At 45.1% G+C, this 70,879-nt stretch overlaps 2 protein-coding genes and 1 pseudogene across 8 annotated transcripts; 2 read left to right on the top strand and 1 right to left on the bottom strand.

The window, feature by feature from the left end:
• Nucleotides 1–16,300: 16,300 nt before the first annotated feature.
• LOC132490939 (mortality factor 4-like protein 1) lies at nucleotides 16,301–17,255 on the bottom strand (annotated as a pseudogene).
• A 2,260-nt stretch (nucleotides 17,256–19,515) lies between these two features.
• On the top strand, nucleotides 19,516–46,219 carry IFNAR2 (interferon alpha and beta receptor subunit 2). Of its 2 annotated transcripts, none has more exons than XM_060098541.1 (9): nucleotides 19,516–19,711; nucleotides 25,918–26,009; nucleotides 27,070–27,111; nucleotides 28,572–28,695; nucleotides 30,046–30,218; nucleotides 32,243–32,403; nucleotides 34,035–34,203; nucleotides 39,719–39,849; nucleotides 44,249–46,219. In XM_060098541.1, the coding sequence occupies exons 2-9, from the start codon at nucleotides 25,955–25,957 to the stop codon at nucleotides 44,957–44,959; spliced, it is 1,566 nt and encodes a 521-aa protein (XP_059954524.1). In that variant the 5' UTR covers nucleotides 19,516–19,711; nucleotides 25,918–25,954; the 3' UTR covers nucleotides 44,960–46,219. The 2 variants fall into 2 exon arrangements, with proteins under 2 accessions (XP_059954524.1, XP_059954523.1); XM_060098540.1 differs by lacking the exon at nucleotides 19,516–19,711 and adding an exon at nucleotides 26,478–26,704 and having other exon boundaries at nucleotides 25,921–26,009.
• Nucleotides 46,220–47,187: 968 nt separating this feature from the next.
• IL10RB (interleukin 10 receptor subunit beta) lies at nucleotides 47,188–70,464 on the top strand. Of its 6 annotated transcripts, none has more exons than XM_060098543.1 (7): nucleotides 47,188–47,362; nucleotides 48,633–48,756; nucleotides 52,163–52,320; nucleotides 53,654–53,754; nucleotides 57,968–58,115; nucleotides 62,946–63,103; nucleotides 69,603–70,464. In XM_060098543.1, the coding sequence occupies exons 1-7, from the start codon at nucleotides 47,314–47,316 to the stop codon at nucleotides 69,858–69,860; spliced, it is 996 nt and encodes a 331-aa protein (XP_059954526.1). In that variant the 5' UTR covers nucleotides 47,188–47,313; the 3' UTR covers nucleotides 69,861–70,464. The 6 variants fall into 6 exon arrangements, with proteins under 6 accessions (XP_059954526.1, XP_059954525.1, XP_059954531.1 ...); XM_060098542.1 differs by having other exon boundaries at nucleotides 53,588–53,754; XM_060098548.1 differs by lacking the exons at nucleotides 62,946–63,103; nucleotides 69,603–70,464 and adding an exon at nucleotides 61,735–61,805 and having other exon boundaries at nucleotides 53,588–53,754.
• The last annotated feature ends 415 nt before the right edge of the window (nucleotides 70,465–70,879 follow it).

Here is a 70,879-nt window from a genome sequence, read left to right as displayed (position 1 = left end):
CCTTCCTCCCTCCCTCCCTCCTTTCTTTCCATCCTTCCTCCCTCCCTCCCTCCTTTCTTTCTTTCTTTCCATCCTTCCTCCCTCCCTCCCTCCTTTCTTTCTTTCTTCCTTCCTTCCTTCCTTTCTTTCCTTCTTCCTTTCTTTCTCTCTCTCTTTCTTTCTTCTACTAATTCTTTCTTTCTACTTTTTCTCCCTTTTATTCTGAGCCGGGTAGATGAAAAGCTCTTGGTGCTGCAGCCAGGAGTCAGTACTGTGCCTCTGAAGTGGGACAGCCAACTTCAGGACACGGGTCCACAAGAGACCTCCCAGCTCCACATAATATCAAGCGGCGAAAATCTCCCAGAGATCTCCATCTCAACACCAGCACCCAGCTTCACTCAACGACCAGCAAGCTACAGTGCTGGTCACCCTATGCCAAGCAGCTAGCAAGAAAGGAACATAACCCCACCCATTAGCAGAGAGGCTGCCTAAAAACATAATAAGGCCACAGGCACCCCAAAACACACCACCAGACGTGGACCTGTCCACCAGAAAGACAAGATCGAGCCTCAACCACCAGAACACAGGCACTAGTCCCCCCCACCAGGAAGCCTACACAACCTACTGAAAAAACCTTAGCCACTGGGGACAGACACCAAAAACAACGGGAACTACGAACCTGCAGCCTGCAAAAAGGAGACCCCAAACACAGTAAGATAAGCAAAATGAGAAGACAGAAAAACACACAGCAGGTGAAGGAGCAAGATAAAAACCTACCAGACCTAACAAATGAAGAGGTAATAGGCAGTCTACCTGAAAAAGAATTCAGAATAATGATAGTAAAGCTGATCCAAGATTCTATTTCCAAGATACAAAATCTTGGAAATAGAATAGACAAAATGCAAGAAACAGTTAACAAGGATCTAGAAGAGCTAAAGATGAATCAAGCATCAATTAAAAACACAATAAATGAAATGAAAAATACTCTAGGTGGGATCAATAGCAGAATAACTGAGGCAGAAGAACGGATAAGTGAGGTGGAAGATAAGATAGTGGAAATAACTGATGCAGAGCAAAATAAAGAAAAAAGAATGAAAAGAACTGAGGAGAGTCTCAGAGACCTCTGGGACAACATTAAACGCACCAACATTCGAATTATAGGGGTTCCAGAAGAAGAAGAGAAAAAGAAAGGGACTGAGAAAATATTTGAAGAGATTATAGTTGAAAACTTCCCTAATATGGGAAAGGAAATAGTTAATCAAGTCCAGGAGGCACAGAGAGTCCCATACAGAATAAATTCAAGGAGAAATACGCCAAGACACATATTAATCAAACTGTCAAAAATTAAACACAAAGAAATCATATTAAAAGCAGCAAGGGAAAAACAACAAATAACACACAAGAGAATCCCCATCAGGTTAACAGCTGATCTCTCAGCAGAAGCTCTACAAGCCAGAAGGGAGTGGCAGGACATACTTAAAGTGATGAAGGAGAAAAACCTGCAACCAAGATTACTCTACCCAGCAAGGATCTCATTCAGATTTGATGGAGAAATTAAAATGTTTACAGACAAGCAAAAACTGAGAGAGTTCAGCACCACCAAACCAGCTTTACAACAAATGCTAAAGGAACTTCTCTAGGCAAGAAACACAATAGAAGGAAAATACCTACAATAACGAACCCAAAACAATTAAGGAAATGGGAATAGGAACATACATATCAATAATTACCTTAAATGTAAATGGACTAAATGCTCCCACCAAAAGCCACAGATTGGCTGAATGGATACAAAAACAAGACCCATATATATGCTGTCTACAAGAGACCCACTTCAGACCTAGAGACACATACAGATTGAAAGTAAGGGGATGGAAAAAGATATTCCATGCAAATGGAAATCAAAAGAAAGCTGGAGTAGCAATTCTCATATCAGACAAAATAGACTTTAAAATAAAGACTATTAGAAGAGACAAAGAAGGACACTACATAATGATCAAGGGATCGATCCAAGAAGAAGATATAACAATTGTAAATATTTATGCACCCAACATAGGACCACCTCAATACATAAGGCAAATACTAACAGCCATAAAAGGGGAAATCGACAGTAACACACTCATAGTAGGGGACTTTAACACCCCACTTTCACCAATGGACAGATGATCCAAATTGAAAATAAACAGGGAAACACAAGCTTTAAATGATACATTAAACAAGATGGACTTAATTGATATTTATAGGACATTCCATTCAAAAAGAACAGAATACACATTTTTCGCAAGTGCTCATGGAACATTCTCCAGAATAGATCATATCTTGGGTCACAAATCAAGCCTTGGTAAATTTAAGAAAATTGGAATGGTATCAAGTATCTTTTCCGACCACAATGCTATGAGACTAGATATCAATTACAGGAAAAGATCTGTAAAAGATACAAACACATGGAGGCTAAACAATACACTACTCAATAATGCAGTGATCACTGAAGAAATCAAAGAGGAAATTAAAAAATACCTAGAAACAAATGACAATGGAGACACTGCGACCCAAAATCTATGGGACGCAGCAAAAGCAGTTCTAAGGGGGAAGTTTATAGCAATACAATCCCACCTTAAGAAACAGGAAACATCTTGAGTAAACAACCTGACCCTGCACCTAAAGCAATTAGAGAAAGAAGAACAAAAAACCCCCAAAGTTAGCAGAAGGAAAGAAATCATAAAGATCAGATCAGAAATAAATGAAAAAGAAATGAAGGAAATGATAGCGAAGATCAATAAAACTGAAAGCTGGTTCTTTAAGAAGATAAACAAAATTGATAAACCATTAACCAGACTCATCAAGAAAAACAGGGAGAAGACTCAAATCAATAGAATTAGAAATGAAAAAGGAGAAGTAACAACTGACACTGCAGAAATACAAAAGTTCATGAGAGATTATGACAAGAAACTCTATGCTAATAAAATGGACAACCTGGAAGAAATGGACAAATTCTTAGAAATGCACAACCTGCCAAGACTGAATCAGGAAGAAATAGAAAATATGAATAGACCAATCACAAGCACTGAAATTGAAACTGTGATTAAAAATCTTCCAACAAACAAAAGCCCAGGACCAGATGGCTTCACAGGCGAATTCTATCAAACATTTAGAGAAGAGCTAACACCTATTCTTCTCAAACTCTTCCAAAATATAGCAGAGGGAGGAGCACCCCCAAACTCATTCTACGAGGCCACCATCACCTTGATACCAAAACCAGGCAAGGATGTCACAAAGAAAGAAAACTACAGGCCAATATCACTGATGAACATAGATGCAAAAATCCTCAACAAAATACTAGCAAACAGAATCCAACAGCACATTAAAAGGATCATACACCATGATCAAGTGGGATTTATTTCAGGAATGCAAGGATTCTTCAATATACGCACATCAATCAATGTGATACACCATATTAACAAATTGAAGGAGAAAAACCATATGATCATCTCAATAGATGCAGAGAAAGCTTTCGACAAAATTCAACACCCATTTATGATAAAAGCCCTGCAGAAAGTAGGCATAGAGGGAACTTTCCTCAGCATAATAAAGGCCATATATGACAAACCCACAGCCAACATCGTCCTCAATGGTGAAAAACTGAAACCATTTCCACTAAGATCAGGAACAAGACAAGGCTGCCCTCTCTCACCACTCTTATTCAACTTAGTTTTGGAAGTTTTAGCCACAGCAATCAAAGAAAAGGAAATAAAAGGAATCCAAATCGGAAAAGAAGAAGTAAAGCTGTCACTGTTTGCAGATGACATGATACTATACATAGAGAATCCTAAAGATGCTACCAGAAAATTACTAGAGCTAATCAATGAATTTGGTAAAGTAGCAGGATACAAAATTAATGCACAGAAATATCTGGCATTCCTGTACACTAATGATGAAAAATCTGAAAGTGAAATCAAGAAAACACTCCCATTTACCATTGCAACAAAAAGAATAAAATATCTAGGAATAAACCTACCTAAGGAGACAAAAGACCTGTATGCAGAAAATTATAAGACACTAATGAAAGAAATTAAAGATGATACAAACAGATGGAGAGATATACCATGCTCCTGGATTGGAAGAATCAATATTGTGAAAATGACTCTACTACCCAAAGCAATCTACAGACTCAATGCAATCCCTACCAAACTACCACTGGCATTTTTCACAGAACTAGAACAAAAAATTTCAAAATTTGTTTGGAAAAACAAAAGACCCCGAATAGCCAAAGCAATCTTGAGAACGAAACACAGAGCTGGAGGAATCAGGCTCCCTGACTTCAGACTATACTACAAAGCTACAGTAATCAAGACAGTGTGGTACTGGCACAAAAACAGAAAGATAGATCAGTGGAACAGGATAGAAAGCCCAGAGGTAAACCCACGCACATATGGTCACCTTATCTTTGATAAAGGAGGCAGGAATGTACAGTGGAGAAAGGACAGTCTCTTCAATAAGTGGTGCTGGGAAAACTGGACAGGGACATGTAAAAGTATGAGATTAGATCACTCCCTAACACCATACACAAAAATAAGCTCAAAATGGATTAAAAACCTAAATGTAAGGCCAGACACTATCAAACTCTTAGAGGAAAACATAGGCAGAACACTCTATGACATAAATCACAGCAAGATCCTTTTGGACCCACCTCCTAGAGAAATGGAAATAAAAACAAAGATAAACAAATGGGACCTAATGAAACTTCAAAGCTTTTGCACAGCAAAGGAAACCATAAACAAGACCAAAAGACAACCCTCAGAATGGGAGAAAATATTTGCAAATGTAGCAACTGACAAAGGATTAATCTCCAAAATTTATAAGCAGCTCATGCAGCTCAATAGCAAAAAAACAAACAACCCAATCCAAAAATGGGCAAAAGACTTAAATAGGCATTTCTCCAAAGAAGATATACAGACTGCCAACAAACACATGAAAGAATGCTCAACATCATTAATCATTAGAGAAATGCAAATCAAAATTACAATGAGATATCATCTCACACCGGTCAGAATGGCCATCATCAAGAAATCTAGAAACAATAAATGCTGGAGAGGGTGTGGAGAAAAGGGAACACTCTTGCACTGCTGGTGGGAACGTGAATTGGTACAGCCACTATGGAGAACAGTATGGAGGTTCCTTAAAAAACTAAACATAGGGCCTCCCTGGTGGCGCAGTGGTTAAGAGTCCACCTGCCGATGCAGGGGATACGGGTTCGTGCCCCGGTCTGGGAGGATCCCATATGCCGCGGAGCGGCTGGGCCCGTGAGCCATGGCCGCTGGGCCTGCGCATCCGGAGCCTGTGCTCCGCAACGGGAGAGGCCACAACAGTGAGAGGCCCGCATACCGCAAAAAGGAAAAAAAAAAAAAAAAAAAAAAAAAAAAAAACTAAACATAGATCTACCATATGATCCAGCAATCCCACTACTAGGCATATACCCTGAGAAAACCATAATTCAAAAAGAGACATGTATCAAAATGTTCATTGCAGCTCTATTCACAATAGCCCGGAGATGGAAACAACCTAAGTGTCCATCATCGGATGAATGGATAAAGAAGATGTGGCACATATATACAATGGAATATTACTCAGCCATAAAAAGAAACAAAACTGAGCTATTTGTAATGAGGTGGATCGACCTAGAGTCTGTCATACAGAGTGAAGTAAGTCAGAAAGAGAAAGACAAATACTGTATGCTAACACATATATATGGGATTTAAGAAAAAAAATGTCATGAAGAACCTAGGGTAAAACAGGAATAAAGACACAGACCTACTGAGAATGGACTTGAGGATATGGGGAGGGGGAAGGGTAAGCTGTGACAAAGCGAAAGAGAGGCATGGACATATATACACTACCAAACGTAAGGTAGATAGATAGTGGGAAGCAGCCGTATAGCACAGGGAGATCAGCTCAGTGCTTTGTGACCGCCTGGAGGGGTGGGATAGGGAGGGTGGGAGGGAGGGAGACGCAAGAGGGAAGGGATGTAGGAACAGATGTATATGTATGACTGATTCACTTTGTTATAAAGAAGAAACTAATTTTTAAAAAAGGTAAAAAAAAAGATAAGAAACTTCAGATAAATAAACATGGTTCATTTAAAAAAAAAAAGCCTTGAGACAAACAAAAATGGAAACACAACATACCAAAATCTATGGGATTTTGGCAGCAAAACATTTCTAAAAGAGACGTTCATAACAATACAGGCCTACTTCAAGAAACAAGAAAAATCTCAAATAAACAATCTAACTTTATACCTAAAGGAACTAGGAAAAGAAGAACAAATAAAGCCCAAAGTCAGTAGAAGGAAGGAAAAAATAAAGATCAGCGCAGAAATAACTGAAATAGAGATGAATAGATATACATACAACATAAGAGCACACAAAGGTTGAAAGCAAAAGCATGGAAAAAGACATATCAGGCAAATACTAGCCAAAAGATAGCTCTTGTACCAATATTAATATCATCTAAAATTAGGGTAACTATATATAATTTATTGTATAAACCAGCATACCTTTGAGAATAAAAGGTATTATTAAGAATTACAACAGGAAAAGAGAAATAAACCAAGACTTCTTAGGCAAATCAGGATTTATCATCAGTCATACAATACAAAATAAATCAAAAAGTATTATTAAGCATGAGGAAGGTCTCTAAAAATGATAATTCCCCAAGAATATATGAAACAAAAAGTGATAGAAATATAGGGAGAAACTGATCATACCCACCTTCACAGTGGAAGATTTCAATACAACATTCTCAATCAATGACAGGTCAAGTAAACAACCAACAACAAAAAAATCTGCAAGAACGTAAAAGATTTAATCATCTAAAAAAAAAAAAATAGAGCTACACACCCAAACCTTAAAGAAAACATTTTGTTAGGCACACATGAAACATTTACAAAAACTGATCATATATTAGGCCACAGAGAAACCCTAAACAAATTTCAAAGAATAGATATCACACAAACCAGATCTTCTAACCACATGCAACTGAGATAGAAGCTAATATAAACAAAAATAGTTCCATATTTGCTGGTAGGAGTATAAACTGATGTAAGAGCATTGGAGGAAAGTTTGGTATGTCCTCCTAAAGTTAGAAATTCACCTCCACAGTTTCTCTTTTAGAAACATACTTGAAACTCTTGCACCTGTAAAACCAGCAAAAGTATACAAGAATGTTTAGAGCAGGACTGCTCTCAATAATAAAAACCTGGAAACAACTCAAATACTCAAGGAAAAAATGGGGAAATAGATTATGGTTGGGTTCATTTTCTCCTGCTGAATAACAAATTACCACAAACTTAGTGGCTTAAAACAATACCCATTTACTGTCTCTAAGTTCTGTAGGTCAGTAATCAGGACATACCGTGGCTGGGTTCTCTGCTCAGGGTCTCACCAGGCTGGATCAAGGTGTTGGACAGGGCAGCCATCTCATCGAGGCTGGCATCCACTTCCAAGCTCACTGGTTGTTGGAAAAATTCAGGTCCTAGTGGTTGTAGTGCAGAGGCCCCACTTTCTTGCTGGCTGTCAGCAGGCGCTGTTCTCAGCCTCTAGAAGCCACCTGTCACAGGGCCCTCTCTACAACATGACAGTCTTCTTTTGCAAATTCCACTGCAGCTTTCCATCTCTGACTCCAGACCCAGATTTAAAGGGCTCTTGTGAGTGGTCCAGTGCCCTTTCTTAAGATCTGATTTGGGACCTCAATTATACCTGTAAAATACCATCACAGCAGCACCTAGTGTATGATTAAATGATGTGTGTGCACACCAGGGCCTAGGAAGCTTCATGGCCCTCTTAGAAGTCTGCCTTCCACAATGCTCTGTTCATGTGATGAACATTATATAGCTTCCAATGGAATGAACGCAGTCACCTGCAACAATGGGCATGAGCCTTAGAAATTTAACATCATATGAAAAAAATATAGTCCCAAAAGACTCTCAATTTAAAACAACTCAAATTTTAAAAATGCTTTTAAAGGATTACATATAGATGCAATGGAGTGATATAAAAAAAGAAAACAACGAGATGGTGGACTGGATTCTGGATGCCCCAGCTTGGGGAAGGCAGAGGGTCAGGGAGCTGAAGAGTTAGATGTAGGCTATTGTTAGGGGGTCTAGATTGGGGAGGGAAGAGGGTAAGTGGGTCCATAGATGTTATTATATTATTTTAAATAACTAACTTATACTGTGCTGTATGTCAATTAGAACTTAAAACTGGATAAATAAATAAATAAATACTAAAAATAAAATAAAATAACTAATCTGAAGCAGGACAAATATGGAGCAGTGATGAGAGAACGTCATGTACTGAGGATTATGATTAATAATTTCTATTCTGTGTACCTAAGGTCTAATTACAAATGAAGAAGAAAAAAGTACTTCTTAAATGAAAGAACATATTATGGAATTGAAAAGTGTATTCCCTCTAGGGCAGGCGAAGCCCTTGGGTTCCAGATAGCACCAAAGAGGCAGCGACGGATTTCTTCAGGACAAACTCGTCACCCTGGAAACCTTCCGAAATGTAAGTAGAAATTAGCATTTGTTCTTAGAAACGCCTCGTCTGAACATATCTGGGGAGATCGCCTGACACTTCCACCCACTCAGACCTCAGGCTTCCTGGTTTTCTGTTGCCTGCACCTCCCAAGGGCTGCTAGGTCCTTTACACCAGCCTTTAAACACGCTCAGGGCTCTCCGACTTGCGGGAGAAAAAGGGTAAGAATGAAGCAGGACCTACACCCCACACTTGCAACACCAGCTCCCTCCCACGCTTTCCCAGCAAAACTTCCTGCGAACAAGTCCCCTACCTTCTTGGTCTCAGTCCTCAGCCCATGCTTTCGCTCTCCCAACTGGACAACACGTGTGCTCCACCAGGTCACAGGCAACTAACTGCTCAGCCCTTAACTCTTCTGACATTTCGGTGCCCTTTGCCTCTGGGACACTTCCTCCGTGCATCCTTTTCCCTTGGCCGCCGCAACAGCTCCCTGCTTTTTCTGTCATCTCCATGACCCTCCTTTCCTGTCTCACCCACAGGCTCATCTTCCTCTGCTGTTCTGTACGTGTTGAGGTTGCTTGTGGCTCTGTCCTCACCTCCCTGGGCCCTACTCCCTACTCTCTCTGGAGTAGCTTATCTGCTCTCACAGCATCAGTTGCCATTTGCACACTGCTGGTCTCCAAATCCTTCCTTGCAGCCGAAATCATCTTCACTCTGGGTGCATAGAGCCAATTCCCTCCTGGAAACTTCTTCAATGACCCCCATACTTCCAACTCTCTCTGCCCCAAACTGTCATCTCTCCCTCTTCTTACGAGGGCACTAATCCCATCAAGAGGGCTCATAGCATTTGTCTTGGAGTTTCTTACAGCTTTCCCTCTGTGGACACGGACTGAATTCTCCCTGCGTCGTTGCTTCCCAGGGACGCACGGGGACCTAGGTGTGAGCCCAAGGACATTGACCTGCCCTTGCCAGCCTCATATGAGCTACCTGCCGTTTTGGGCTACTCCCGTAGAAAAGCGGGGTCTCCTGGGAATCCAACAGCTTTCTCTGCACAGAGGTCTCCCAACAGATGGTCATGGGCCATTGGGAGACTTGGGGCACGAGAGAAAACAATGGGGTTTAGGGTTTTTTTAAAAGTCAACCTACATTTATGTAGTCACACACTAGATGATATTTATTAATGTATATGTAAAATTAATTCATTGCCACAATACAAAGTCTCAAGAGACTTCAGGAATCACATGGTCTATCAGACACGTTCTAGATGAGAAAGTTGTCTCAAATCCCCTCATTTCTCTTTTTCTTTCCTTTCAAGCCCTGGTGGCACCCATTTCTCAAGCAAGCTTGGGGCATGATCTCGACTGCATTCAACTGCAGTGGCCACAAGGCCCTGGTACATACCCCACAAGGTGAGGGTATGGGTAGGGCCAAGATAAAGGGCAATGCTGGCTTAAAAAGCAGAGGAAAGAGGAAGGAAATGAGTCATTCTGAGAATCAGAAGTGGGGAAAGAGTCATGTGCCTGTGGCTTAGTCCCTTAGTTGAGGTTGGGGTGATGGGGTCAGCCACTCTTCATTGCTCACAGGGGAACGAGGTGCAAAGGCTGCAATGCCCTGAACCGCTATTAGTAGAGACAGCTTGCAGCTGAGTTGAAAGAAGCAGCTCCTCGCTGCTTCTTTACTCCACGTGCCTGGGCTAAGGAGGGCAGCTGCACAAAGAGAGGCTACATGTGGTCAAACTGCAGTTGGGGGTTTCTCAGTCAGAGACTCAGGGGAGGAGCTGACTCCAGCATTGTCCCCCATGCAAGTCTGAGGGAGCACTCATAGCTTATCATGAGCACAGCACCTAGAATCTTAGCCTGGAGCCACCAAGTGCAAGTTAGAGCTAAGCCTCTGACCTCAGAAGTAAACTCGACCAATGAACTGTTCATGCCAGAGTTGAGACCAGAGGCAGTTCTTGGACTCCTAATGTGGCCACCCCCAGGAGAGGAGAGAGGTGTAGGGGTGTGGATTTTATGAAGGGAAGGGTCAAACCCCTATCAATGCTCTCTTCAGTCCAGAGGAATTCCTTCACAGGTCCCCTCCCATTATGAAGTCTTTGATATACGAGAGTATTGTCCATACACTTATTTTCAGCAGATGACTTTGCCACCTACTTCCTGCAAAAAGCAAAAGTTGTCGGACACTCTCTTATCTTTTGCCTCCAAATCTACCCTCTCTCTGCCTTCCTTTCTCCTGTTACAAAAGGCAAAACATCCCCTCTACCTAAGACCAGCCCCTCCAGTGTTCCTGGATTCCCCTCTCTTATCTCAACAATTTCACTCTTGCCTTTATCTCCTCTCTTCCCCATGATCAGTTTACCACTCTCTATAGGACCATTCTCAATAGATGGTGAACATGCATAGTAATCTCCCATCTTAAAAATACCCATCCTTTAAAACAACGAGATACCACTACACACCTATTAGAATGGCTAAAATGCAAAACACTGACAGCACCAAATGCTGGTGAGGATGTGAAGAAGTGAGAACTCTCATTCCTTGCTGATGGAAATGCAAAATGGTGCGACCACTTTGGAAGACCATTTGGTAGTTTCTTACAAAACTAAATATAACTCTTAAAATATAATCCAGCAATTGCGCTCTTTGACATTTACCCGTGAGTTGAAAATGTTCACACAAAAGCCTGCACATGGATTTTTTTAAAATTAATTAATTAATTTATGTTTGGCCATGTTGGGTCTTCGTTGCTGTGCACGGTCTTTCTCTAGTTGCGGCGAGCGGGGGCTACTCTTCGTTGTGGTGTGTGGGTTTCTCATTGTGGTGGCTTCTCTTGTTGCACAGCACAGGCTTTAGGCACGCAGGCTTCAGTAGTTGTGGCACATGGGCTCACTAGTTGTAGCTCGCAGGCTCTAGAGCACAGGCTCAGTAGTTGTGGTGCACGAGCTTTGTTGCTCCGCCACATGTGGGATCTTCCTGGACCAGTGATTGAACCTGTGTCCCCTGCAATGGCAGGCAGATTCTTAATCACTGCACCACCAGGGAAGTCCAACATGGATGTTTATAGCAGCTTTATTCATAATGGCCAAAACTTGGAAGCAACCAAAATGTCTTTCAATAGATGAATGGATAAACAAATTGTCGTACATCCATACAATGGAATATTACTCAGCACTAAAAAGAAAGGTACTATCAAGTTACAAAAAGACATGGAGAAACCTTAAATGAACATTGCTAAGGGAAAGAAGCCAGTCTGAAATGTCTATGTACTGTATTATTCCAACTGTATGTCATGCTAGAAAAAGCAAAAGTATAGAGATAGTAAAAAAGATCAGTGGTTGCCAGGGGCTAAGGAGGAGAAAATGAGGAACAAATAGATGCAGCACAGAGCATTTTTAGAAACTAACTCTGTGTGATACCGTAATGGTGAGTACATGACATTATACATTTGTTAAAACTCATAGAATGTACAGCATGAAGAGTGAACCCTAATGTAAACTAGGCACTTTAGTTAATAACAATGTATCCACATTGGCTCAGCAATTGTAACAAATGTACCACACTATTACAAGATACTAATAGAGGAAACTGGAGGGAGGGGTAAGATGGGAACTCTCTGTACTTTCCACGCAATTTTTCTATAAGTCTAAAACTGCCTTTAAAAATTGTCTATTGGGCTTCCCTGGAGGCACAGTGGTTGAGAGTCCGCCTGCCGTCGCAGGGGACACGGGTTCGTGCCCCGGTCCGGGAAGATCCCACATGCCGCGGAGCCGCTGGGCCCGTGAGCCATGGCCGCTGAGTCTGCGCGTCCGGAGCCTGTGCTCCGCAACAGGAGAGGCCACAACAGTGAGAGGCCCGCGTACTGCAAAAAAAAAAAAAAAAAAAAAAATTTAGTCTATTAATTAAAAATTAAAAATACTCAATGGCCCATGAATACCCATGGCCCACCCTGGCTCCCACCCCTTTCCTCTGCTGACTGTCACAACAAAACTTCTTCAAAGTTGTTTCCTCTCCTTTCTCACCTCTCATTTTTGTTCCTAACCCTCTCTCCCTGTGTCGGTTTGCTACTGCTGCTATAAGAAATTAGTACAATCTCAGCCGCTTAAAACAGATGTATTATCTTACAGTTTTGGAGGTCAGTCCTAAAATCCAGATGAGAGCAGTGCTGTGTCTTCTGGAGACTGTAGGGGAAGGTCCATGTCCTGGCCTTTTCTAGCTTCTGAAGGCCACCAGCATCCACTGGCTCCCGGCTCCCATCCTCCGTCTTCAAGGAAAGCATCTTCCAATGTCTGGCCTCTCCTTCTGTCCTCACATCTTCTTTCTCTGACTCTGATCCTCCTGCCTCCCTTTTATATAGGCCTCATTATTACCCTGAGCCCACCCAAATAATCCAAGATAATCTGCCCTTCTCAAGATCTTTAATCACATCTGCAAAGCCCCTTTTACCACATCAGTTAACATAGTCACAGATTCTGGGGATCAGGAGGTAGACATCTGTGGGAGCCATTATTCAGCCTCTTCTCTAACTGGGCTCCGCTGAGACAGCTCTTATCAAGAGATTACCGGCAGCCTCTGAGTGGCAAAGACCTGGTCACTAGATAGTTTTACTTAACCCCTCAACACATTCAACAGAAGTGATCAAGAAATTCTCTTCTCTCAGCTTCCATGACATCCAGCCTCTTGGTTTCCTCCCAACCACAGTGACCATGTATGACTTTTTTTTGCTTGTTTTTTTTTTGCCTTGCTTCCCTCCTGGCCATCTAAACACTGGTGAGACCCAGGGGCCCGGTCCTCATCTGTCTTCTCCATCTGCTCTTTAGGTGACCCCACACAATTGATTATTTAACATTTCAGCTCTTTGCTGATGATGTGCAAATTTATAATTCCAGCTCATACCTTTCCACAAAGAGCCAACATTGTATTACCTCGCTGCTTCCTTCTTGGTACATCTTCAATAAAATTTTACTCTTAAACAATCACACACTTACAGAAAAGTTGAAGTACAGTACAGAGACCTTTATCTCTGAACCATTTTCTGGCGCCCTCATCACCCCTAAAAACTTTTGTGTTTATTTCCTACAAACAAGAACACACTTCTATATAAACTACAATACAGCCTCACAATCAGTAACTCAACTTTGATACATGAATACCGTCTAATCCTCTGACCCTCTTCAAGTGTCACTGGTCATGCCCTCTCTGATTAAAAGGATCCGTCTCAAAGTCACAGATTGCATTTAGTTGTCATGTCTCTTTAGTTTCCTTTAGTCTTGAATGATTCCTCAGACTTCGACCGTCACAACTTAACCTCCGTGGCTTTAGGAGACTAGCGGCCAGAGATTTTGGAGAATGTCCCTCTCTCTGGTTACGCACATTTGACAGAAGGGTCACAGGTGGGGTATTGCTCCCTGTTGAGTGGTGTGGAATTTTACTTTGTTCCATCGTTGATGGTGTTTGATTGCATTGCTTGGTTAAGACGACCTCTGCCAGTATTTGCCACGGTAAAGCTACTCAGGTCCCCTTCGTAATTAGTAACTATTTTTGTAGCCCCACCCTCTAGGAACTCTTGGCCTCAGACTTCTCATGGCTCAGATCTCAGCCCAGATGTCCTCAGCTGAGAAAGGCCCTCCCAGCCCAGCCAGGCACCCTCCAGCTCACCACTGGTTGTTTTGTCTTCATGTCACTCTGCAGTTATCTTGTTTATTTATAGTTTGTATCACTATCACCCCAACCTCCCCACCCACTGGAACATAAGCTCCAGAGGACAGCAGGGACTTGGCTTGTGTCATATACTCTACTCACTCCAAAACCTGCGAGAGTGCTTGGCATGGGTGGGTACTCAATGAATATTTCTGAACGCATGAACAAATGTGTATTTTTTTAAAATAGAGTAGACTTTATTTATGGGAAAATAGAGCATATAGTACAGAGATTTCCCACAGGCCTCTTCTCCTCCACACAGTTTCCCCTATCTTTAACATCTTGGGCTAGTGTGGTACCTTTGTAACAACGGATGAGCCAATATTGATACATTAATATTAACCAAATGCTGTAATAGTTTGTAGAAGAGAATTCACTGTTTGTGTTATACAGTTCTATGGGTTTTGATGAATGCATGATGTCATGTCTCCACCTAGTCTGATAATTCCAGATTCTCTGTCACATCTTAGTCTTGTTCTCAAGCTCACTCTGGCTCTTCAGATGGGGTTTTTCCTGCTTTTTTTCCCCTTATACTTTTTGTAGCAAGTTGGACATGATGTATCAGGTAACAGGAGCTGAGATAAATAATCTTTTACTGTGAAGTATCATGTTTATCTGGTTAAGAGTTAGTCTGTGTTTAATGCTTGCTGCCCCTGTAGGTGTCAGAGGCTTTGATTTCTTCCAGGATCTTCATTTTTTGTCTTCCCTGTTGTCTCTGGGTTTCCCTAGAAACTCTCTCTTAAATAGAGTTGTAATTCACTGGAGTCTTATGGGTGTGGTGGAAGGTTTTGTGGAGGGGAAACATTCAATAATCTTAAAATTAAATTTCAGGATTTGTTTTTTCTTTTTAATGAGCCTGAACCTCTGGACTGTGACCCTCAGAGGAGTTTCCTAGCCTCTGTCCCTCTGTTTTTCCTCCCCTTATGACAGGAAGGTTTGAGGGGGCTGAGTTGTCTAATTGCCTTTGAGCTGGGTCACAGTAGACTTGGCTAAAGTAATTCCCCTTGAAAGCAGGCTTTTTTTTTTTTCTTTTTAACAGAACACTCTCAGTGTATTTCAGATGGTTACTTTTCACCTCCATCTGGCTAAACAGGAAGGAAGCTTTCTCTTCTTTCTGGTGGGGCACCTGTGAAAAAAGCTCAAGAAAGTAGGGGGACCCCGCTAAGACTGGGTCCCCAGGAGTTTGGGGGGTTTTTTTTGTTTTGTTTTGTTTTTCTGAAATTTAGAGAAAAAATTTATTGAAGATCTGAAAAACAATTTCTAAAAGACTGACTTTTCCAGAAAACGGTAGCTACACAATGTATTGCATCTATCATGTTAAAATGTGCATTAGACACAAATACAAAAACCATGAAACAAGCCACCATTCTCTGACAATCTGAGCAAAGATAAAATGCCTAAGGAACAACATAGATGACTTGCAAAGGATGGGGTCTTTACTGTAAGCACCATAAAAGAAAGGGGGAGCACAAATGAATGTGTTCAGTTATACACATTGAATTGAACCTTAGGCACTAGGAATCAGAGCGTTTTGTCATATAGTATTAACACATATTATAAAAGCGCATAGTGTCAAAGGAGTAAAACCACCAGCATTCAAAAGCAGCTTTGTTGGGCTTCCCAGGTGGCGCAGTGGTTGAGAGTCCGCTTGCCGATGCGGGGGACGCGGGTTCGTGCCCCAGTCTGGGAAGATCCCACATGCCGCGGAGCGGCTGGGCCCGTGAGCCATGGCCGCTGAGCCTGCGCGTCCAGAGCCTGTGCTCTGCAACGGGAGAGGCCACAACAGTGAGAGGCCCGCGTACTGCAAAAAAAAAAAAAAAAGCAGCTTTGTCAACTAAGCAATAAAACACTCTACAGTACGTCTCTCTGTTGTCCATCATTGAATACACTGGTAGCAACTTTGAAATGAAAAAAAAAAAAAAAAAGAAAAGATAAAAGGAGCTGTAACCCCTTTTATTTGCTGTTTAAAATCAAACAGAAAACAAACATCACTTCTTTTATACACTAACATTTCCAAAGTACATCATTTGTACAAGAGAAGCACTAAGAAACAAAAATGTGTTTACAGAGATCCAAACATGAGTGAGTAAAAGCATCTCACACAGCTTTCCGATGGTACTCAGGAGAAGCCACTTCATAATCCCTGGCACTAAACAAAGTTGCAGAGTTCTTTGCCAGGTATTTTAGGAAATCATAAAGATAATTCAGTAATAAAGCAAGGCTCTTCTCATCCAGAGGTGTATAGGCCAACACTGTTCCAATACATACAAATAATCTCAGTAGATGTGGCACTCCATACACCGGGGACATAGGCGTAGCAGGGTGATCTGCGAGGATTTCAGCCTACTGTGGTCTCTCAAATTTGTAGAGTAGCTGGGTGCCCAACATTGCATTGAAGTATTCCTTTATCCCTGCCACAGTTTCATTAACAGCATACTCATTATCTGTGTTTCCTCAAGATTTCTCATAATTTGCAAAATCCTCTAGAATGGAATCCACATTCTTCTTGGCAGGAAGATAAAAGAGCTGTTTTTGCCGGGTTATTAAGTCCTAGTCATCAACAAGCCATGGTTTTAGTTCTTCAGGAATCTTTAACTTCAACTCTATTCATGAATATTTCCTCATTTTCAACAGTCGGGTCTCCTCGGGCCCTTTTTTGTAGGAGGCTGAGGTGTCTCACTGGTGCTACCCCCATCTCCATTTCCAGGTGTTTTCTGCTTGTTCTTTTTTGTTTTCACTTCACCATTTTTCTGTTGCAGACCAGAAGTCTCCTTTCCAGGGGCAGCCCCTCTCACCTTCCCCTCTGCATACTGCTCCTGACTGGCTTTTTGAAGTTCTTGTTGTTTCTGCAAATTGGTGTCCGCGTACTTGAGTACTCTGCTTTCTGGAACACATTCATCCCAATTTTTATTCCAACCACTGTAATGTATAAAGTATTTCACCTGTTTATCCTTTATGGCCACCTTTACACACTTTGCTTCATAAAGAAGAGGTCCATGGAAGCACAGCACTCTCTCACCCTCCTGGAATTTAGGCTTCTGGTCCTGCTTTGGCACCAATTTTAAGTGATTGGCCGCCCCCTCCTCCTTCTCCCACCATCCCGACCACTGCCCCCTACTCTCTACCTCGCCCAGCTCCGCGTCAGACACGCCTTCAGGCACCGCCAGCTCTACATCTGGGCCGATATTTCCCCAGGAGTTTTTAACTCTCAAGCTAGTCCATGCTCAGCCTCCAGCAGTAAGTCAAGCACGGTTTGTTTTCCTGTTTTCTGAGGCTTCTGTTCCTTGTCCACTGATTCTCTGCATTTGCCCGTCTCTCCAGTTTTGGGGGCTGCAGTTTGCCCTGTGACCTCAATTCACTAATGGATCTAAGAAGAGTTGATTTTACCACTGGTTCAACTTTTCTCTTGTGAAGAGTGGAGTGACAAATTCTAAACTCTACGTCTTGGGGTGGACAGCATTTGCTTTTTTTTTTTTAATTTTTGGCTGTGTTGGGTCTTTGTTGCTGCACGTGGGCTTTCTCTAGTTGCAGAGAGCGGGGGCTACTCTTTGTTGAGGTGCGCAGGCTTCTCACTGCGGTGTCTTCTCTTGCTGCAGAGCATTGGCTCTAGGCACGCGGGCTTCAGTAGTTGTGGCACGCGGGCTCAGTAGTTGTGGGACGCGGGCTCAGTAGTTGTGGCACACAGGCTCTAGAGCACAGGCTCAGTAGTTGTGGCGCACGGGCTTAGTTGCTCCACGGCATGTGGGATCTTCCCAGAGCAGGGCTCGAACCCATGTCCCCTGCATTGGCAGGTGGATTCTTAACCTCTGCGCCCCCAGGGAAGTCCAGCATTTGTTTTTAAACAAATCTTTTCCCTGATTGTATAAGTAAAAATTTTTACCTAGAAAATGTAGAACGTAAAAAGAAAAAAATAATCATATATAATCACCCAATCTTCAATTAGTCATAGTTAACATTTTGATATATTTTTAGTTGTAATGTATGCATATGTCTTTATAAAAAGGTACATGCAATTTTGTATTGGCTTTCCTCCACTTTCAGAGACTATTTCTGCATCTTCTCTTAAACTGCTGCTGAAAATATTTTCAATGTCGAATGTCTTTTGTGAGCACCAAGGCCCCATGATGAGTTCCTGTCAGGTTTTCTGGGGCTGGTGGAAATTCTGCTCCTCTTGGAGACGAAGGGTTAACATGTGAAGCAGTCTGACATCCTCTTATGATCATCTCTGTGCCTTTTGTACAGAGGGGCAACAGCAAATGTTAGTTAATTTGATGGATGAAAATGTTCTTTTTTAACATCTACAGAAAGTGTGAAACATCATACTCCTCCTCCCTTGTCAGAACACTGAAAGTGAAACTGAATTCTCAGTTAGAATTACCTAGATGGTTAGTTGTTTTTTCTTTTTCTTCTCCTTCAAACGGATTTTAACATGTACATTTCAGTAGCTTTATATGTTTAAAATATACATACATTTGGGACTTCCCTGGTGGTCCAGTGGTTAAGAATCCGACCTTCCATTTCTGGGGGGGTGGGGGGGCACGGTTCCAACCATGGTTGGGAAACTAGCATCCTGCATCTGGCACGGCCAAAAAATAAATAGAAATACGTTTTTTAAAATTTACATACATTTTACTGAAAGCTACCTCATGTTCTATTTTGGAAATTGATGGGATATAAATGATAGGTAAACAAAATAATGAGGGACTGTCTTTCCTCTCTACCTACCCCCAAAGACGTTGATCAGTGGAGGACTGGGCAACCAGGAACACAGAGGAAAGACCCACAGAGAAGGGGGAGGGAGCCAATATTTACCATATTTACAAAGTTCTGCTTGAGCCTGGAACTATACCAAGCCTTTACAACTCATGATAGTTATTTTTATCCCTGTTTTATTGATTGGAGAATTATGATCTGAGCAGTTTGTGGAACTAGTAAAGAGGGGGTGGTGCAGCAGAGAGCCCGTTCGGTCTTTTGTTCATTCATTCATTCAACACATTTTTACTGAGTGGATTAAATGTGCCAGGCATTGTTCTAAGTGACAGGCACTGTTCCAGCCCCTGAGGATACTGCTGTAAACACAAAAGCCAAAATCCTTTTTCTTTTCCCCAGTGGAGCTTACATGGAGGAGGGGTGGCGGCGGAAGGCGCCGTCTTAATAAATCTGGGTAAATTACCAAGACCTGGTGTCCCCGCCCCTCCCGGGCACCAGCTCTCCGCTGGGGGCCGGCGCTCGGCGCGCGCACCCGCGCTAAAGACTTGCTCCACCTCTCTGGGAGGAGACCCCGAGGACCTATCCGGAGCATCCTCGGAGCAGAGGGTGAGGGTCACCACCTCGCCACTTCTCTCGCCTTTGCCCCACGACGGCCGTCGCTGCCGAAGCGCCGCCAGCCGCGCACATCCTGGTAGCGAGCGCCGACTAGGGGTGCGGAGGGGTGGCGGCGGAGCCGGGCTGCGGAGGGTGCGCCCGAGGCTCGCACCCCGAGGACAACGGCGAGGCCAAACGGCCGAGGTAACGCGGGGCTACTGGAGTGGCGGGGACAGGGGGCGGGGACCGGGCGAACGCCGTCTCCCCGCAGCCGCTTCCCGGAATCCCTCTCCAGGTTCCTGTCTCTCCCCCGACCCGGATTCCACGGGCTCCCGCCGGCGCTCCGGGCCGGTGGGTGTTTTGCCGCCGCCCTTCTCCCGGGGGCCGCCCCCTGCCCCCCCCACCGCGGCCCGGCGGGTCGTTGGAGTGCGTCCACTGACTGGCCCCCGCGGCCGCGCTGCTCTCGGCCCTGGCCGGCCGTCCCGCGCTCATCGCCCCTCCTGGGAGCCGTCTTCACGCGCCCAGCCCTGCGGCTCCACCACCTGCCACACCGGGGTCGCGGGCCGCTGCGAGATGAGAGCCACTGTCAAGTTCAAAAGTCAAACTCCTCTCGAGCCACAGCGCCTTGCAAAATTGGGTTACCGGCTCGGGTCTCCGGTCCGGGGTTTTCCGCCCGCCCTCCAAGAGCGCAAACTGACTTTAGCCATCCCTTGTTCCCGGGCGGGAGAGGGTCACGGAGGGGCAACCGGAGCTGGAGTGTCCTATGTCCTTCCAGACCCATCGCTTGGAAGCTGGAGGGAGGACGGGGCGATGGGACAGCGTCGCGGGGACAGGAGTGGGTCCCCCTCCAGGGTCGGGAAGGAATGAGGAACCGGGTGCGAGTCGACGCTCGCCTTTCAACCCTGACCAGAGAAACCAGTTAAACCCAGTTAATTGGGTCCATCAACCCACTTGTGTGGCTAGCGATGGCTTTGAGAAACTCTGGATGTCCCGTCTGTCTGTCTGTCTCTCTCTCTCTCTCTCTCTTTTAATGTTTGTTTGATTTCCTTGCTTTTGTTTGGCAGAAAGTCTTAGAAACTGAGCGGAACGAGGTGGGAGGTGCAGACGCAGGTGCAGCGAGCGAGAGGCCTGGAGTCCCCCCGCCCCCAGGTGTCACACTAACTGACCCCGGCGGCTGAGACCAACAGGCCTTCCGTCACTTGTCCTGCATCTTGGACAGGTTTCAAAGTATCCTCCCCCCTACGGTTCTGGCTTGGAGACAAAAGGGGTGAAAGGGAGGCCATAGCAAAATTTGCTCTAAAGAAAACGTTTCCTCGTGATGTGCGCATCAGTGATAAGGTTTGACCTGCTTGTCGCAGGAAATGACTTGATTCCCACCCTCTGCACCACCAAGGAAGTCCTAGTTCTCTCTGGAAGCATGGATCGGTAAACAGGGTCGAACAGTTAGAATGCTGTGAACAGATCATATTCCAACTTCCTAATGTCTTTTGTAATTTTCTTTAACTTTAGAGGGATATTTTAGGGAGCTATTCTTTCTTATGGAAATAATTTAAATGTCAACAGTTTCTTCAGCCTTTGCTTCAGTTTTGTTCCAAGTAAAATTAAATTTAGACAGAAACATCTGTGTGAGTGTGTGTGTTGTGTGTGTCTATGCATAGAAAGATCTCTGGGATTCTGTTCACCTAATGTTAATGATGGAAATATCAGGATGCTGGGATTTTACTTTTATACATTATTTTTAATTTTTTTAATGAGCACGTAAGAAGTATTTTTACCAAAACAAGACATAAACTAGAAACAAATATGCCAAGATGTAAACAATGGTTGGTGCTTGGTGGTAAAAATAAAGATGATTGTTACTTTCTTCTTTGTGCTTTTTTTTGTATTATTATTTGTTTAATTTCCAGGAGGAAAAGTATGTAGTTTTATTTGTAGAGTCTTTCTGAATCCATTCATTCATTGATTGGCAAAGATGCGCCAGGTGTCAGGCTGTGCCGGGTAGGAGAAAAGACAGCATTCTGCTCTCTACCAGGAGAATAGGGGGCAGCAAGTTCCGTGAGGGTTGTCTGGCTGTCTGTTTGTTTAGGAGGAGTTGAAATTCAGAGAAGAATCACTTTGCCCAGGTTGCATCTCTTTGAGCTGGGCCTTAAAAATGGGTAGTTTTTTGTTTGGGTAGCAATGGCAAGGATTGCTGGGTGGGGAGTCGGGGAGGGGGCAGGGTGGGTGGCGATGGGAGTGTCAGAGCAGGATGTGGTGTGTTGCCCAGAGCTCGGCACTTGTGTGGGACAGTAGTGGGAACACTGGAAAGGCTGGTGGCAGCCTTGAATTCAACCTAAGGCTTTGGTTTCTTGTCAGGCAGCAGTGAACTACAGGCTGGGCTGGTGGCAGAATTTGCAAGGCCCAGAGCAAAATTAAAATGCAGGGCCCGGGGCTTCCCTGGTGGCGCAGTGGTTGAGAGTCCGCCTGCCGATGCAGGGGACACGGGTTTGTGCCCCGGTCCGGGAGGATCCCACATGCCACGGAGTGGCTGGGCCCGTGAGCCATGGCCGCTGAGCCTGCGCGTCCGGAGCCTGTGCTCCGCAACGGGAGAGGCCACAACAGTGAGAGGCCCGCGTACCGCAAAAAAAAAAAAAAAAAAAAAAATTCAGGGCCCCATTGGATTAAAAAGTAGGAAAAATACCACCAAAGGTACTAAAATATAAAGCTTTTTCTTTTCTTCAATGGTGTCTCTCAACCTGCCCTTTTTTTTCTATTGAAGGTCATTCTAAGTAAAAAAACATAAATTTAATTACTAGCATGAATTTTACCATTCTCCTTTATATTGTGCAAAAGCCAGATCTAAATGCAAATACGAGCATTTAATCCAAATGAAGAATCACCGAATTACAATTGGCATTTCATAGCACACAAAATAGCAGACTTGAATTCAAGCTAAAAACACATTAAAAATTCCTCTTGACTATCACACTATCAGGTCTCACCCAGGGTTTTCTAGAGAAATCCAAAAGATTCCAAGTCAAAATTGCCACCTACCACCCATGAGCTATCCAGGCACCTCAACTTATCCCATAATATTGTATCCATTCAGAACATCCACAGAGATATCTTTGTGAGATGTGATGTCATCTCCCATCATTACTCCTCAGCAGAGGGCCTGCACGGTTGTGGACATTCCCTAGGTGCTGGGCACACCAGGGTTGTAGGATGCCACTTTGCGTGTGACTCCCCTGTTACCTGGTCATCTGTCTTGTGGCCTCTGGTCCCTCTGTTTTGTTCTGATGGTAGCACATCTTTGCCTTTGTTCTGCATCTGCAAAACCTTCCCCGTCTTCAGCAGCTGAGAAGTACACACACAACTACACAATTAGAAGTCCCGCTCTCCTACGCTGGGCCAGGGGACGCCTCCTTCCTCTCTTTGTTCCTGGTGACTCATACTCCACTTCCAGTTAGGTTTCTGGTACTAGATTCTTGCTTGCTTGGAAAATCTAATTTCCCATCTTGGCATCCTGCCTGGATTTGTTCATGAAGCTCCTTAAAACTCTCCCCGACTCCAAACAGATCAGGCTTCCTGAAGCTCTGGTTACTCTCATCACTGCAGCCAGGGCTACAGTCCCCAGGGACCCTGCATGTAGAAGAGTCCCACACTTGGTTGATTGCTCTCCTGTGGTTGTCTTGAAATTCTTCATCATTTTATCTTTGAACTTGTGTTTTGTTAGTGAAATCTGGTGGGACAGTGGAACACATGGTAGGCTTGGAGTCTCGGTTCACACTTGGGTCTTACTCGCCCCTTCTCTGCAGGATGGGGACCCTGCCTGGCCTCTCTCTCTACACCCCTTGACTGTTGACACTCTTTTCATGGGGACAGCAGCTGGGTTGCATCGTGGGAGACTCCCATGTTGCACTGATGCCCACCTGGCATGTGTACAGGGAGGGTAGGCCAGGCAGACTGGAAGCTGTCCCCGGCCCGCCTCACCCAGGGCATGACTAGCTGGTCCATCGTGGGTTAAGTTTCTAGGTCAGCCTTGATTCAGGTACATAGCGTGGCCAGGAGCAGAGGTTTAAAGACACTTCAGCGTCACCAGCACGCTGTGGATTGGGATAGCAGATCCTTGGAAAGGGGAGACTCAGGGTTTGATTTTCCCAGAGCCCATCCCAGGCTGGTGTGCTGGGTGGCAACAGGAGAGGGTTCCCAGCATCCTTCAGGTGCAAGTGCATGTGTGCACCTGTGGGGAGTGGCACTGGCCCTGAGTATCCCTGTGCATGAGAGAGTGCTTCTTGGGCTGGCTGTGTGCCTGGGGGGACCCTCTCTTCCTCCTTGCTACCTTCCTGAGTCTGGTTTGCTTCTTGAATTTGCTACTTCAAGGCATGCTCCCATTTTCATTTGGACTCAGGGCCTGATGCTGCGTCAGTGTTTTGGGGGACTGAAGAATACCCAGTTGCTTGGATGGAGGGAGACAAAAGCTCTGAGGGAGAGAAAGAATGAGACCGATTGGGGGTTCCTTAAAATGTTTGAAGACTTCCTTTCTCACCTTGGAGGGAGGAAGACTTTCTAACTGTAACTCAAAATGCAGGTGCTAAGAAAGAAAATACCTTTAAATCTGAAAGCATAGAACCCAGAAGTTTCTGCATGGTTTAAAAAACACAAATAGCACAGGCAAATCAAAGGACAAATGACAGAGAAAAGTGACAACGGCAGAGAAAAATAAAAAAAGATGTGATCCATATCACAAAGGGCCAGTTTCCCTCATACTTAAAAAGCTCCTTCAAACCAATAAGAAAAAAAAGCAACAACTCAATAGAAAAATGGACAAAGATACAGACAGTTAAGAAAGGAAATAGCTCTTCCATATATGAAAACATGCTCAATCTTACACAGAGTAAGAGAAATACAAAATGAATATTAGTCCGAAGACAACTTTGCATTTATGAATTTGATTTTTAGAAATCCAAGAGCTTGATGGTTATCATGATCATAATCATTATTCATCCCCACAAGCTCTTTCTTTGTGGGGAAGCAGAAATTCTCACACGTCGCAGGCAGTTGTGTACATTGGTACAGCCACAAGCAGCGAGAGTGTGACTGTTTCTATCAAAATTACAAATGCAGGGACTTCCCCGGTGGTCCAGTGGTTAGGACTCCGCACTTTCATTGCAGAGGGCACGGGTTCGATTCCTGGTCGGGCAACTAAGATCCCACAAGCCACACGCCGTGCGGCCAAAAAAAAAAAACAAGAAAAATTACAAATGGCCCCTTGGTGCCAGGTCTCTTCTGTCTGCCCCATGCAAACCCAGCCTCCACCTTCCCCGCCCTTTACTGTGCCCTGGGATCCTGTCTTGTATGGGTACAGCTGCCCGCAGCCTTGTCCTGTGACTTCTGATTGGGTTCAGCCACTGGGGAGCCCCAATTAAGAGAAGACAGAGAGGAATGTTTATCCGTCAGCCCCCTCGCTGCACAGTCACCTAGGGTCGGCTTACATCCTAGCTCCTCAGACAGGATTCTCTCCTTCCAAATTCCAGTGTTGATATCTTCCCCCTGCACCTCAAACCCAGGATGATAAGAACCCCTGCCGTTGTTAGTTTCAGATACTACACTCTTCCTTATGGTTGGCCTGCATCTGGCTCACACATTTGTAAATAGTCCCTTGATTAAACTCTTCCTCAAATGATCCTAACTTGAATGGGCTGTTTCCTGCTGGGACCCTGACTGATACACCCTTTGGCCTAGCAGTCCTACTTCTGGGAAGCTTTCTCACACTTAGACTTGACATGTGCAGAATAAGGCATTTCCAAGATTATCCATTGCAGAAACAGTTGGAAGCCACTCAAATGTTCGCCGTGGGGACTGATTATATAAATCATGGTATGTCCATAGAGTAGACTATGCAACTATTTAAAAACACAAGGAAATTCTCTTTGGTGCTGATGTAGAAAGAGCTCCCAAATATATTTTTAAGTAGAAAAAGCAGGAATTGGACAGGGAATGTATATGCTATCTCTGTGTAAAAAAAAAAAAAAGGGTGGGGGGATAAGAGTACATGTTTGTTTTTGCTTATGCATGAAGAAATTCTGAAGGACTCACCAAAAAAACAAATAAATATAGTTTTCTGAAGGAAGCAAGACTTTTCACTATTTACTTTTTTATATGTTTAAAATTTTGGAACCAAAATTTTGGTGTTATCTGTTCAAAAGTTAAACTTAAAATTTCTACCTGCCTAGGTAGGGAATTGGTCCCAGAAGCTGAGGTAAAGCTGCTGGTGTAATGGGGTACATGATCCAGCTCCCAGAAGGGCAGAGGAAGCCTGGAATCAGGAATTTCCTGCTGATCTTTCATTGTCTTGTCTTTGCCCATTATCTTTGCAGTTTAATTAGACACTTCAGAATTTTGATCACCTAATATTGATTGCTTTTCAGATGTGAAAGTAAAGAAAGGACGTATAAGATAACAAAGATGCTTTTGAGCCAGAATGTCTCAGCGGTTGGACCACTTAATTTGTATCCCATGGGTAAGTGTTACTTTTCTCATAGCTCCATTGCCAGGGACCCTGTTAGGGAGTAGCCAATTGATTTCCCTGCCTTGAGGATCCAGTATCAGCTGCCCAATGTCAAGAGCCAATTGGAATGTAGATAGGAAACAAACGTTAATGGTTTGATTCACAATGGGTTTCTGCCCTACTGTTGTTTTAGGAAAACAAACAAATAATAATTGACTTAAGGCTCAGTAATGAACGGGGTGAGGCTCACTGTTATTTGAAGAGTACTTTCCCTTAATACCCTCATTCTAATCCAGGGTGGAGTTTATCACTCTACTCCTACATTTGGAAAGAGGCCAGACGCCTTATCTCCCTCCTCATCACAAAACCAAAAAGTCATCCCTGAACTTTGGTTTCCACACTTCCTTTATTATTGATTTCTTTTTCCATAGCCCTATTCATTTGTGCCTTTTCTTTACCATTCTTTTGATTCTATTTCAGTATCCCTGTGTCATCTGTTCCATAGTTTATCAGTAAGGTATCCATGAGTGGGACACTTCTCCCCAGACAAGTGCCATGCATTGGAGAGTATATGACAGCCCTGGGCCCCCACCTACTAAAAATGCCCCTAAGCCGCCCCCCGACTCGCCAAGTCGTGGTGACATCCAGGAAACGAATGAGAATCCCCACTTCCCATCACCAAGACCTTTCTTCTTCCACCAACCCTGGTAAATATCTTTACCTTGGAAGTTTTTTAATTAGCAGCATGCTTATTCATATTCTGAGAATTGTTCCAGACAGATGACTGCTTCTCAGGACAGTCCCTCAACCAGCCAACCCTCATGACTAGTATCAGCTTCCAAACATCTTATTTTGGATCCAGTCAGGACGAAACATCCTTAGACAATGAGCTGCTGATACCAAAGTCAGCTCTCTAAGAACTGTTTACTTGAGCTTTTTTCTTTTGCGCAAGAAAAGTCTCAATCCAATATAAATACATCTGTGAAGAAGAATCCCAGACTCAGAGTAGCAATCGTCAGTTGAACCTGGTGAAAGTGTTGTCGCTTGTCTAACATGTTTTTCTTCTTCCCAGTGCACATCAGCCTCATGTTTGGTATCTCGTATGTTTTGACTGGTAAGAGATTTTTCTTGACTTGACAAAATTTTGTGTAAGGGTCAGAGTGTTGGAGTGACCATTTAGAAGTCAAAAGTGTGGGAAATTTGCTTCCTGATCCCAGATCCGTTGCCATTTTGTTTGAATCTTTTTCCTCAAATACTTTCCCCCTGGGCCTCCCTGGTGGCGCAGTGGTTGAGAGTCCGCCTGCCGATGCAGGGGACACGGGTTCGTGCCCCAGTCCGGGAAGATCCCACATGCCGCGGAGCGGCTGGGCCCGTGAGCCATGGCCGCTGAGCCTGCGCGTCCGGAGCTTGTGCTCCGCAACGGGAGAGGCCACAGCAGTGAGAGGCCCGTGTACCGCAAAACAAAACAAAACAAAACAAACACAAAACTTTCCCTGTTAAAGGAGAATTTAGCCAATACTGGTTTTCACATTTGTCTCATAAAACTATTATAAGAAATTAACACTAGAGTTAATCTTTAAACCCCTTAAAAGAATATTCGCCTCTTAATATTCTCACTAATAGAAGAATGAGGAGACACAGACTGGGCCAAACAAAAAGTCATCCAGACATAATTTCCCATTCATTTGCGTTCTTCCACCTGGTACCTGGTACCTGGTACCAGATAAGGGAAAACACATTTTTTTAAACTAAATTTCTTACCTGCATATAAACCTGTCCACAAAACATCACTATGCATTAAATATGTATCCAAGCCTTGTGATGAGCCCTGGGGGATGAAGATTTGGCAACCAAAAAGCAAAGGCCCAGGTCCTAACCATAGGAAACTTAGATGCTTTTTGAAACTTTAACCATATAGGGCAGGGTTTGACAAATGTAGCTGTGAAGTCTCCTTTGCTGCTGCTACTTCCCAGCTACCTAACGTTACATAACTCAACTTCTCAATTTCACAGTCTGTAAAATGGGTTTGTTAATAGCACCTATCAACACTTCAGCATAGGCTTGGGGATGAAATGGAAGATTCAATCTGGACACACATTCTCCCTCTCCTCTCTGTGATAGGGAATAAGCACAGTGGGGAATTCAGAGGAGGGAAAGCTTGCCGTGGACCAAGCCACTTAGGGGGACTGGAGGAGGGGTCGAGGGTTGACTTGAGAGGATGGGGTGGCCCAGGATGACATAGATTGTTTTGATCCAAACAGCCGCTGAGAGTCAGTGACAATTGGGTGAGCCCAAATTCTGTTTACACAGTGCCAAGTTCCTGTTTCCTGAGCTGGTCCACCCTGACGATGTGTTGCTCATCTATTAATTGTATTAGCTCATTTCTCGTGTCCAGCAAAACCAGTTCCTTCTGTGTTTCCAAGATCCCAGGGCTCTTGGGAGGGCTTCTCTGCTAGAAGTCTCGGCCTCCAGATCCCAAGGGACAGCTTGAACAGTGACCAAGATACAACGCTGGGCTCCAGATTTCAATCTCTCTTTCTTTCTTTTTTTTTTTTTTCCTCTTGTTCCCTTTAGATTTTTCAGATGAATCTTGCACTTTAAAGATGACATTACGAAATTTGCAGTCAATCTTATCGTGGAAATTAAAAAACCATTCAATTGTACCAACTCACTATACATTATGGTACACCATCATGAGGTTGGTTTGACATTTCATTTTTCTCTTGCTAAATATATTATCTTTCTATAATGTGGGGAGTGGGGAAGAGGTGATCTTACTTGTGATAGAGCTTTTCTCTCTCTCCCCCTCTTTTGCCCCTTCTCAATTTCGGTTTTTTAATCAGAGCTTTAAAAGTCTAAAGACAAAAGACCCATCCATTTTTAATTACACTGAATACTTTAACAACCCAAAGTTATTTTTGACAAAGCTTGCATTTAGAACCAAAGCTAATTTCTCCATGTCAAAGCCTCAGAAGCGAAATAATGATTGTTTCTGTTTTTCACAATTATTTCTCTGACTCAGTAAGTCTGGGTATTGAAAAGTGCTGCATTTTCTGAGGACAGAAGTCCAAAGATCTGGTGACCATATTGATGGGTTGTGTTTACTTTCCTTTACTCAGGGAGGCATGTGGCACATCAGAAAGCTGCCTGGCCCAGACTAAGACAGGCCCAGGTCCAAAGTCTGGCTTGGTCACTAACCAACGCAGAGTGCAGCCTCTCTGTGCTAATCTTCCTACTTAGGGGCTGCTGAGGGACTCATGACCTAATGGACGGAGCCCTCTTTGGCTGTCTTCTTCCCACGTCTAACAGTCACCCTCCTAAGCCATTACTTTGATCCAGTAGCCCTTCGGGGTGTCCTTTTGTTGGCTGTTTATCTGGCTTATAGCTCTTTGCTGCTGCTGACTGACCCACTGGAGGGCCTCTTGTGGGTTTCTCTTTGGCACCTGCTAAAGTCGTTAAGTTTCTCCCTGCGTTAGGCAGTCACATGTATCACCCACCTACCTTTCTGAAGCTTAAGGGAGCAGATGTCTGTGTTGTCCCCATATAGCACAGGCTGACTTAGGACTGGACCACGTGGTCCTCAGCCCGAGAGAGAGGGGGTCTCAGCGAGGGGCATTCATGACTGTCCTGTAGGGGCAGGGAGATCTGGGGCCTCTGCCATGAACGCCCAACATTTGCTCGTTCATTCATAGAGCAAATATTTACTGAGCACCTACTACATGCCAGGGGTCAAACCGTGAAGCAAAATCCCTGCTCTCTTGGAGCAGACATTCTGAAAGGAGGCAGAGATATCAGTAAACAAAGATACAATGGGGCAGGCGGTGGCAAATGGTATGAAGAGAAATAGAGACAGGAAAGAGGGATCAAGAGAGAGGGGTGGGGGGCACAGGGTAAGGTGTGCCATTTGAAGTAAGGTGGTGAGGGCAGATGACAACACAGGGATGTTTGAGCAGAGCTAGACAAGAATGTGGAAGTGGGGTTTGCAGTTAATGGATTCTCGTCACATAAATGCTAAAGTTTTCCTTTACCATTTCTTTGCCTTTCAAAGTAAACAAGAAGATATGAAGATCGTTGGGGACTGTACGAATATCACAAGATCATTCTGTGACCTAACAGATGTGTGGGTAAACATGACAGAGATGTACATCCCCAAAGTTGTTGGATTCAGAGGGAATGCAGCTCTGGTCAGTTGTATGGGCTCTTTCTTCCTGGCAATGGACAGTGAGTCGATCTTTTTTATTATCTTCATCATCATCACCAATATCATCGTTATGTGCTTTGCCGTGAAGTAGGAAGTTCTACAGAGGTGTCTTAGATGCAGGGCTAAGGTTCACCTCCTGGCTCTGCTACTTCCAACTCTGTAACCGTGGAGTGGTGACTTTTCTTCTCTGAGCCTCCGTTTTCTTCTCCAAAAAGTGCAATGCTAACCTGTCCTTTGCATCCATGCCTGTACAAGGCAGGCATTCAGGCAGTAGTAGCTGCTGTTTTTCTGTTGAATTTATTTTTTATCGAAGTATAGTTGATTTACAGTGTTGTGTTCGTTTCTGGTGTGTAGAAGCTGCTACTTTTTGCTTTGTTTCACAACCCGACGGGAAGTGGGAAACGGGGTTCAGATGGCCTGTAAGAGCTGTCACAACTCCCTGGGCCAATGTTTTCCTAACACTTCAGCCCCTGCCCCAGAGCAGAGCCCCGTAGCTCTTGCACGTGTGAACGCCCAGGTGTGTGCACACGCGGGGCCCAGACTCAGAGAAGACTGGATCCCAAGAGCGGGTCTGCCCTCTCTTTCTTTCCCTACAACTGGAGTCAGCTCCCTTTGGCACTTGTGTTAACAGCTACAGAGCAGCTGGCAGTGGCTGTCAGCTAGACTCCATCACTTCTTCAGTGTCCTGATCTGCAGCCTGTTTCCAAGAGAAAGATTCGACTTCAGGGCCCTGTTAAAGGCTGTGTAGGTGTATATGTGCACATATGTGCTTAGCAAAGCACGTATTCAGATGACAACTGAATCCTGCTGTAGCAAACTTAGATACTTACGAGAGTCTCTGGAATTGTGGAATTGCCTATTTGTGTATGTGTCCACAGAGAAAAGAAATAGCCCAACTTATAAAACATGGTACTCAGACCATTAAAGAATGTATATTAAAATAGTAATGAGATACCATTTTTCAAGACTCAAAATGGTAAATATTAAAAATATGTAAATACCCAGATTTAGAGGAAATGCAGGGAGCGTGATTTGACACAGCCTTTCTGAAGGTATCTGGCAGTATGTATTGAAAAGCTTAGCATGTGCCTGCTCTAATCCAGAATTCCTCTAATAATTTGTCCTAAAGAAATGATTACAGCCAAATGCAAAGATTGAGCTCTAAGAATACTCATTGATGTATAGATTCTATTCAGAAAACTTAGAGCCAATCTAAATGTTCAAAAGAGTGAATCAGTTAAATCATGGGACAGCACTTAGTGGAATAGAATTAGCTGTGAAAAATTATGAGGAAGAATCAGGGTCAGTGACTTTCTATAAAGGGCCAGAGAAGAAACACTTTGGACTTTGTGGGCCATGTATGGTCTCTGTCACATATCCTTCATTTGTTCACAACCCTTTCAAAAATAACAACCATTCCAAACTTGCAGGCTGTGCAAAATCTAACCCACGGGCCATAGTTTGCCAGGTAATGATGTAGATAAACATGCATGAATATGTTTATGAAATAAATTAAGTGAAAACATATACCATGCAAAACAGTGTAAGAATGACTTAATTTTAGTTTAGATGTGTGTGTGTGTATGTGTGTGTGTACACTAGTTCAGTTTTTATATGTGTGGATATATGTACACATGTACAGCATGGACGAAAGAGACTTAACCACATTCAGGGACAATCCTATCTGTATTTTCTGATATTTCTGCAATGTTTATGTATTATTATTATTATTATTATTATTATTATTATTATATGAGAAGAAGTCATTTTCACTCTTGTGTTTAGAATACACCCTGAACATTGGGGAAATACTGACTTTCATCCCCAAATCTGTCTTCCATTTCTTGTGGTAATAGTAAACAAATCACTTCACTTTTATTGTTCTCAGTTTTTCACCAATAAAAAATATATATAACCCACACCTCAACGAGGGCCACGGGGAATTAAAAGACAGTTGTAAAGAGGTATGGTTGTATCATGACAATGGTATCATTACGGTTATGCTATTTATTTACTGACCTTGGGGTTTGTTTTGTTTTCTAAGCACTGCCTTTGGACCCACCAGAGTTTGAGACTGTTGGTTTTACAGACCACATCACTGTGAATGTGAAATTTCAGTCTGTCGCTCTGAAGATACTAAATGAGGAAGAATTACAGTTTTACTTAGCATTAATTGAAGAACAATCAGGGGGGATGGTTAAGAAGGTAAGTGGTCCAAACAGTACTGAGTTGGCAATGAATACATTGCCAAAAATCTGTAATGATTTGAACAATTCAAACTGAAGGGTCTAGGCTTCAGTGTGGTCTGACTTCAGGAAAGAGGTCTCCGTAGTTTCTCTATAAAGGGAAGGAGAGAGATGCTGTGGTAGCTGGAGGGAAAAGTGAGGTCGAGGGAGGGACTTTTTAAGATGGAAGAAATGACAGCATGTTCGAGTGCAGAAGGAATGTTCCGGGGGTTGCAGGGCAGGGAGCAGTGTCTGGGGGAGGAGATGAGAGTGGACGGAATCTCATGAGCACGAGACGGGGGTGGCCTTGGCTCGGAGCAGGGACTACGCATATGAGTCACAGTGGGAGGGAGCTTCCGGTGAAACAGGCAGCAAGCATTGCCCACTTAGACTTAAGATCACACGATGACCACAGTGACTATGCCAGGGATGCAACCCAGATGTTCTGACTCTCCACTGTTGGTTTGCAGTTTCTCTTCGAGCACAGCCCTCTCACCATGACACTTCTGGTTTCTGTCCCTTTTCTTCTTCATTGCTTGTTTTCCAGGCATGAGCTTTTAGTTTGCTACGGGGGCGGGGTGTTAAGAAATAATTCCTCCTCCTTTCAAATATAAACTTGCAGAAAAATATTATTATAGAAGGCTGTACTTGAGCTGGTGGAAATCCTCATTTATAAAACTACTGGTGGGCTTCCCTGGTGGCGCAGTGGTTGAGAGTCCGCCTGCCGATGCAGGGGACATGGGTTCGTGCCCCGGTCTGGGAAGACCTCACATTGCCACGGAGTGGCTGGGCCCGTGAGCCATGGCCACTGAGCCTGCGCGTCCGGAGCCTGTGCTCCGCAACGGGAGAGGCCACAACAGTGAGAGGCCCGCACCGCAAAAAAAAAAAAAAAAAAAAAAAAAACTACTGGGAAGGATGTACTTTGAAAACTATAAGACATTATACAAAAGTTATTCTTCAGGAAAGAACCTTCAGATCATCTCTTTAATTCCAAAATGGAACAGAAGTAGCTGGGGAAGAAGAGGCAAAGCGTTTTTAAGGAGAAGACAGGGAAACTAGACATCAGCCTCAGTTCTGCCACAGATAAGCTGTGTGGCCTTGAGGAGGTTACTTAACCACTCTGAGCTGCAGTTTCCTCACCTGGAGAATGGGAATAATGCCTGCTTTGCAGACTCTTTTGATAATCAAATGAGTTAATATGTATAAAAGCAGTTTCTGAAGTATAGACACATATCATTAATGAAATAGGATAATCTTATTTTTGCAAGATTATCTTACTGCAAACATGACATCATGGAGACCTTTATTCCTCATTGGGACTTTTTCCTCCTCATTTGTAAAAAGAAGTTGCTAGACTAGATTTCATGGTTTAAAAATGTATGTGTGCATGTGTGTGTGCGTGTGCATGTATGTGTGTGTATACACGTACATGTACTTTTGTGATAAATTGCTTGCCCCAAGTAACTTATAAAATACTTTTGCTTGCCAAGCCTATGATTTTTCTATCCCTGTTTAAGATTTGAAGACAAATCTTCAAAGACTCTCTTAAGGCTTGCCTCTAAATGAAATTCTCACTTAAAGTCTTACTGATTTTTTTGTTTATTTTTATAGCATAAACCCAAAATAAATGGAAACATCACTGAAAATTTCAGTTATGTCATCGACAAGTTAATTCCAAAAACAAACTACTGTGTATCTGTTTATTTTGAGCCTAAAGATCCAAGAAAAATAAATAGATCTCCCTTAAAGTGTACCCTCTTTCAACCTGGATGGAAATCAGGTATGACAGTTTTTGAAAATTCATGTTTTGCTTTTACTCTGAGGGAAAACCTGTTTCAAGAAAAGAATCTGAAAGTCGTGGAGCACTAAAGGCATTTCTTCCAACAAAGGCACATAACAGAGATGTTTTCTGTCAATCAGTCTCTACCATGTGGTGGAGTCACTTTTACATTGCCATACCATGGGGACAAACAGTTATCTTCCTTTTTAACATCAGAAATCCTCCTGAAGTGGAAATGCTTTTATTTCAGGGAGTCAGGATCAAGTTCAGTTCTGTGTGCCCTTAGCCCGGCCATTATTCAAGTCAAGTGCTGGAGGAGGCTGGGTTGCTGAAGCAACTGCCTGCAGAGGTATCAAAGGGTAGAATGATGGATGTGGTAAGGTTCATATATGTGGCCTGGCTCTCAGGAAGGTTGGCTGTAGCTCATAGATGAAAGAGAAACTTGCCAGTGTGGATGAGATAGTCACTGCTGAATGCTGAAAGCCCTTCTGTGGCCAAGGCATCAGAACAGTAAACAGCATGCTCCCCAAACCTTCCTTCGAATGGAGGAATTTGCAGGGAGAACAATCCTTCAGCCTTAGGGACATCCACTGCTGATTATTTTCTCAGGAAGTCACTAGGTCTCCAGCTGTTTTGCCAAAAGTGAAAATCTGTGAAAATCTCCCCCGCAAAGAAGCCTTTCTGAATTTCCCAACCCCAGTGAGAGTTTCTTTAATGCTCTGATCTACCAGAGTAAAAATAAAATAAGATGAGATTTATAAGGAAGTGACTGTAAGTGCTATGGCTTATTTGTGTCTGAAGTGAGCTTCACTAACCAGTGCCTGGCACATCAAGGTGCCTGGTGTTTGCTGTAACTCCAGGCGGTGTGATTTTGTTCTCCAGTATTCCTCAGAATCAAGTGATACACAGGCTAATTTTAAAGGAATGATACACAGGCCAATTTTATTTCATGACTTTAGCTTAAATAATTTATATAATGTCAGTTAAATATGGGCAAACCTAAAACTGCATATAGATTCTTCATGCCTACAGAAATGTAAACCCCAAACAAATGAACATATCTGTGTTCTAACACCAATTCTCAACATCAACCAAGTGTCCAGAGATTCGATTCATTTCTGATACTACAGGGAGTTAGCGCATGCCCCACAGGTTAAGGGGCTCAGTCCCACAAGACTGCCTTCACTACAGATGCCAGCAAATCCTACAAGGCCTACAACTTGCCATACAAGTCCTAGGTCCCCAGGCTACCCACACCTCTGTCCAACCTGGCTACAAATTCAGAGGTTCCCAGATTTAATAATTCGCTAGAATGACTCATAGAACTCAGGAAAACACTATGCTTACTCTTACCATTTTATTATAGAAAATACAAATGAGCAGCCAGATGAAGAGGTACATAGTCTGGAAGGTTGCAAGTGCAGGAGCTTCTGTTCTTGCAGAGTTGGGATACACCACCCTCCCTATACTTTGATATGTTCACCAACCAGAATTTCCCCAAGCCTCACTGTCCAGAGTTTTTATTGGGTTCATTACGTAGGCATGGTTAATTAAATCATCGACCATTCATGATTAACTCAATCTCCAGCCCCTCTCCCCTCCCTAGAGGTCAGGGGTGGGACCAGAATTTCCAGAAGTTCAGCTCATTAACATAAACTCAGATATGGTCCCCAAAAGGAACTCCCATCACTGAGGAAGTTCCAAGGGTTTTTGAAATTCTGTGCCGAGAACCAGGGACAAAGGCCAGATATTATTATTATTATTATTATTATTATTATTATTATTATTATTATTACTACTACTACTACTATACCATGATCTTATAAACAAACAGAACTGTGAAACCAATTGAATGAAGAAATTATTTCTCCTCTGCTCAACAGAATACTTCTGTACTACAAATCTGTGGGGGGCTTTTTCCCACACCAAACACTTCTTCCACATCAGCTCATCGTCATACAATTTAACTCAATTCTAACACCATCTGCTTGGAGAAAGCATCAGATCCCACAAGTTAAGGGCTCAGTCCCACAAGACTGCCCCTCCCCCACTTAAACGCCAGTCGCAGGTTCACGTTGTCACGTGGACTCTGACCAAAAAGCTATAAATCGGAGATTCCCACAATCCTCTCCTTGGCTTTGATAATTTGCTAGAATGGCTCACAGAACTCAGGGAAACAGTTTACTTTCTAGAATCCTGTTGATTATAAAAGGTTGCAACTCGGGAATAGCCAGAAGGAAGAGGTGCATAGGGCAAGGTTTGGAAGTTCTCCAAACCCCATCGTTTAGGGTTTTTAAGGAGGCTTATGTAGACATGACAGATTAAATCCTTGGCCATTGGCAATTACTTCAACCTCCCACTTCTCCCCTCCCCAGAGGTCAAGGGGTGGGGCTGAAAGTTCCAACTCTCTAAATCACAGGGTTGGTTCCCCTGGCAACCAGCGCCCATCCTCGGGGGCTTTCCAAAAATCACCTCCTTAATGTAAACCAAGTGAGGTTGAGAGAGGCTTGTTATGAAAAACGAAAAATGCTCCTTTCACTTTCTTTGCTCTAATCACTTAGGAAATTCTAAGGGTTTCAGAACTGGGGACAAAGACCAAATATGTACTTCTTCTTATACATCACAATATCACAGCAATAAAAAACCCAGTAATATGACATGACAGACAGTGGTTTGCTGAAACTCAGTCTGCACTTAAGGGAGTCCAAGCCTGACTAAAGGCACTGCTTCTTTGGAAGTTGATATCCTTGTTCTGTGATGGTTCAGTATCTCTCCTGACTTTTCTCTGTTTCACCCACTAAGAAATGGTCATGCAGCAGCATGCTGTCCCCTCACTTCATGTTTCCTTGGTGTGAACACATCATCTTGCCTATTGTCAACCTCCATGATTTTTATCATTACATGAGACGGTTAAAGTACAGGTATGCCTCACTATCCAAATATTTCATGTCGCAATTCTTGTCTGAAACTTCAGGAACCAAGTAGGTTCATATAACGTGGCCCCTCTCACTATCCAAACTGGCCGTGTGAGCCACCCTCAACTAGCCAAACTCAGGGACCAGGTGGGGAATTCTTGAAGGATGACCTGGGACCAGAGTTAACTTACTGGGACTCAGTGGTGAACACTGGTATCTTAAGGCAGTATTGATATGGGGGAATTTAGTCCAGAGAGCTGGAGAAATGTCTCCCCTTTGTCAAACATTAAACTAATTGGTTGGCTCTTTTCAGTAAGGTCCTGAGGGAAAGCTGTGCTTATCCGTTTGACAAAAAAAAAAATTTTTTTGGCCGTGCCACATGCATGCACAGCTTGCGGGATCTCTGTTCCCCGACCAGAGGTAGAACCCGTGCCCCCTGCAGTAGAAGCGCAGAGTTCCAACCACTGGACCACCAGGAATTCCCCATTTGGCAAATATTTATCAGGGGTCTACTATGTGCCAGATTCTTTTCTAGATACTGGGGATACAGCAGTGAACAAAACAGATAAAAATTCCTGAGCTTATAGAGCTTATATTGGGAGACAGAGAAACAAGATTAAAAAATAAAATATATAGTGTGTTAAGTGATGGTAAGTACTATGGAGAAAAATTAAGCAGAAAGGGTGCAGGGAGGGGGGCCATTTCAGGTAGAGGGTGGTAGGTCTCTTTTAAATAGGGTGGTGTCTTGTTTACATTCCCTAGAAGCAGAGCCAAAACCAAAATTCTAGTTCAAGTGACTCATGGGGGCAGGAGGAGGGGTGGACACATGGGTCAGAATTCCATGACATTGCTTCTCCAAAGAAATCACTTTGGTTCACAGAATCCTCTTCAGGAATGTGAGCTGTATACGTGTAAGAATTTTGTATTATAAAGGTGTGCCTTTATGGCTAGATCTGATTCTGGAACTGCCATTGATATGACATGCCTTCATTCAGTCTTGTTTTTTTAATTGGAATATAGTTGATTTACAACGTTGTGTTAGTTTCACGTGTACAGCAAGGTGAATCAGTTGTACATATCCACATATCCACCCTTTTTTAGATTCTTTTCCAATATAGGTCATTACAGAGTATTGAGTAGAGTTCACTGTGCTATACAGTAGGTCCTTATTAGTTATCTATTTTATATACAGTAGTGTGTATATGTCAATCCCAATCTCCCAGTTTATTCCCCCCCGCTTCCCTCCAGTAACCATGAGTTTCTTTCTTACATCTGTGACTCTGTTTCTGTTTTGTAAATAAGTTCATTTGTACCATTTTTTTAGATTCTACATATAAGCATATGGTATTTGTCTTTCTCTCCCTGACTTACTTCACTCAGTATGACAATCTCTAGATCCATCCGTGTTGCTGCAAATGGCATTATTTTGTTCTTTTTTTTTTTTTGGTTGAGTAATATCCCATTGTATATATGTACCACATCTTCTTTATCCATTCGTCTGTTGATGGACATTTAGGTTATTTCCATGTCCTGGGTATTGTAAATTGTGCTGCAATGGACATTGGATGCATGTGTCTTTTCTAGTCACGGTTTTCTCTGGATATATGCCCAGGAGTGGGATTGCTGGATCATATGGTAGCTCTGTTTTTAGTTTTGTAGGGAACCACCATAGTGTTCTCCATAATGGTCTTACCAATTTACATTCCCATCAACAGTAAATGAGGGTCCCCTTTTCTCCACACCCTCTCCAGCATGTATTGTTTGTAGATTTTTTGAAGATGACCCATTCATTCTTGATGGGAATGAAAGGGGTTTGTGAATCTTCTGCCATCTGAGGGAGCAGACCTTCACTGAGTTTCTTTCTGTTCATTCTTTAACCTTTTGCAAGACTTTAAAAATATATGAGCCATCTTTACTTTTTCCTCTCCTGTATTTGTTTTGCCTGAGGCTGTGGCTATAGGATTAATATTAAGAAAAGTCTTTCTGGAAATTTAAGAGAGCCTTAGTTATGTAACTATTGATTTCTTCTCAGTCCATTTGGACTTATGGAAGAAAGCTATTTTCATTCAGAAAATTGAAATTTTCCAAAAGTAATTTTGACAAGAAACTAAAGGAGAACTCATAACAGGACAAAGCAAGTTCTTGGCTCCTGGCATGGCCAAAGTCCAGCTTCAGAGTGATGCAGTTGTTTTCTTCAGACAAACTCCCCCTTTCCACTCCTCCCTGCCTGTCATGCATGCTAACTGTGCCTGTTGAGCATTGGAGACCTGACTAGTGTGACTCAGAAAGCTTTTTTTTTTTAATTTTGATAATTTACACTTGAATGGTCACATGTGGCTAGTGGCTACCATATTGGACAGTGCAGTTATAGAGCATAATTATCAACTGGAAGAAATTTTACTTTTAAAAACTGAATTTTTATCAATTTTTTTAAATGTATACTTGGATTACTTTCCATTCTTTGGTATTTAACAATAGTTTTTCCAACTTTTGCCCCCTTGATAAACCCCTCCACCGCCAGATCAATGTACATTTATTCCCAAACGCAATTGTTCATTGGATTTATTTTGAAATAAAGCCATTTAATTTTTCATCAACAGAGTCATCAGAATCTGCCACAATAGGAGGAATAATTACTCTGTTTTTAATAGCTGCTGTCGTCATAAGCATTGTAATGATGCTGAAACGGATCGGTTACATATGCTTAAGAAATGATTTCCCCAAAGTTTTGGTAGGTATTATTTTTTTAATTCCTGTCTTTATTTTTCATTTTAACTTAAGAATTTTTATTACTTAATATTAAATATTTACACAGAAGAAAACCCCATTGTCTCAAAACATCAAGGTGTTTTATCACTCTGGATTCTTTTCCATCCCTATAAACCTCTATTTTGAATTTTCTGCTTTCTTTTTATACTTTGTCCACATACGATTTACAATAATCAACATAGTTTTCCATTGTTATTAATATCTCCTTTTTCCCTTAATCATTTCTCAACTGTAGGGCATTTGGATTGATTTCTTTTCCTTTCATGTCTGTCTTTGGCCATTATGAACAATGCAATGAACATTTTTATACAGGTTGTCTTTTTAGTTTGGATTACTTCCATAGAATAGATACACAAAGTGAATTTATCTTATATAAAAATATAAAGAATTAATTTATAATGCTAGTTGTCAACATAGAGATGGACACCTTTCTCCAAAGCTCTGCTGGCATTAATTAATCATTTTTTCTACTTTTGTTCATTTATCGCAGGATAACTGTCCCCCAGAGTTGCTCTTATTTGTGTTCATTGTTAGTGAAACCAGCCATTTTGTCTTCATATTTTCTCTCTGCTTCCTGAGACATATTCTTCCTGCTCAGAGCCTTTAGCACTCAGCCAAGTCTGGGTATTGATCTTACATATTTCTAAAGCCTCCTCATGTGCTTTGACTCAAGTACTTTGCCCATCATTTTTCATTTTCCCTACTGTGTCACTTTCCTTCTACATTAGAAAATTATCAGAAATATCTTATTTTTCTATGTTTGAACTCATTCACCTTCTTCTTCTTCTAATTTTTTTAACAGCCACAAATAAATATCCCTCCACAGGTGATAAAAGTGTAGTGTTTTTTTTATTTTTGGGTTTTTTTTTTTTTTGCGGTATGCGGGCCTCTCACTGTTGCAGCCTCTCCCGCTGTGGAGCGCAGGCTCCGGACACGCAAGCTCAGCGACCATGGCTCACGGGCCCAGCTGCTCCGCGGCATATGGGATCTTCCCGGACCGGGGCACGAACCTGCATCCCCTGCATCGGCAGGCGGACTCTCAACCACTGCGCCACCAGGGAAGCCCCTCTTTTTATTTTTTAATTCTTTTGTTTCTTTAAAATTTTTTTAATTGAAGTATAGTTTATTTACAATGTTGTGTTAGTTTCAAGTGTACAGAAAGTGATTCAAGTGTACAGGAAGAATATATATATATTCTTTTTCAGATTCTTTTCCATTATAGGTTATTACAAGATATTGAATATAGTTCCCTGTGCTATACAGTAGGTCCTTGTTGTTTACCTACTTTATACATAGTAGTATGTTTATGTTAATCCCAAATTCCTAATTTATCTCTTCCCACCCCTGTCCCTTTTCCCTTTTGGTAAACATAAGTTTGTTTTCTATGTCTATGAATCTATTTCTGTTTTGTAAGTAAGTTCATTTGTATCATGTTTTTTAGATTCCACAAAAAACTGATAGCATATGATATTTGTCTTTCTCTCTGACTTTCTTCACTTAATATGATAAACTCTAGGTCCATTCAAGTTTTTGCAAATGGCATTATTTCATTCTTTGTTATGGATGATGTGTGCTTCTTTTTCTTGTTCTTATTCAGGTTGGGTTGGGGGAGGGATTGTTTGGGGGAGGGGTGATTTTGGAGTTTTTAATTACAATTAGTATTTGAACCTAGATGGCATTTGGTTGTAGCTTATGAGAAGTAAATTGCTCTGTGTTGGATTTCATCCACACTATGATCCCTGTATTGCAAGAATGGTTGGTTTTTATCTATCAGTGTAACTTTTATCTTTGTATCTTTAACAATGTATACTTTGAATCTTTTATGTTAGTGTTCAGTTTCAAGTTTACTCTCAGCCTTTACTCCAACTCTTCTGTTGGCCATGTACTGCTTTGGCCTTGAGGTCTTAGGTAAATCCCACTCCAATTCATATTTCTCATGCAGCCTTGAGATATAAAGGCCTCTAGCACCACACCTATCACCTCCTAGGTAATCTTCTGCCTGAATTACCTAAACTCATTACTAACCCTCCTCCCAGTCTCCCTGGGGCTCTCCCCATCCTTAAAATGCACCCAAGTTATATGCCAATTATATTTATACCTGTTATTGTGTTAACCCCAAGTAATGACAGGAGGTATTGTTATCTTGTATCTGCCTGGTATTTCTCCATTAAAAATTGTTACTCTGTGTTTAAGTAAAAACTCTAGGAATAGTAAAACAGAACACCCTAGGTCTAGTATGTTTGTGTATGTATGTTTAATCAAGAACAGATGTTAAAAATTTTAAACATTGTCTTTTCTCTCTCTCCCATCCCCCTCCCCTCCCCCTCCTTCTCCTCTTTTGCATTTAACAAATATGTGTTGTGTATTTACTGTGTGTCCACATGTTATAGGTGCTGGGGATCTAGATGTGAATAAAGCAAAGAAAAAAATGTGCCCTTACAGAGCTTAAAGTCTGAAAAATGGGGGAAGAGACAATGATAATTTATAGATGATATGACTGGCTAAGTAAGAAATTCAGAATCTAGAGACGAAGTATTAGGACTAATAGGTTTAGCAATGTGTTACACACAAAATAATCAATATAAAAATGCTTGCATTTTTATACACGAGCAAAAATCACTTAGAAAACAAATATATTTTTATATAAGTTGCTTTTCAACATCCAAGAAATTAAGTACACAAATCATAGCAAAAAGCTCTGTGAATTTTCACAAACTCAATGTACCCACATAACTCACACCCAGATCAAGAAAGAAAACATGACCAGCCTCCCCAGAAGTCTCTCCTACCTATTAGTCACTGCCCATATTCAGGATAACCACTTTCCTGATTACTAACAGCATAGATTAGTTTTACCTGGTTCTGAACTTGGAATCATACAGTTAAATGGAATAAGGCGATTTAAATGAAAACATACTGTTTTTATAATATCATTACAATGGTAATAAAAATACTTTAAAAACAAGGAAAATATCTAACAGAAGATGTCAGAAGCCCATTGTGGGGAAAATTATCTAACCTTATTGAAAAACATTAACAAAGATCTAGTCAAATGGAGATCCCAGAGACAGACCCACATATGCGGAAACATGACTAATGACAAGTAGGAATTGCAATGGGGAAAGGATTGACAGGTCAATAAATGTTATCTATATGGGGGGAAATGAAATTGGATCCCTACCTCACACCATACACAAACATCAATTTCAGGCTTATTAAAGACTGTAATGTGAAAGGCAAAACTGTTAAAAGCTTTAGAAGGCAATAAAGGAGATTCTTACTTTGGGGCGAGGAAGATTCAGCAGAAACCATGAAGAAAGAAAAGTGATACATCTTCTTACATTAAAATTGAGAACTTCTTTCCATGAAATGTTATCATAAAGAGAGTAAAATGTTAAACCAGAGACTGGGGAAAATTACATGTAGCATAAATAATCAACAAATAATTGGCATCTAGATTATAGATTATGTATAGAGCCCCCATAAATCAATAAGAAAAATGATGAACAACCCAATGGAACAATTCATCCCAAGGCTAGGTCTGGATAGAGTCAGGGAAGAGTAGGCTTGTCAAATTGGGCAGCCTGAGCAAGAGAATAGAGAGGAGGAGGATGTCATTGATGATTCCAGGTCTGTGAAAGGAATCTCGTGACCACCCTCCTCAGCATGACCCCATTGTAGCCAGTCTCCTTAGCCCACCTCACCTTCTGTGTCCTGGAGGTGCTGGATCAGAGCAAGCTGCAGTCTCCCTGCTCTTCTCATCTCTGACCCTTTAGGGGTCACCTGCCTCTTTAAGGTCCTCCAGTCCAGAGGGCTTTGACCCCAGTGGAATCGGCTCCCTAGGATCTCTCCTTACTCACAGTTCCTTGATACCCTTAAGAATGTCAGCAATCCAGGGCTGAAATCTATCCAGACTAAATGGATAGATTCCCCCTGACAAGCAAGAAGCAGCGTGGAAACAGCAGTAGGAAGGAGTGGACCAGTCTCTGCTGCAGGCAACCTCCTAGTTTGAAACCCAGCCTCCACCACTCAGTATTCCTGAAACTTGTGAAACCTGGGCAAGTTTCTTAACCTCTCTGCCTCATTTTCTCATCTGTAAAGTGGGGATAAGAATAGTAAGCCTACTTCACAGAGCGGTTGTGAGGGTAAAATGAATTATAACGTGTAGATTCCTAAAAGCAGTGCCCTGCACGTAGTAAGCGCTATGTAACCATTAGCCATTATTTTTGTTGTTGTTATCATCCTCATCACCACCTTCCCCATCACTGTGTAGTTAAACCTCATTAAGTTTTATGATGTCAAAAAGTACAGAACAAACACTCAGAATTGATACCCTCTGTTTTTTGTTTTTTTTTTTAAAGAATTTTTATACATTGTCAGTCTGGGTATTTCCCGGGCTGCCTCCGTTGGAAAAAGTGGCTACCGTGGAGGTCATTCACATCAACAGAAAGAAGAAAGTGTGGAATTATAATTATGATGATGAAAGTGACAGTGATAATGAAGCAGCCCCCCGAATAAATGCAGGTGGTTACACCACGCACGGACTAACGGGGGGCAGGCTGTGTCCCGCCTCTGTGTCCTCGGCCACCTTGGAAGACTGCAGTGACCCGGCTGCTGAGGAGCATGACCTGCCCGAGCCCGAGGCTGATGCTGAGGCCCTGAGGGCACCAGGGCCCAGCCCCTGGCAGTTGGAATGCACAAGCAGGGGCTACCAGGGGAGAGGGAACCTGCTGCAGGACACCTTTTCCGAGGAGGACAGCAGCCCCGCGGAGGAGTCAGGGGAGAGAATTGTCTTCAATGTGGATTTGAACTCTGTGTGCGTGAGGGCCCCTGAGGACAACGACGACTCAGAAGTCACTCCAGTGTTACCATCTGGTCCAGAAGAGACAGTTGTGCTAGAGGACCCTGACGAGACAGAATCGAACCTTCTTCTGGTGGCCAGTGGAGAAAGGACACAACTGCCCTTCCCCGGCCCCTCTGCGGAGTACCCGTGGTCTGAAGATGCTCCTTCTGATAAAAGTGACACTTCCAAGTCGGATGTTGACATGGGGGATGGTTATGTAATGAGATGAATGAATCAAGAAATATTTAATTAACTTAGACGCCTGCTACCTCCGGTGCTGTCCCTCCCAGCACCCGCACTTGCTCCTTTGGGGTCTCCAAGTGTTCTCCGAGGGAAGGATTAGGAGACTGGTGACATCATCTGTGCAAATTCCCAGTCTGGGGGAAGGGGAGGTGGGAAACAGAGTATTCTGTTATCATTCATTGCTGTTGTTTACCAGTTCAAAGTGATTTGCTTTGAAGGGAAAAGGCCCTGCCCATTCCCTTTGTTCTCATGGATGTCTAATGTTTCTGCATCATGTTTCCCAGCGTAAAGAGCAGGGTTTATAGCAGGAGCAGTCAGCATTGTTTTCCACAGGCTCCAGGGAAGAGCCGGAAAGCAGCAAAAAAAGAGGAGGGAGGCTGGGCTGCAGGAGAGAAAGGAGGGGCACACACCAGGAAACAGAAGCACACGCTTCGGGTTGGGTTAGAAGTAGGGAAGGTCCATATGACCCAGCAATCCCACTACTGGGCATATACCCTGAGGAAACCATAATTCAAAAAGAGTCATGTACCACAATGTTCATTGCAGCTCTATTTACAATAGCCCAGAAATGGAAACAACCTAAGTGTCCATCATCGGATGAATGGATGAAGAAGATGTGGCACATATATACGATGGAATATTACTCAGCCTTAAAAAGAAACAAAATTGAGCTATTTGTAATGAGGTGGATGGACCTAGAGTCTGTCATACAGAGTGAAGTAAGTCAGAAAGAGAAAGACAAATTCCGTATGCTAACACATATATATGGAATTTAAGAAAAAAAAACTGTCATGAAGAACCTAGGGGTAAGACAGGAATAAAGACACAGACCTATTTGAGAATGGACTTGAGGATATGGGGAGGGGGGAGGGTAAACTGTGACAAAGCGAGAGAGAGGCATGGACATAGATACATAGTGGGAAGCAGCCGCATAGCACAGGGGGATCAGCTCGGTGCTTTGTGACCGCCTGGAGGGGTGGGATAGGGAGCGTGGGAGGGAGGGTGATGCAAGAGGGAAGTGATATGGGAACATATGTATATGTATAACTGATTCACTTTGTTATAAAGCAGAAACTAACACACCATTGTAAAGCAATTATACTCCAATAAAGATGTAAAAAATAATAATAAAAAAATAAAGTTGCCCATTAGATGTCAAAAAAAAAGAAGTAGGGAAGGTCCAGCCAAGTCTTGGGCACCTCCCAGATGATATTCTGTTGCTTACACTCTTGAAAATTCAACTCTCAGCCCCTTGCACAACCCTCCTCAATCTGAGTGAGGAAGACAGACACACCAAGTGTGGGGCGGGTGACTAATACAGAAACGTTTGCATAAGGGAGAGGGATAGAATCTCTATGTCATATTTTAAGATTTAATTTTGTACAGTGGTTGGAGGTTGATAAAAAAAAGAAAACACGCTTTTTAATATAAACTTGGGAATGTCTTCAGAGTTGTTTCTTACTAGACAGGAGATATATGCAGAGGATGTGTGGTTCTGCTGGCATCTCTAGGTTGCACAAAACTCTCCAACTCTGTGCAGTGGCCTGTGGGTGCCAAAGGCACATTCTCCCTCCCTGCGTTCAAGTTCATGTGAGGTGTTTTAGCGACAGACGTCAGGCAGTGTCTTACACCCCCTGGTACTTACCCTGCTCTGGGTTTTCCAACCTCACCACTACAAAGCTGAAAAAGAGGAAATCAGGGCTTTCTCAGCAGTGTTGTGAGAGAAACGATTATTGCCAAAGAAATGACTTGGCTTTGTGTTTTTGCTTATCCCTGGGGGGAGGGGGGAGTTACGGTAAAGAAGGCCCTCTCAACTGGATTTGCTAATGGAGTGCTTTAAAATCAGTTTATTTGAGGGGAGGGGGGATTACAGAGGCCGTGCCTGTTCTCTGGAGAAAACTTGGGGAATACTGCATGGTGTAAACCACCACCATCCAGATATCACCTGGATGGAGGGTTGGCGTTGGAGTGTATTTATTTAACTTGCGGCTCCTTTCAAAGCACGCATTTGATGTAATGGGGACACGGCACGTACAGTTTTGCAATCTGTTTTACAATCTGTTTTCCACTCGCCCGGAGGAGGAAAACGCCCTTCCACCTCTGCCCCTGCCCCTGCAGATCGGGTGAGAGCGGCCTCTCGAGACAGGCGCGCGGGGGCGGGGTCCGAGACAGGGGCGGGGCTTCGTGTCGCCCCGCCCCGCCGGCTCCCGGAAGCAGCCTCGGGGCGGGGAGGCCGGAGCTCCCCTACGCTGGCGCGGAAGCGGGCGTAGGGGCGCGTACCCCGGTGCCCGGCGGCTGCCCGCGGCCTCCCGAGCGCCCTCCCGGGCTCCATGCGCGACCATGGCGCAGAGCCTCCGGAGCTGGCTGGGCGGCTGCCTCCTGGTGTCAGGTGAGGGGTCTGCGGGGAGGGGACGCCGGGCATTCTCCGGAGTGTCGGCTCAATCACGCGCCCAGCGCGCTTCCCAAGCCGGGCTGCCTGCGCGGAGACCCGGCCCCGCCGTGGCGCTGCGTCCCGACCCGAGGTGCGCTCGGGAACCAGGGGGCCCGGCTACGACGTCGGGCAGCGATGGCCCCAAAGACGACCCCTGAGCGGACCCCAGAGGCGCACTCAAAGTGACTAAGTGCCTGGGCGGGCTGTCAGGGCCTCCCACTAAGCCCCCAGCACCCCAAGATCTGAATTCTGCCCCTCAACTCTGCAGCTCTATGGTTCCTGAGTTCTAAATCCAGTGAAACCCTTCCTGTCCTGCTCTAAATTGCCAGCCCAGGTTCAAACAGCACTATGGATCCTTTCTTCCTTTCTGATGAGCTCATCCCTGGCCTTCCAGGGTACCTTGCTCTCCGGTTTCCCTCCTACCTACCAGCCTGTTTCTATCTGGGCTCCTCCCCGCCTCTACCAGATCTCCATACAGCCAAGTTCATGCCCGAGCCCTCTCCTCTCCTTCCCCTACACTATCCCTTTTGGGGGGTATCAGCAGAACTCTAGCATTAAATACCAGCTATGGGCTCATGACTCACAAATTTATATCTGTTGGCATTAGTTGGGTGATGGGCCGGTGGCGGTTTAATATACTCTTCTCTGTACTTTTGTGTATGTTTGGCATTTTCTATTAAAAAGTTTAACAACGATTTCTGTCTCTAGCCCAAATCTATATTCTGTGCCCCAGGCTCATTCATCCAGCTGTCTCTGATATACCGACTTACGTAGCCTTCAGCATCTCAAACCTAATGCAAATTCTAAACTGGGACTCTTGATTTCCCTGTCCCCAGCCCCAGTCAGGCCATCAGGTGCTTAAGCCAGGAATGGATATTAACATCTACTTCTTCACACCAAATGTATCAGGAAGCCTAGATCTTATACCTCTGGAAATATATCTAAAATCCATCTACCCATCCCTTCACACCTTTCTACCACCACCCAAATCCAGGTCACCTTCAGCCATCCCCACTTCACTCTTAACTATCCTCCTCCCCTTAGCAATTTCTTCTCTTCGGATACAATCCAGACTCCTCAGCACAGCTAAAGCATGTCTCTCCTTCACTCACATGCCCATTTGAAGACTTGGAGCCATAGGGAAGACCTGAGTATTGGATATGGTTATTTTGTTGGACAGCCTTTTAGAGGAAGAGAGTTGCCAACATTTTCCCCTTTATTTTTACAGCACTAGGAACGGTGCCACCTCCTGAAAATGTCAGAATGAATTCCGTTAATTTCAGGAACATTCTACAGTGGGAATCGCCTGCTTTTCCCAAGGGGAATCTGACTTTCACAGCTCAGTACCAGAGGTAAGTCTGGGGTGCTCTTGGCAGAGGATGGTGGCTTTGGCTGGGCTGGTCACCCAGCTTGGGCCAGACCAAGGAGAGAGTCTGGCTGCTGTCACCCCAGTGACCTTGACAGTCCAGGGCGAGCCTCTCTCCTGGCCTTCTTCTTTCTGTCCCAGAAATTCTTGTGAAAGCTCTGTTCTCTGAAAACAGACAAGTAAAATCCTTTTTCCTTTTTCTTGTGATGGTTCATGGTGTGACAGACATTTTATCACGTAGATGGTGAGTGTCATCGGCCACTGTGGCAGCCTACCGCAATGCGAACATATCGGGCTTGTCACTATTAATGTTTTTTAAGAGACAAATGCCAGTGGTGACCATCTTCCAGTTATTAGAGTAGTATTGCTAGAAGTCAACAGTGGAAGCTATCCAAGAAAACGGAGGTATTCAAAGCAGGCAGGAAGCCCCTTGCTTGCTTACCACCGACCCCCTCAGGTAGGTTATAAACTGCACACCCCAGTGCTGCGGGGTGCAGATCATTTGCATAGTGGGCACTCAGTTACCCTGAAATTGATTGTAAGACAGCTGCTGGCTGTTGGCTGTGTCCTCTGAAGACAGCAGACGCTTATGAAGGAAGGGTATCACCAACCACGATTGCCTCAGTGGTGCTCTGACCTCCCAGGACCTGCCCGGCCTGTTGTTTTTTCCCTGTGCCAGCCCTCCCTTGGCAGCCTGCCACTGTACACCACAGGCTGGAGTGCAGATGACGCACCTTTGTGTCAGGTGCAGACAGCAACAGGAAGCCAAAGGCCTGTGAGCCGCACACCTGCTTCCCGTGTGACTCAGAAACTTTGTCAAAGGCAGACAACTCCTTCAGTGAGGAGGGAGGAATTGGGGGTCTCAGATGCCATGGATCCCACACTCCTCCCACCCGGCCTTTATTTTACAAACATATCCAAGGCCTGCTAAGTCAGAGAAGAAGGAGAAAGATGAATAAGATAATCCTCGTTTACATTTTTTTAAACTTTTTAGTTCGGGGCTTCCCTGGTGGCGCAGTGCTTGGGAGTCCGCCTACCGATGCAGGGGACGCGGGTTCGTGCCCCGGTCCGGGAGGATCCCACATGCCGCGGAGTGGCTGCGCCCGTGAGCCATGGCCGCTGAGCCTGCACGTCCAGAGCCTGTGCTCCTCAGCGGGAGGGTCCACAGCGGTGAGAGGCCCGCGTACCGCAAAAAAAAAAAAAAAAACAACTTTTTAGTTTGAAATAATTCCCAGGAAACAAAACATTTCAAAATTTCAAGTATAATACAAAGAACTTCCAAAGAGCCTATATTCACCAATTTTTAAGGTTCGCCACATTTTCTTACTTTTGCCCCTTAATATTTCATTGTGTACTTCATAAGAGCAAGGATAACGTTTCACATCACTGTGGTACAGTTATCAAGATTTGGTAGCTTCACCAATGATACAGTCCTTTAAGTCCATATTCCAGTTTTGTCAGTTTCCCCAAGGACTTAATTAATAAGCATCTTTCTGAGATTTATTTTTCTCCTGCGGTGTAGTTTCTAGCACTGACTCGTTTTATAATTTCGTCTCTGTGTCTTCTCCACTCTGTCTTGACAGCTCTAGGGATTTCACTGTGGAAAATGAACTTCCCTCTCTGTCTGTCCCTCTCCCCTGTGGTTTATTTCTTGTTGTTCTGTTCTTTGCTTCTTTGCCATTGCAGTAGAGGTGTTTGGTTTTAGGTGTTTGTCTTTTAGATGCGAGCCCCCAATAACCAAGAACGGATACCTGGGGTCCAGGTCTCCTCAGCATAGACGTGCAGACCAAGCGTGGCCTGTGCTGGGGAGAACAAAACACGCGCTGGGTGTGGAAGAAATTTGATCTGAAAAATCTGATTACCCTTCTGTGGCTCTGGAAAAGGTTTGATTCGAATTTAACCTGAGCAGTTGCATAGCACGAACTCTTGTTGTATGTGTACATTGGGTAGGGCTGGCCGGTGGTGGAGGGAACTTCAGAGGATGGCTTGGTGATTTTAATATGGAAACATCTAAAACAATTAGATGTAAATATGGGGAATAGATCCTATTAGATACTTAATGGGAAGAAAACTATCTGTAGATGCAATAAAAATGACCTAGTGAAAGGGAAGTTATTGCAGAACAACTCTTGCAATACTCTGTGTTCCACCCAATTCATGCATTAGTTTAAATGCATGGAAAGAAATGGCCACATGTGAGAAAACCCCCTTCATGAAATGACCCTTGGATTTCCCCAATGATGGGATGTTAGGCAGCCACAAAGAGTTGATTGATTAGAGAAATGTTTGTGGTCTATTAAGGAAAAAAGCAGACAGTGAAATAGAATAAGCCCAATTATCTCTGCCTCCTAAGAATGCAGTGGACTGTGGAGTGGTGCCTGAGGCAATGGGCTCTGAAGTCAAGCAGACCCAAGTCCCATGGGGGAGTTTCTTAGGCTCTCTACGCCTGTGCCTCATCTATAAAATAGGAGTGACGTCAGTTCCGCCCTCCTGGGGTTGTGAAAATTCAGTGAGATAATACTGCGAAATCAGTGCCCTACCTGACACCTCCGTGCTTGACAAGTGTTGGCTGTTATTATTTTTATCATCATCACCTTCATTGTTACCTCTTAGGGTAGCCAGATTGGTTTTGGCACAAAGACAGGAAGGTGCCGGTCAGACAAAATTCTTACTTTTTGCAAGACCAGAGCCTGGATTTCCTTACATCAGGGGGAGCTAATTATAGCTCCTCTGGCTGTTGTGACATTAAGTTACACACACCTGGTAGGTATTCTCAAACATTCCTTTCCTTCCACTTCATGTTTCTGCCACCCTCCCTTCAGGGGTTGGTGCCAGGGCTGGAGATCTGAGGTCAACGAATTTTATAATTTTTCCAGCGTAACTGAACAATAGTCACTTACAAGACATTATTTGAAATCATTGTGATACACTTATTTTGGCTAATCTGTGAATATCAACATTGCACAAACCATGCCCCACAAGTTTCAGAAATACATAGTCAAAGAAGGCAGCTTTCTTGGTCAAATATGTTGAATACTCAACCCCTTTTTGGAAAGACACGTTTTATTAGGATATGAAAGTCTCTGAGCAGTTCTGTTGTGAAGACAGACACCTATTCATGTCTCACCCAGTTTTTGCCCCAAATTGTTTGACTGTGGGATGGATTATTTTTGAAATGTCTTATGATACCTCAAGGATCATTAAGGTTCCATGGAGCACAGTTTGGAAAATGCTCGTATGAATGATACATAGTATTCTTTGAAATTGACAGTAAAGAATTTGCTTTATTCTCACATAATCCTCCATTATCCTTTGGTAGCAGAAGAATAAAGCACCAGTCAGCCTCAGAGCGACCGAGGTTAGAACTCTCATGATTTCTTCTGATTTTGTAGTTATAGAAAATTCCAAGATATATGCACAAGTACTGTCTTGACGGAATGTGATTTCTCAAGTCTTTCCAAGTATGGTGACCACACCTTGAGGGTCAGGGCTCAATTTGAAGATGAGCATTCAGACTGGATAAACATCACCTTCTGTCCTGTGGATGACAGTAAGCCATCTTGGTTTTTATTTTGTTGTTATGTCATCATCTTGCCTTGATTATTTCCCCCTTGGTTGGCCCGTCAGCAAGAATTCTTTGAGTGCCCACCAAGTGGATGGCCGTGCACAAGGAGCTTAGGGAATGTAATAAAGAGGGCTGTGGCCTTAAAGAAGTTTGTGGGAGAGATAGGACAGGATAGGCATAAAGCAATAAGATAATTAAATATAAATGTGATGACTTTAATGCCTCGAGGGTAAAAACGAGTTGGGGCCAGTGCTGTTAATGAGAAAAACTAGAAGGATTTGTGTGTTGAATTTTGGAGGAGGAAGTCAGTTTGGAATCATGACTTAAAGAAATGTGATACAATCAGCAGAAGAATAAAGACTGATTTTAGGCAGGTGTAGAGACAGAAAGGCCAGCTGGCCCAGGATGAAGGACAGAGGGACGGATACAGCTGATGGCAGATGGGTTGGGTCAGGCTGGCTGGTCGGCATTGAAAAAAATATCCCCGGGTTAGAGCTGGAAGGTCATGGGGACCCACCAGAGGTCATGAAATGAACATCATTAGAACATCAGGAATTGAAAACTAATTAAACCACCAGATAGCAATTGAGAGAATAAGGAGAATAAGAACCTCATGAACTAAACTCAAGTGCAGCCCTCCAAAGAGCAGATCGAGAGATGCATTAGAAGGATTGCCCAGGACTTCCCTGGTGGCGCAGTGGTTAAGAATCCGCCTGCCAATGCAGGGGAGATGGGTTCAAGCCCTGGTCTGGGAAGATCTAGTTTCAGACTTTGTTGGAAAATGTATTTTCTGGAAAGTGGTTTAATTATATAGGTTCAACACTAAAAATAGAAATACCATCTGTTGCTTCCAACCCAGCAATGGAAATAAAGAAAATTCAACCCAACAGAAAGAAAAAAAGAGGAGAGGAATAAGCCATTAAAAAAAAAAAAAAAAAAAAAAAAAAGGAAGGGACTCTTTACAGAAAACACCAAGTAATATAGTTGGAATAATTCCAAATATATCACATCACAGTAAACATAAATGGACTAAACCTGATTAATGAAGGCAAAGATTAAAAGATTATTATTTTTGTTTAAGAAACAAAATCCAAGAATCCTCCTTAGCCACGTCTGTCAGCATCACCTCAGCAGTGTGTCACAGGGCAGAGTACTTCAGTAGCCCAGTTGGTCTGCCCAGTTATGAAGAGTAAATGTTGATGTTTTTAACATGTGAATTTTGATTGTCATTTTGCTTTGTTCTCATACTTAGCCATTATCGGACCTCCCAGCATCCAAGTAGAAGCACTTGCTAATTCTTTACATATGCGTTTCTTAGCCCCGAAAATTAAGAATGAACCTGAAACATGGAGCATGAGGAATATTTATAACTCATGGACGTATCATGTGCAATATTGGAAAAATGGCTCAGATGAAAAGGTAAGCATGGCAAATCACATGCATTGCAGAGGTAAGCTCCCTCTCCTTTGCTCAGTGTTGGTCAGAGGGAGGCTTTGCCCGGTGGCAGCACCTTATGGTCCAGAGCAGGGGTCCCCAACCCCGAGGATCTAATGCCTGATGATCTGAGGTGGAGCTGATGTAATAATAATAGAAATAAACTGCACAATAAATGTAATGCGCTTGAATCATCCCAAAACCACCCCCCCGCCCCTGGTCCTTGGAAAAATTGTCTTCCACGAAACCGGTGCCTGGTACCAAAAAGGTTGGGGCCTGCTGGTCCAGAGGATCTCAGGCCTGGTCCTTTGAGCTCCAGAAGCTTCCCCTTGTGGGGGATGGCTGGTATGTCAGGTCACGCTTCCCAGTCCACAAGGGCAATGCACAGAGCAGACTTCCTGGGTGCTGGTGCAGGAGCTCAGGCCTTTCTCTCCCCAAAGGGAAGTTGCCTGAGAAGGCGGAGCTGACTCAGCTGTTGGCTGGCAGAACTTGGAGTCAGCGGAGTCAGGTGATCAGTGAACGTCTACTGTTACATGGCATGAGGCCCCAGTACACCACAGAATAGTCAAGTCCGTGTCCAGGGCAGCCCCAGCCCTGGATGAATGGTGGGTGTCACATTTTACTGGACTGACCCCACTTTTCCCCGTTGCTTTCCTCCTCTTCCGGGGACAGTGCCTTTCACAACATGGGCTGGGAGCAGAAAGATCTTGTTGGAACATTGCCCCCGCCATTGTGTGACTCTAGTCACATTCTTTTTTTTTTTTGCGGTACGCAGGCCTCTCACTGTTGTGGCCTCTCCCGTTGCGGAGCACAGGCTCCAGAAGCGCAGGCTCAGCGGCCATGGCTCACGGGCCTAGCCGCTCCGCGGCATGTGGGATCTTCCCGGACCGGGGCACGAACCCGTGTCCTCTGCAACAGCAGGCTTAACCACTGTGCCACCAGGGAAGCCCTCTAGTCACATTCTTGACCTCAGCTTCTCAGGTCTGCAAAATGGGCATATAATCCACTTCATTAATAAAGTGGGGATAATAACCTACTTTATAGGATTGTTGAGGAATTAATGACATAACGAAAAAAGTAAGCTTGTCCCATTACCTGAACAATGGGTGTGGTCAATACGTGAGGTTCCCGTCCCCTTGTGTAGATGTGTTAAGACTATTTTCATTCATCTTTGTTTAACTCTTACACTTAGTGCTTCTGAGTTGAATGCTATCTGTGGTCCTAAACTAACTTACATATATTTTATGTAAGTTAAGTTATGCGTATGTTATCTCCTCTGCATTAAATGTTGATTGTATCACTGATTCTCAAGCGTTTGGGAAGAAAGGGTCACCCGTGTGTATTGTCTGAGGAATGATGTAATTAAGTGTACATCTACATACTATGTAGCCCCCCCAAAATCTCAAGTTAATTTCCCCCCCCCCCAAAATGCTCTGTTGTGATCAATTCGTAACATATATAAATGTCAGATCACTATGTTGCACACCGGAAACCAATAAGATATCGTATATCAACTATACTTCCGTTTTTAAAAATGCTCCGTTAACTGATGCAGGGTATCTGCCTTCTTCACAGAACAGATGATTTTGCTTATAGTCAAGACCCCAGGATTTGTGTGCCTAGGAAGCAACACAGAAAGTTTTATGGTCACTTATCAAATGCAAGTGTCCCTGCTAAAGTCTGGGCTGCAAAGATAACTCCTGGAGCCAGCAGCCTACTGTGATCAAGGATCAGATTCCACAGTTACCAGGCCTGAGTGCCTCCTGCCCCAGGCATGAAATTCAAAACCCGGTTTATCTCTTTAGCTTCTTATCTAGAATGTGCCCTCAGGACAGGCATATGGTTACACATTTGTGCCTTCACTCTGCCTGCAGTGTGGAAGACTTCGGTGTGACACACAGAGTGTTGGGAAGGCTGCCTGCTCCCCAGTGCCTCCCTCACTGTGCCTGCAGGGTCACCTTTACCAGTTTATAGGTGCTATAGACTCAGCGTTTGTGTTCCCTTCCCCCTCTCCCCACCCCACCCACACTCCCCTGCAAATTCATACTCTGAAACCTAATCCCCAATGTGACGGTAGTAGGAGGTGGAGCCTTTGGGAGGTGATTAGGTCATACAGGTGGAGCCCTCATGAATGGGATTAGTGCCCTTATAAAGGAGGCCCCAGAGAGCTCCCTTGCCCCTTCCACCATGTGAGGACTCCTGAGACCCAGCTATGGACCAGGAAGTAGGTCCTCCTCAGACACCAGATCTGCCACTGCCTTGATCTTGGACTTCCCAGCCTCCAAAACTGTGGGAAATAAATGTTGATAAACCATCCAGTCATTGGTATTGTTACAGCAGCCTGAAAGAAATAAGATTAAATGGTTCCCTTTTAGAATGCAGGTGTCTCTGAGAGAGTGCCATATTAGGTCGCCGAGCTAAGAGCATTAAAAGCTTTTAGAAATTCTTTCTTCCTGATGGGAGAAAGTGAGAAAAAATCAGAAATTGTCCAGAAGTGAAAAAAGGCTAGAAAAGCCCTCACATCCATGCCACCCTCTTCCATGTATGCTTCTGATGTGTCAGCCTCTGAGTTTAGCCTTGAAAAAAATGTAAGGTTTTAGAAGTATTGGGTTCCTGGAAATGAAAGCCAGGTGTTTTTTGTTTTTTATTTCTGCTTTTAATGATTAGAATTTATACTGGGGCCTCCCTGGTGGCGCAGTGGTTGAGAGTCCGCCTGCCGATGCAGGGGATACGGGTTCGTGCCCCGGTCTGGGAGGATCCCATATGCCGCGGAGCGGCTGGGCCCGTGAGCCATGGCCGCTGGGCCTGCGCATCCGGAGCCTGTGCTCCGCAGCGGGGGAGGCCACAGCAGTGAGAGGCCCGCATACCACAAAAAAAAAAAAAAAAAGAATTTATACTGTACTCTTCATGTTTTCAATTGGTAAAATCCAATTCTGGCCTTCAGTGAGCTTCGCTTCTTATACAATAAAGGAATCAAGCTGTCATCAGGCCCAGCGCCCAAAGAAAAGTAACCAATTACTAAAGTAAAAACAGAGTCTGTGCTCACTTTCTATTGCAGCTCCTATTCAGGTAGCAGATTTTTCATAAGGCCCTCCAGTGAGGAAATTGTAACCATGCTGGAAATACAGGCAGTATGTACTCTTTTAATTCCCTTTATTTTGCTGTAAACTATTTTGGTTTCTCAAATTCAGAAATACATCGTCAATTATGATATATTTAAACTAAGATGAGTCTGGGATGCCCCCACCACAGTTAGGCTGAGGGGTGTGCCCTCAAGGGGAGTTGATCCGCTTGGGGGCGGGCAGCTCAGGTTCGTGAATGGAGAAGTGATTCAGAGGAGACCCCCCAGGCAGCCTTGTCAGGAGCATGCTCTGGACTTAGAAAATCACACTGAGCCTTACTGCAGATGACTTGTGTGTTCATTCGCCAGAAAATCACACTGAGTCTTACTGTAGATGACTGGTGTGTACATTTGCCAGGGCTGCTTTAACAAAGTACTGGGTGGATGAAACAACAGAAATGTATTGTCTCAAGGTTCTAGAGGCTGGAAGTCCAAGATCAAAGTGTCAGCAGGACTGGTTCCTTCTAAGGACCATGAGGAAGGATGTGTTCCAGGCCTCTCGCCCAGCTTCTGGTGGGCGCTGGCAATCTTTGGGTCCTTAGTATATAGAGGCATCACCCCAATCCCTGCCTTCATCCTTACGTGGCATTCTGTGTGCACGTCTGTGTCTAAATTTTCTCCTTATAAGGACACCAGTCGTATTGGATTGGGGCCCACGCTAATGACCTCATTTACCTTGATTACATCTGTAAAGACCCTCTATCCAACCAAGTCACTTCCGAAGGTACTAGGGGTTAGGACTTGAACATCGAATTTGGGAGGGGCAAAATTCAACCCATACAACTGGTTTATTTTTTTTTTAAAAAGGAAGCGGGATGGCTTGCGTGTCATTTAAACTGGAGAATTCAGGGCATGAGGTGGTTTGGCAGGACCGTGGTCAGTCCTTGCCCTGCCCACCCCGACCTCAGAATGGTCTCCGGGGCCCCTGAGACGACCCAGGAGGAGCGCCTGCTTCCTTCCTCCTCCTATTTTGAGCCTGAAGGAGAGATTATAACCAGTAAGTGGGGCGGGGGGGAGAAGAAAAGATGACGTCCCTTCACTGCTGAGGCACGTTCTTATTTTTGTCTCTGTTACTAGTTTCCACTTACTGGTCAGTATGACTTCGAGGTCCTCCGAAATCTTGAGTCACAGACAACTTATTGCGTTCAAGTTCGAGGGTTTCTTCCTGATCGGAACAAAACTGGGGAGTGGAGTGAGCCTGTCTGTGAGCAAACAGCCGCTGATGGTGAGTCTCGAGATGCACCGTCTGCAGTTCTGTGTCCTCTGAGCATCTTTCTTCTGAAGGGAGGGCACCGTGCAGCTTGTGGGACCTTAGTCCCCCGACCAGGGATCGAACCCACCCCCCCTAAAGTGGAAGCGTGGAGTCCTGACCCCTGGATCTCCAGGGAATTTCCTCCTCTGAGCATCTTAAGTAGCTTTAGAGACTCCCCGGGAGTGTGAGGGCGGCCGGAAGGCTCCTTAGAGATCATCATCCAGCTCAAACTCCCACCCAGTTCAGCCGCGACTGACCGCCTCACGCTGGGAAGGAGACCCCACCTTCTGAGGCAGCTCGTTCACTCCTAGACCAAAGGAACTGATGGGCGATCCTTCCGTCCGGGGAGCTGAGGCCTCCCTCCACGCGTCTGCCTCCAGTGTGCTCATTCTATCCTCTTGGGCTCCCTGAAGCAAGTCCTCCCAAGCCCACCCAGCCAAGGTCGAGCCCTGACACCCCCCCAGCCAGAAGCCTTTCCTTCCGAGGCTGCGCATCTCCAGTCCCTTCAGGCACATGAGGGGAAGGGTTTGGAAACCCCTTCACTGTGCTCAGCAAGCCGGTTTTAGGGTTCCTCGTGAATTCAGGACCTCAACGCAGTCCCCCACATATGATGTGTACCCCAGTGTCTAGCAGAGTGCCTCTACGCCTGGTGTTTCTTAAAAAGAAAAACATGGGGAAGGAGGAAGGGAAGGAGGAAAAGAGGGAGGGGGAGGGCACCAGTTGGCCTAGACACTGAGTAATTTTGTACGGATGCATTGCATGGGCGTACAGAATGATAAAAACTTGTGGCCTAGGTGTCTGCGTACCAACGTCAGGCCTTTTGGGGCCTTTTTGTTACTTAAAGATGTCCAGAGGTTCCACCAGCTCAGACCACAAAAGGATGCATACATGCAGGTCCGCTCCTGACCATTTTCATGTACGGAGGCCCTCCTGGAAGCAAGGTGCTGATCTGGGGGCTACAGAAATACAAAGGAGAGTAATAAAGAATGCCCTCCAGAGAGAGAGCAAAACTTTTCATCTTCTGTGTCACTGCAGTTCTGAGGCAAATGCACTGCTGTCATCACAGTGATTCATCATTTCAGCTCATCAAGTTCTTCGTGAATGTTGTTTTTTGTCCTTGAACATAGCTCTCTCCCTGTTTTGCTTTGTCTCATCAACTGATGTGCTGGTAGGAGGTTCAGGATCCTTACCAGTTTGTTGTTTAAACTGTTGGTGTGTCTAGGATATACCTTCCTCTAGACCACTTAACTAGTTGCTTACTGGTCACCAATCCATCTGAATATAGTGGATTATTACGTAAGCTATTTTGTTTTACTGTCCACAAAGTCACCATGAAAGACTTTGGCAAATATCAGCTGAAATTGACACCCAGTGCCAAGTGCAGCATTGTCACAACTGTGTCCCATGAGTGATTATGGGATATGTCTCAAAACAAGAGCCTGGTAGTCAGATGTGCTTGGAAATGATGGTACGCCACATTTCTCTCTCAGAAAAGTCACCCTATATATTAGCATTTTTAGCATATTTGATCTTTCAACATCTTTTTTGAGGATGAGCATTCCAAGGAAAACAGCTTGGGAAAAACCAGCCCATAATGTGCCATAATTTACCAACAAGTAACCCTGTCCAAAAAAGGAAAGGCAGCCACTTGGAGCTAATTTCTTCTCGGTGTCCTCATGTTATTATTTTTTGTTATTGTCCTTATCTTTCTTAAGTATTTGTAATTAGCCACTTAACCATCCATTCCAGAATGTTTGTATTTTTTTCTGGATATCACATCAAGCTTTCCAGCCTGGAGTTTCCTGAATCTTGTTGGGTATTTTTCCCTCTTTTTTTTTTTTTTTTTTTTTTATCGGTACGCGGGCCTCTCACTGCTGTGGCCTCTCCCGTTGCGGAGCACAGGCTCTGGACGCGCAGGCTCCGCGGCCATGGCTCACGGGCCCAGCCGCTCCGCGGCATGTGGGATCTTCCCGGACTGGGGCACGAACCCGTGTCCCCTGCATCGGCAGGCGGACTCTCAACCACTGCACCACCAGGGAAGCCCTCCCTCGTTTTGTAAACGCACAAATTACTTGCCTGAATCTAGGAATCTTTCACCTCACCCAGGCACGTGATCTTTTCAGTGCCACCCGAAGCTGTTCTACAATCATGTTAAGCAAATATTCTCAGGAATGCAGAGCCATGTAGAAGATGGAAAGCCTTGCTGTCTCTCTGGAGGGAATTCTCTGTCCGTCTCCTTTCTTTTTCTGTAGTTCCCTGTCCAGTGCCACGCCTCTATCTGAGGCTGAGCCGACCTGCCTGTGTTCCTCCTGCGGTGGCTAAGCCTCTCAACAGCACCGTTAAATAACAAGAGCTTATCTTTTTATTCCTTTCATGAATCATTTGTGCTTGAATCAGAATTCTGTGCTTTGGGAATCCCCGTCCAGCTTGAATCACTAGAATCCCTGACCTTGGAATCATCCCTCTCTCCTCTAAACACCTGCCAACTGCTTTCCCCAAGCCTGAGTACACGCCCGGTTGTCCTGTGTCCCGTCCTTCCCTGCTGTGAACTCCCAACGTAACGAGTGGCGTGGGGCGCATCCTGAACTGCCTGGTGCCTTGGCCGCCTCGTCTGCAAAATGAGGGGAATCAAAGTGTGTCACCCAGGACAGCGCCAGGCACAGAGTGAGCCCGCAATATGGGTTAGGTGTCATTACCGTTATTAATAAGGACATTATTAAAATCATACATTTAAATATTCCTTAAGGTTTATGTCATGAAACATGGCATGAGGCACACACTTTGACCAAAAAGAGAACTATTTCAAATATTTCATGACTCTTAAGTGATCACCCATTAACTGACAAAATCCAAACATTTTTTAAAAGACAAGGAAAAGTAGGGCTTCCCTGGTGGCTCAGTGGTTAAGAATCCGCCTGCCAATGCAGGGGACACGGGTTCGGTCCCTGGTCCGGGAAGATCTCACATGCCACGGAGCAACTAAGCCCATGTGCCACAACTACTGAGCCTGTGCTCTAGAGCCTGCGTGCCACAACTACTGAGCCCACATGCCACAACTACTGAGCCCACGTGCCACAACTACTGAAGCCCGCGTGCCTAGAGCCCATGCTCCGCAGCAAGAAAAACCACCGCAATAAGAAGCCTGCGCACCGCAAGGAAGAGTAGTCCCTGCTCGCCGCAACTAGAGAAAACCCGCGTGCAGCAAAGCAGATAAATAAATAAATAATTTTTTTTAAAAAAAGGAAAGGAGGGCTTCCCTGGTGGCGCAGTGGTTGAGAGTCCGCCTGCTGATGCAGGGGACACAGGTTCGTGCCCCGGTCTGGGAAGATCCCACATGCCGCGGAGTGGCTGGGCCCATGAGCCATGGCTGCTGAGCCTACGCGTCCAGAGCCTGTGCTCCGCAACGGGAGGGGCCACAACAGTGAGAGGCCCACGTACTGCAAAAAAAAAAAAAAAAAAGGAAAGGAAAACTATAGCCCACTGAGAATCTGCTTTTGTCAGACATCATTTTATGTTTTTTTAAACATAGTTCTCTCATTTAAACCTCACAAGTTTTCAGTGAGAGCATTGAAAGGCTCTTCTCCCCTTTCAGAGACGGAAGATGAAGGTCCAGAGAGGTGAAGTAACTTGCCCAAAGTTGCTCAGCTAGTAAATGACAGGAAGGAAGGAACATCTAAGCCCACTGCCTACAGATTAATCCCATAGGTAAGCAAAGGCACGATTTCCCTGTGGGTGAAACAGAAAGGGAGTCCACCTGACAGCATGGTCGGACAGACTGAAACAAGTTAGAGAGCCTTATAGAGAGGGTGTTGGTCACTAGATTCTCCCACAATTCACAGCCTGTGTAAAACAGTGTCTGCTCTCCTTCCCCATTTCCCCCTCTTGGTGAGTCACAAAAGCATCCTTTGAATTTTGTCACCATCAACCAGGTGTGCCTGTGGAATGTCCTTGTCTAAGATGCTAAAATGTCTGGGTTGGAGATCCAAGGGGACCCAGGCACTGTCCCCCAGGGCTTCATCATAGTGTCACCAACCATGTCAGGGTAGGTCCCACTGGAACTCTTAGACGGGGGCTTGCTCCTTCCCGATGATGACATTTCAGAGAAATGGCTTTCAGGTCCTTGAGAAAGACGCTCCTTGGTTGTAGGAGATACACGTAGGTCCCAGAGGGACAGAGGAAAGATTTACAGTCCCGAGCTTTTTGTGAAAATGCACTAAGCAGGGAAGGTCAAGAGTTGGCCGAACAAAGGTGAATTCTTTTGGAAGCCTTGAGTTTTTCCAGAGAGGAGCTCAAGGGGGTGCTGGGTGGTCCCAGAGCTCAGCCTTAGGCTGCTGGCGACCACACTAGCTGTTGGGGAGGTCTCTGAGTGCAGGGGATCAGGTGGGGTCATCTGTGCAGTTCTCAATTCAGAACGCTGTAGCACCTGTGTTTCACTGGGGCTCTGGGGCCCAGGGAGTCCCGTTTTCTGCTTCGAGGCAGAAGAGCTTTATCCCCACCAGGGAGCTGATTGCTACCCTGTGAGTAGATAAAGTGGATCAGAGTTCTTGCGGCTGCTGCTTTTTGTGTGTATCAGCAATCATGCCAGAAACCCAACTTGGAGGAAGACAGGAAAGGGTGAGACTTGGAAACCTCTGGATCCTCGAACAGCTGCTGGGTTTCCTCCTCATGCCTTCCGAGACAAATGTGTGGGTCCCCCCAACGGTCAGGGGTTACCATTGGATTGTGATGGTGAAAATAGTGTTACGGTCACTGTCAGCCAGTCTGTGCCTGACAAGAACATGACCCAGCCCCTTGTCCTGGCAGAAATCGCCCCCTCCTGGATCGTGGCCGGGGTCCTGGGAGCCTCGGTGTGCACCACCCTCCTGATGCTCACTGGCTGCTTCGTCTTGCTGCGGTGCGTTTACAAGAAGGCCAAGCATGCCATCCCCCCGAGGAATTCTCTTCCACAGCACCTGAAAGAGGTAGGTAGCGGGATGGAGCCAGGTGTGGATTCGAAAACGCTGACCAGAAGTTGTCCTTCTAAGTCAGGGCCGCCTAACTCAGCACAGCGTGGTTTCCTGGAGAATGACACGCACCTTGCACACTGCTCCCATCCCTGGTGCCACTTCAGGGAAGTCTGAGCTCATGGAACAGCCCAGGGGAGGGGGTAAAGGTTTGTTTTCCGAATCCCACCCTCCAACCTGGACGTTGTTCCTTCTCCGACCTTCCCTGCCCCGAGCCCCAAGTCATCAGGGAGCAAAGGTGATGGTCCTGGGACAGGAAGAGATAAAGCAGAGCTCGGAGCAGAAAAGATGAGAGAGGGAAAACTGTAGGCTGAGTGCCAGCGAACAGCCATGGGCAGAGGATGGGAGGAGGGGCAGGAGCGGTTTCAGTTGTGGGATATCTGAGAGCGACTGGAATTATGGGATGTGTGTCCGAGACTTTAGGAAAGCAGTTTTTTTTTTTTTTTTCAAGAAAGCTATTTTCAAAAGATTTGGGAAGAAGAAAGGATGTACCTGGATAGAGACTGTAGGACGGAAGTGGCCTTAAGAAATGAAATCATCCTGGCTATACTCTCACACTTAGAAATGAAATGATCCTGTCTTTGGTCTCATTCCCCAAGAAACAGACTCTAAAATGGAGATTTGCATTCAGAAGTCTTAGTGGAGGTAACCTTGGGAGTAACACCTCTACGGGAGAGAGTGCAGCAGGATGGGATGAAGGATATGATGCCAGTCCTGCAGGGGCTCTGGAGCTGGAGTGGCTCTTTAGAGATGGCCAGGGCTGAGGCTAGAGGGCCTGTGGGCCCACATTACCCTTGGGCTGGGTGTGGGTGCCCCCAGGAAGGAGGTGTAACTAGATGTGGCAGCTCCTTCAGCCCCGGGAACCTTGGGGGAGACACTCAACGGGGAGGCAGCCCCACTCCCAGCAGCCAGGGGAGCAAGTTCCTCCTTGCTGAAGGACATGTGGGTGGCGCATTGCAGCGTCCACTCCAGCCCACCCCGTAAACCACTGGGACCCACGGGCGCAGCTTCTCGAGGAGCTAAGTCGATCTCTTCCCCCGGGGAAGGTACAAGAGGAAGGTTAACGGAACAAGGTCCAGCCCCATCACTGCAGCTGGTCCCACGGGCACAAGTAACACCCTCTGCTCGGCTCTCCCTTCTAGAGGCCCCTCTCCCCTGACCAGCCGCTGCTGACATAGGCTACTGACCTGATGGGGTGACTCAGACCCTCCGCTCTGCGAGGACTGAGCCCCTGGTCACAGGACACCAGAGATCTGGGCGCTTGTGCTTATCCACTTGCCATCAGAATTGGGTCGGGGAAGTCCCAATACCATGAGATGCCCCATCACCCAGCTGGGTGCCCCCATCATATAGCAGCAGCCTTTTCTCCTCCTGATGACCCGTGTGGCGACTCCTTTCCTCGCTGGCTAGTGTCTTGGCACAAGGATCCTGGCATGACGAGGTGGCAGCTGTCACTTAAAGTTCCATGGGATCCCTACTGTGTCTCCTGGTGGAAACGTCCCCCACTGGGATAGTAACTGTTTTAGGCTTTGAGATATTATGTAGATACTTATGTAACCACTTAAATGGCATCACTTACAACTCTAAAACCGTGCTTAACTCCTGAGCCATACAAAGAAACATGGTTTCGGCCCCTGGGCCATAGCTTGCTGCCCCCCGCTCTGAGCTCACGGAGCCTAAGATTGCATGGATACCAGTTCCCCAAGTGGGTCAGCAGGAGTCATGGCAGGCGGGCCACTCCTACTTCTACCCCTAGGTCCCTGAACCCCTGTACTCTACTTCTTGGGGACACACTGTCACATACTGTCATTGATTCTCAGTGCATGCCTGGTGCTGGAGGACGATGCCCGGTCCTCCCAGAACACCGTCTCCAAGCTGGCGCCACTCCCCAATCCCCCCCCCAACCCCCCTACCTTCAGCGGCCAGCTGTCGTCCTTCCAGGCTGTCAGACACTGGGTGGGTGGCCCAGCATGCGATACCATCAGGGTATTGCACTCCTGGCCTCCTCTGCTGTCATCGGGTCCCATGGCCTGACATGATGTAATGTGAGGTCTGTGTTGTCAGCACGGGCCACCGTAACAGAGTACCACACGCTAGGCGACTTAAACCACAGACACGTATCGCCTCAAGGTCCTGGAAGCTGGAAGTCCAAGATGCAGGTGTCGGCAGGGTCAGTCCCTTCCAAGGGCTGTGAGGGAGCAGCCGTTCCAGGTCGTTCCCCAGGCTGCTGGTGGCTGCTGGCAACCTTTGGTTCCTTAGTCTGTGGAAGCATCCCCCCCATCTCTGCCTTCATCTTCACATGGCGTTCTCCCATCTGTGTCCAAATCTCCTCAGATCAGATCAGGGCCCACCCTAACGAGCTCCGTTAACGTGATTACCTCTGTAAGGACCTACCTCCAAATAAAGTCACCTTCTGAGGCATGGACTCTGGAAGGGGCACCAGTGCGCTCTGACTGGAGTTGACACCTGTTTCGGGAATGATTGGCTGTCCCTATCCTGCAGGGCCGTGGCCGGCACTGCTGAGGCCTGACAGAGCTCCACCGGCAGAGGGCCCCGCTCTGGGTCTCGGAGTTCATATGTGGTCCAGAGACCTCCCCACTTGGAGCTGCTCCCATAGTCCATCCACGCGCCTCTATCCACGCGCCTCTTTCCAGACTCCCCTGTGCTGGCCTTCCAGTCTCCCTTCCTCTGGCCCCTGACCACCAGCCTCGCCATCGGCCCCTGCCTCAGATTCCATGAGTACCTGATCTTGGGCCACTTTTCTTTCCACACAAAGGGGATGACCAGATGCACGGCCCGGAGCTTTGCCTCTTGGGAGCTTTCCCCCCACGGCCATTCAGGGCCCCCAGCTGGGGCTCCAGTGCAGCTGTGGGCCATTTTTGGTTTGTGCCCATGTGCCACACTGACCTCCCTGTGAGCCACGTTTGGCCTCTTCCCACTTCTCCTGGTCATGAGGCCCCGTCCCCCGGCGCGGTCATGGTGTGAACAGAGGCAGATGTGCTGGTGCAGCAGGGGAGGCCGGGCCGCCTGCACGTGTGCCCTCTGACCCCACCTCAGGACCTGGTGGGTCTGACAGGCCTCGTGAGGGTCACTTGTAGGTGGCACGGTCACCTGGAGTCCTGTGGCCCAAGGTTCTGTCTCTCCCAAGTCCCCATGGCCAATAATCCCAGAGCACTTTTCAAACAGGGTATAATTCTCGGCTGCAGGTGGCCAGCCTGGCCTCAGAACTGTAGCGATCACACAGTGACAATCCTCTTGGGATTCGCCATAAACTCCACTCACCCCCTTTTCCCACCGCAGACCCTCCAAGGATCTGCCGGGTCTCACGGCCTCTTCATGTTCTCACTGGGTTCATCTGAGATGTCACTGGGAGGTGAGGCCGGGCCTTCGTACCCCGGCATCAGCCGGCGTGAGGTGTGGCTAGGACGGCTTGCTCCAAAGCCCGTACCCTCTCTGGGGCCCCTTCCTGCTCCAGGCCCCCCTCAGAGCCGGCGGCCTTCTGTATCACTCACACCAGGAGCCATATTCCTGGTGTGGAACGTGTCGCCCCCCCACCCCAGAACCCAAAGAGGCCCACCTCGCATCGTGCTTCCCTGGTAGGGGTGGCGGGAAAGACACAATGACGGTCCCTTCCTTTGGAGAGGATGTCCTGGCATTCCCTGTTCCGTGGGATCCCTAAAACTGATGTGATAGGTCCCTGACTCTTCACAGGGTGAGTTCCCCACCCTCTGAAGTGCGTGTCTTAGGGAGGCCTCGCCGCTTCTTGCCTTCCTGGGCCTGTTAACGTGGTGTCGTGGTAGCTGATGTCGGGCCTTTGTTCCCACACCGGCCAGTCCATTGTCCGGGCTGCCCCTGGGAAGGACTCGTACGAGGCAGCTCCCTTCTGCGGAGGGCAGTTCCTGGACGGGGACTTGGCTGGGAGCTGCTTCAGCTCCAGTGAACAAATGTGGGCAGCACAGCTCCTGACACAGATAGAACGTGGACCGCGTGACTGTAGGCAAGAGACTCAGAGGGGCCAGAACCTTCTAAGGAGAGTGCCAGCAAGACTGCAGCAGCAGGATGAGACGCACGTCTTCTAGAGGTGCACTTCTGAGAAGCCTGTTCTCAGCAGGAAGAACAAACAAGGGCGGACCCTTTGCTCTGCATCGGAGGTGTTCTGTAAACGGAGAGCCAAGAGGAAGCAGAACTGTGCACCTGCTTTTTTGCTTCTGGTTTCACCATCAAAGGGACTCATCAGACAGGAAAGGACAGATGGGACAACAATGTGGTATCAGGCCAATCGAAGCCAGAGACGAGTTTAATTAAGGGGTCAGTTGGCAGGAGCTCTGGCCTCCAAGGCTAGAAGACTTGGCAGGCTTGACTGTGGACCAGTGAGAAATATGGGTGGGCGGGGGAGGCTGGAGAGGGGCCAGCGGAGTGAGGGCGAAGGAAGTGCCAGGAAGCCATGAGCAGCTCAGGGTCCTCAGATCATGAAATTCCCCAGTTTGACTCAAAATGCAGAGAATTCATTAACCGTGGCCCAGAGGCTAATTTTGAGTTGAGGGAGATTTGCTGGGGATGGAGACTTTTAGTTGAAAAAGCCATAGGGAGGTTTACCCACCACGGATACCCTGAGCCTGCCACCAGCCTGCTCTGCGCTTTCTTGACATTTAGCGCATCTTGCTTTGTTCTCTCCTCTCCTGTCTCCCAGGAGAGTCAAGGGTAGCTTCCAGTCTGTTCCCATGGCTCCGCTGGATCAGGAGCATTTGGGGAGGTCCCTCCTCCCCCCAGCTACCGCCTTTGCACAACGGATCTGGGCGAAATTCCTCTGACCCCTGCCTTTCCCTTCGGTGGGCTGATGGGGGTGGGGGAGGGTAGAATTTAGTCGTCTCAGAGGGCTGAGGTATGGAAATTACTTTCAGAAGGCTTAACTGATCCCTTAAAGGTGAAACCAACTGAGGGGAAGAAGTTAAAAATGCCACGCTTTAAGGAATGTTTCTGCACCTTGTCCTGAAGATTAAGAGCCTGGGTGAACCTACAAGAATGAAAAGTGGAGAACATGCACTCAGCAGATATTTCAGGAAACATACATGGGCATCTTCATGGTTGAAGTGTTGGAGCGACAGGGATGGTTAGACTCTGGTTCCTGTCTGTAACTAGCCCATCTGCTGGGAGGGACACACCATGAGGAGTCATCGTTCGTAAAACGGGCTAGAAGGAAACAAAGCACATAGATTTTAAATTTGCTAGTAGCCACAGTTATTTTTAAAGTAAAAAGGAACAGAGGAAATGAATATTAATAATACATTTTATGCAACCCAATCTATCCCAAATATTTCAACATGCACTCAATTATATTTTTCAATTGTTGAAATATTTACATTCTCTTTTTCATACGAAGTCTTCAAAATCAGGTATGTGTTTTACACCTCCAGCACACGTAGATCCAGACCAGCCAGGATTCAAGTGGCTGGCGGCTGCCACACTGGACGCCATGGAGCTGAGGGCTGAAACAGAGGGACACACAGGCTGCTGGGGAGCACCAAAGCGGGCCCCCAACTCAGCCTGAGGACGCACAGGAGACTAGCTGTTATTCCAAGACACATCTACCCCGTGCTCACAGCATCCCTGCTTCCTAGAGGCAAGGATGCCCAGGCTGTGTCAGCCCCACAGCAGCAGGATCATCCTAAAAGTCTCCCTCTGGGTTTACTAGAGGAACTCTCAGAGGGGGACCTGTAATCACTTAGCAAATGAGATGCAGGTTTATTGTCGCATTTGTTAAATTGTGGTAAAATACACATAACATAAAATTTACCACCTTACCCACTTTTACGCGTCCAGTTCAGTGGTATTAAGTACATTAACACTGTTGTACAACCATCACCACCTTCCAGTCACAGGACTCCTTTCATCTTGCAAGACAGAAACGGTATCCGATAAACAAACCTCCCCATCTGCCTTCTCTCCCAGGCCCCGGCCACCACCATCACTTTCTGTCTGTGAATTTGCCTAGTCGAGGTACCTCGTGTAAGTGGAATCATGCACCATTTGTCCTTTTCTGCCTGGCATATTTCACTTAGCGTAAGGTTCACCCATGTTGTAACATGTATCAACTTCATTACATTTTGAGGCAGAAAACATTCCATTGTATGGCTAGACCACATTCTGTTCATCCAGTCCTCCATGGATGGGCCCTTGGACTGCTTCCATCGTTGTCTATTGTGAGTAATGTTGCTCTGAAGACGGGTATATATATATATCTCTCTGAGACCCTGCTTTCAGTTCTTATGGGTGTATACCCAGAAGTGGAATTGCTGGATCATATGGTAATTCTATTTTTAATTTTTTGAGGAAGTGTCATACTGTTATTGCCACATTTTCTTAAAACAGCGTTTTCCAGCCAGGAGTTCTGTATAAAACTGAGCCCAGAAAAAGAAATGCAGAAATTTGCTAAGTAACTCTTCTTTTTCTCCTGCAGTTTCTGAACCACCCTCATCACAGCACACTTCTCTTATTCTCCTTCCCACTGTCTGATGAGAATGAAGTTTTTGACAAACTGAGCGTCATCACAGAAGTGTCTGAAAGCCACAAGCCGAACCTTGGGGCAGGCTGCAGCCTCCGGACCTTGTCTGGGCAGGGATCCTCTGAGCTGGTCTCCAAGGAGGAAGCACACTCAGCCGGGGCCAGCGACCCCCTCCTTCTCACACCTGCCTCTGAGGGTGATCAGAGCAACTGACAAACAAGGGCTGAGACCAGCTGAGTAACCCCCAAATTGAGAACCTCAGATGCTGGGACAACGTCCACACCACCGAGGAGCTGGATTTTAAAGGCTCACTTGGCACAAATACTCCATCTTGGGAACTAGCCACCTTATAAAGGCCTTAATGATTTGAAAAAATAGTTAGCCACTGAAGGTGTGATTTTCAGCCTCATTTTCTCACTCAATATAAAAAAGTTCCAGGGAATTCCCTGGCGGTCCAGTAGTTAGGATTCGGTACTCTCACTGCTGGGGCCTGGGTTCAATCCCCGGTCGGGGAACTAAGATCCCACAAGCCACACGGCCCAACAAACAAAACAAAAAACAAGTTTTAAATGGTGAGAAACAAAAATATTTAAAATGAGGAATAAAAACCAAGATGCTGTAAAACCTGACCAGAGTGCCAATAGACTGATGTGAAAAATGGCCTCGACTCAAAAGTAACCCTCAGCAAACACTGTACATGTACAGAGCGCAGACTTTGTGGATTCTCAGGGACACTTGGACTGGATTTATTTTTCTATGTGGACACATTATATATATATAGTGCTGGTGCTCAATTAAAGTCTTATTCTCTGTTTAATCCATTTGGGTTCGTTTAATGACACTACATCTGTGTGATTGTCAGATTCAACCAGGCTCTCGTGTGCCATCTTTAATATTCATTGATTCAGGGGATGTTCCTCAGTCCCTGCCTGCTGTCAACCAGGGACTGTGCCAGGTGCAGGGACCTGACAGCATCTGGGAAGCTTCAGAGAATAGAAGGCCCTGGGCTTTGAATTCTACCTCGGACACTTACTAGCCTGTAACCTCTCAGTTTCCTCATCTGTACCCGGGGATGTAAGGGTTAGTGACACTTGGTGAAAAATGCCCACCCCAGTGCCAGCACATAGTAGTCACTCAATAAACGGTAGCTGGCCTTAGCAGCTACATAATCTCATGGGTATGACTGACTTCACAAACCTCGGTCAGCAGCAAATGTCCTAGCAGACAAATAA

Source organism: Mesoplodon densirostris, chromosome 5, assembly GCF_025265405.1.
Source record: "Mesoplodon densirostris isolate mMesDen1 chromosome 5, mMesDen1 primary haplotype, whole genome shotgun sequence".
Taxonomy (NCBI): domain Eukaryota; kingdom Metazoa; phylum Chordata; class Mammalia; order Artiodactyla; family Ziphiidae; genus Mesoplodon; species Mesoplodon densirostris.
The sequence above is the reverse complement of the archived record's forward strand: the minus strand, read 5'-3'. Positions and strand labels throughout refer to the sequence as shown.

Bases quoted from the DNA above. Each gene is read 5' to 3' on its own strand.
- IL10RB (XM_060098542.1), top strand. From the start codon at position 47,314: ATGGCGCAGAGCCTCCGGAGCTGGCTGGGCGGCTGCCTCCTGGTGTCA. The intron at 47,363-48,632 runs GTGAGGGGTCTG...TTATTTTTACAG, and splicing joins CGGCTGCCTCCTGGTGTCAG to CACTAGGAACGGTGCCACCT. The intron at 52,321-53,587 runs GTAAGCCATCTT...TCTCATACTTAG, and splicing joins CTTCTGTCCTGTGGATGACA to CCATTATCGGACCTCCCAGC.
- IFNAR2 (XM_060098540.1), top strand. From the start codon at position 26,521: ATGAGTGGGACACTTCTCCCCAGACAAGTGCCATGCATTGGAGAGTAT. The intron at 32,404-34,034 runs GTAAGTGGTCCA...TTATTTTTATAG, and splicing joins CAGGGGGGATGGTTAAGAAG to CATAAACCCAAAATAAATGG. The intron at 39,850-44,248 runs GTAGGTATTATT...TTTTTTTTAAAG, and splicing joins ATGATTTCCCCAAAGTTTTG to AATTTTTATACATTGTCAGT.